At 41.8% G+C, this 72,089-nt stretch overlaps 1 pseudogene; it reads right to left on the minus strand.

Moving 5' to 3' along the window:
- Positions 1-4,948: 4,948 nt before the first annotated feature.
- Positions 4,949-36,996, minus strand: LOC147890270 (pentatricopeptide repeat-containing protein At4g39530-like; annotated as a pseudogene).
- Positions 36,997-72,089: the final 35,093 nt, after the last annotated feature.

Here is a 72,089-nt window from a genome sequence, read left to right on the forward strand (position 1 = left end):
GCCCCTTGGGCTAACTCACTCATCCATTAGAGAAGCAGACTAGAGCTACAAAGAGCCTACCTCAAGGATTTCAAGAACAAGGGCAGTGGTTGTTTGAGCAGACAAAGTGTTAACAAATCCTTCACTCTTGGTTGTCTATGAGGGCAACAATCAAGGTGCACTTTAGGGCAACAATGAGGTCAAGTCTTCACAACATACGCTGCCTTAGTATTGGCTATCAAGAAGGGGCAACATGAAGTTGTGATTGTGGGCACGATCTCAAGGCCAAGTCAAGCTCTACGGGAGTATGCATGTTGAATGTTTTTGAAGTGCCATGGAGGTAAGAGAACATCATATTTTTTGTGGTATAGAGGTCCACGTTTCTGTGGTACATTGGACTTCTCTTTTGTACGTGTTTGCATCTCTCACGAGCATTGTCTATTTACGTGCTTGCACATGCATGTTAAGTACACATGAAGGAAAGAAGTTGGATTGACATTAACTACACCAGTGTGTGAGTTCTTGGGCTACATCTTTTTGTGTCTCTATTCTCGAGAAACCTTCCACTATGCGTACCCACTACTGTGGTTTACAACTGGGGGTGTTTTGTAAGTGTGCATTTTAATTTATAAACTTAAATCTAAGCAAAGGGGTGAGGTTCAAGTTCCGTCCCCCTTTAACTGTATACTTTTATTATAAAGCATATGTAAAAGCCCTTGCTAAATTCAATTATTTGTGAGTCTCACCTTCCACTATGCATACCCACTATTGTGGTTTACAACTGGGGGTGTTTTGTAAGTGTGCATCTGAATTTATAAACTTAAATCTAAGCAAAGGGGTGAGGTTCAAGTTCCGTCCCCCTTTAACTGTATACTTTTATTATAAAGCATATGTAAAAGCCCTTGCTAAATTCAATTATTTGTGAGTCTCTTACAAGGTATAATCTCAAAATAATTGGACTCATGGGGCCAATCGTTGTTTGTGTGGCACAACCACATTGGTATAGGTATGAGGCATCTATGGTCTAGCCTATAGCACTAGTCTACATGATAGCCATTCAACAACTTGCTATTTCATCACTACCGAGCCTTGTAGTGTGTTTTCAACTGAATTCAAGCTTTCATGTTTTGGATTTTGATACCTAGTTTGATGCATTTGTATAAACATTGGTATACACACTATATTTGGATGAGCTCAATTCAGCTTAGTCCACATCTACTAACTACAATGTGAACGAAACCTTTCAACTCTTAAGTCAACTTTGAATTTAATAAGAACCTTTTAGGGTCACCATGGTAAAGGTTAAAATCAAACAGTAGCTTTGGTATTTGGGTTGCTTCAAGGAAACTTAGTGTTAGAACAGACAAGGGTAGCTTCTTACAGCAGCTAACTCCTCCTCTCCCAAGGAGACCTCCTAGGATCGCCAAACTCATGATCTCACTTTAAGGTATGCACACAAGTATACCCAAAGAAACTGACATACAAAACATGGAGGAATATGCAGCTTGTAGGCTGCAAAGTGAGGTATATAAAGCTCCACATTTGTGGACTATATCAATTGCAAAATGGCCCTGCAAGGTACCTCACATTTGCATGCAATTGTTGTTGCCATATGAGTACCCAAATGGGGACCTCTTGTCGAAAACTCCTATGCCCATGTTCCTTTCCTAGTGTTTCAGTGGCTATGGAACAAGTCGACTTGGGCCGAGGTATGCACCAAATGCTCCAAACTCTGGTGCAACCTTTAGGTTGACCAGTTGTTAGTACTTGCCCAACCCCATAGGGTCTTTCTTACTGACCAATCTACTCTGTTGGTTGACATAGATCTACCCCTATTCAGAGTTGATTGTTGGGGTTTCGAGCCTGCTGGTGCCGTTCTTGACCTAGCCGCCTTCATCTCAAGCTTCTACATAGCTGATCACCCAAGATTTGGTCTCTTGCAGATTTCGAGTTGGTGTTAGATGGTTTTTACTAGCCACCTATTGGACAAGCTTCCTAGGAGCATTTCAAGGCTACTACAACAAGTTTCCTACCAGCTAGACTTGTTTTCCCAAAAGAATAGCATAATACCTTTGTTTTGGGTATAAATTTTGGTTGCCAAATCACTATTTTCACTAGGTTGACCTCAGTTAGAGGTCTTGCCTCAGTTTAGAAAATAGTTCCAAATAAGCAAATGTAGTCATCTTTTGAGGTGTTTAGCTATCCTAGAGATTTAGTCCTCTTGCATAGAATTTAGAAGGGTTTTGTTTCGTTTGAGCCAAGCATGAGTGTAACATAAATGCACCTTTCTCCACTACATATTTGGGTCATTATCAGGTGTGTGTGTGTGTGTGTGTGTGTGTGTGTGTGTTCTTGTGATAAGACATCACACCTTGACCAGTTATTATTAAGACATCCTACGTGCATGGTTATTCACATGTCAAAGCTCTTACCATGGCTGATCACCATGTATGCTATTTTCAGTATAGCTTACATCACCTTGAGCATGAATACATTATGTATAGTGCTAGCACATGACACTTTTAGTGTATCCTTGACACCTTTAACATGTCTATGTCACCTCCAATGTGACTCTATCATCTCAAAGTGATCTATCACCTTCAATGTGATTTGTCATCCTCAGTATGGCTTTACTATCTTCAGCATGGTTTACTATTTCCATCTTTAGTATGGCCTCGTCTACACCATCTACAATGTGTTGATGGATCTTTGGTATCCATGATAGTCACATCCAGTGACAGATGTTGAGAGCTAGTGCATGAGGTGGAGTTCACACCAGTGAAGCTACGAGTCATTTGACTATTCCTATCGGATCACCCTCTACCTGATTATGAACACACCGTACAAGATGTTGAGAGCTAGTGCATGAGATGGAGTTCACACCAGTGAAGCTACGAGTCATGTGACTATTCCTATCGAATCACCCTCTACCTGATATTAAATTATGAACAAGCCGTACAAGACTAATGATGCTTTGCACATCCACAAGGGTTTCCTAACACCCAATGGGTCTCCAATACCCATGGTTTGTTATTGACACCTTCAGATTGGGTTTGGGGCTAAGCCTTCGTGTATTGGGCAATGATGCTTAGCTTAATGAGGGTAGGTCAAGATCACATAGTGTTTAACCATTAGGCGGATGTGATCTTCAGAACCCCTAGGTTTTTTAGTGCTAGGTCTATTACCTTGATCACTCACATGCACATTGAGCTTTAGTTTGGGTAAATTTTGACTTGCCTACGTCAAGTTATGAGCCTAGCAAACCTACGATGTGCATTTGTTCTGAGCGTCTTAATTTAATTAATTGTGTGCTTGTGTAGAGGGGTAATGGGGCAAAGTTTTTAAGAGACTTGATTAAAAAAATAGAATAACTCCTAAAACCTATTCTAAGCAAGAATTACCAATAGAATACAATATATTAGAAATCGTTTTGTAAGCTTTTTACAGCTTTTTGAGCCTACTTTTTGTGCTCTCAGCCTTCTGCTATCACTTAAGGTTTGTAAGAAGTTTGGGATCAATTCTAAGGAGTCTAATTGCACTCTCTTGCAAATTTGCACCCTCTCTTGTTGCTCTCCTCGCTAATTTATCATCTTCCTTAATGTCCGCTTGCCTCGGGCAACGTTGCGTTACTTTCCCACTACTCCATAATCTCCTTACACTATCCAACTTGATGATTTTCTCAAATTTCGCTTCATCTTGTTGTTTTTCAGTTCCCACACTCCAAAAAAGCCTCGAAGTAGGTGTAATTCTCAGATTTAGCCTTCTAATGAATGTGGTTCAAGTTCCAATTCACTTGGAACTCAAAGGCTATAGTGCTCATAAGTTAAATAATCATAAGAGTTATAAAGGCAATACAATCAAAGACAGCTCATCCTCCAGCTGTAAGAAACACCTTACCTGTCTTTCTACCATCTACCAGGAACATTTCAAAATAGGGACACTCCCTGTACTCTCCATGCACTTTTTGTCTTGAATACATGAAAACGGTTTGCTCTCTGACAAAACTAAAATATGAGCAAATTTATAATCCGCAAGCAAGAGAAAAAAGGGACATATATTATCCCTATGGAAAATCTAGGGCTATTACCTCGTGTACTATTATTGGTGACAATGTTATTGAAAACCATCAAGTCTGCCCCATCAAGGAGATAACTCTTGATAGATGGAATGTATTTCAGATTTGCTATTGCAATAATACTTTCCACGTTGATCGCATGAGTGTCTGTAAGATCATAAGTATATGTTTGTATTCCTTTAGCCTTGTTGTACTAGCATACCTGTATATCAAGATTGGCTGGTCTATCAACCAAGCCAATTGGATCTCTATACTCAATCACTCAATTTCCCACTTTTTAATGCATTCTTTGTACCTTTTCCAAATATCAAGTACCTTTCCTTGCAACCTTTGTTGGATTTTCTTGAGAAGCTTGTCTTCTTTGTATTTGTATAATCTTGTTCAAAGAAAACTGGACATAGTAGATCCAATTTCCAGAGCTGGCCCAATAGTAGAAGCATTCTTTTGATCAACATATATTCCTTGTCTTGTCCTCTTCAACCTATCCTTTGAAACACTTGGATTTCCATTAAGCTGGCTTACCAAAGATGCCTTATATATTGACTTTACCATCCATTTCAACAAGGGGAGAAATAGATTTTCCATGACCTTCATACTTATCATCTAGTATGGAGTCAAACTCATGCCTAAGTTTACTTATGGCCATGTCTTCATCATCAACTTCATCACCTCTTGTTTCAATTGATGCTACATGAGAAAAATAGCTTTCATTATCATCCTCGTTCGTTCATATGATGCGTGTGTCCCTTGGGTGTAACTATCATGGCACACAACACAATAGCCAGCTTCTCCCTGTGCCAATATAACACATCTTCCTTGTGTCCACGGACATATCTCATGACATCCATGCTGATCTAGGACACATACTGTGCCCCTCATTTTCAGGACAAGATATCATAGCTTTGTATATAGACTATTGATTTGGGGATGTCTTACAATTCTACTAATGTCTGTCAACAAACTCAGTGCCGTCTCCTTCCATGCTTCTCCTTTCACTCCCAGGGCATTAATCTTCTTCTCGTCCTCCTGCCTGTGAGTATCTGCATAAATATTAGACATCAATACATAAGCCGTAGCATCATTTTCATCCAATTGCACTGCATGTTCAAAGGCCTGTCTTCCAAGCTCCACATTACCCCACTTGCGACAAGCACCCAACAAAGTATGCCACACCAGAAGACTAGGATGGAAAGGCATCTTCTTCACCATTGCTATAGCCTCATCTAATTGGCCTGCACGGCCAAGGAGATCAACCATGCAAGTGTAGTGGTCCATTGTTGGAGTAATGCCACTATCTTTGCTCATAACCTCAAAACATTTTGTGCCCTTAGCCACTAGACCCGTGTGGCTGCATACAGTCAGTATGGTAAGGAATGTGTTCCCATCTGGATTTATGCCACCTTCTCTCATTCTTTGAAGCATATGGAAAACAATTTCGCTTTCTCCTAGCTGGGCATATCCTGCCATTAGTGCATTCCAAGAGACCCTATCTTGATTTGGCAGCTTATCAGACGATTCCTGTGCTTCTGCAAGCAAGCCACATTTGGCATACATATCGACCAAGATGCTGCCAACAAAACCATCTCTTTCCAACCCCTTTCTGACAATCTCAGTGTATATCTCGCGACCCTTGTCTATGGCTCCTATGCTGCCACAAGCTTTCAAGATGCAAACAGATGTGAAAGCATCCGGAGAGACACCCTCTAGTTGCAAATAATCAAAACACTTAAGTGCTCCCTCATCAAGCCCTTCCTCGGTATATCCTGCAATTAGTGCATTCCACGATACCACATCTCGAACTGGAAGCCCATCAAACACGTCCTGTGCTTCTGCAAGACAGCCACATTTGGAATACATATCGACCAAAGTGCTGCCAATAAACAGGTCTCCTTCCAACCCCTTTTTAACACACTCGACATGAATCTCTCGGCCCTTACCTATGGCTCCTATGCTGCCACAAGCTTTCAAGCTGGAAATCAAAGTGAGAACGTTTGGAGAGACACCCTCCAGCTGCATCTGTTCAAAACAGTGCAGCGCTTCCTCACCAAGGCCATGCTGGGCATAGCCTGCAATTAGTGTAGTCCACGAGACTAAATCTCGAGCTGGAAGCCTGTCAAACGCTTCTTGTGCTTCTGCAAGTGAACCACATTTGGCATACATATCAACTAAGGTGCTGCCAACAAAAATATCTCTTTCTAGCCCATTTCTGGCAATCTCTGTGTGAACTTCTCGGCCTTTGTCTATGGCTCCTATGCTGCCACAAGCTTTCAAGCTAAAAACAAACGTGACAGCAACTGGAGAGAAGCCCTCCACTCGCATCTGTCCAATACAGTTCAAAGCTTCCTCACCAAGCCCATTCTCAGTGTATCCTGCGATTAATGCATTCCATGAGACCTCATCTCGAACAGGAAGTTTGTGAAACGCTTCCTGTGCTTCTGCAAGCGACCCACATTTGCCATACATATCAATCAAGGAGCTGCCGACAAAAATATCTCTTTCCAAACCCTTTCTGACAATCTCAGCATGTATTTCTCGGCCTCTTTCTGCATTCTTCAGCCTAGCACAAGCCCTTAGTAGGGCCAAGAACGTCTTCTTGCTAGGATGTACAGAATCCTCTTGCATTTTCTCATAGAGGTTGAGGGCGTGCTGTGATTCCCCACACTCAATATAACCCTTAATGAGGGAATCCCAAGAATACACGTTCCGATCAACCAACCTGTTAAAAGCCTGCTGGGCATCCCACATGCTTCCAACCTACACCAACATTGGGACGAGGTAGTTCCCAAGCGATCTCTGATCTTCCAGCCCACTCTTGCACAAGAAGGCATGCAAGCGCCTGGTATAAGCTAAATTTTTCCTCTCTCTGCAGTTCTGTAAGATGCATGTGAAGTCAACCGAAGGCAGCTGGGGCATCCGTTCCAACGAATTAAGTGTTTCTTCTAAGCCAAGACATTTGCAGTCATTCTTCTCTCGCACATTCACATGTACTCCAAAGGTCTTGCTAGACTCCTCTACCAGGCCACGGGTTTCAGTGTTTGAGCAAGCCTGACCAGTAATGTTTCGTGCATTCCCTTGCTTCTGGGCTCTCTCTCGAGTATGCGTTTGACCCAACCTCGATTGTACCAACCGTCTATCCATAGCGGCTCTTCAATAACTATAAGCGTACATGTTCTGTTCTTCCGTATTATCGGACTAGCCACCATTTAGTTCAGACAGACTTTGGTCCCAACCACAGGGAGGAATCAGCTTCTATAACCAATTGCCAGAGGTCGAACATTTTGAGGTATCTAGAGCTGAGCCAGCCAACAACACTCACCCTCAAGCCTTGGGGGAAGTTATGGGAGAGGGAGGCTTGACAAGCCTTCATGCAAGGGGTATCAAAGACCATAAGAAGTCACAGGGTTGAAAGTAGGCTGCAAGAAAGACCCCTACCAGGCACGGTTCGAGGATGAGCCGCATAGTTTGCTTACAGCTTCATTTTGAAAGAAATCACTTGCCCACGAGGGAGGGAGCTGCCCTCGTTGGTGCGAGCTCCGTCCCAGTCCTAAGGAGTGAAGCTCCCTCCCTAGTAGTAACATCCGCTCTTCATGTTGATGAGAGTACAAGATATATATACCTTAGAATATATCCCTAAAGTCCAAAATTTTACAAAGAATTGAGAATCGGGGCTTCTTGCACTCGCGTAAGATATCTGAAAAGCTCATCATCACCACTTGGATAAAACTTCAAAAAATTTAAGAACTATGCCATGTGGAGGGTGAGCCGGAGCTCTGTTGAAGGAGAGTGTTGCGTGCGTGCTCTAGGGTCTGTTGTTGCGCAACATGCTCGGGTAGAGAAAGGCTTAAAGAGACGTCGGTGTATAGATTGCGAGGACTAGAAGACTGGTGCCTTGAAGTTGCCTTGGAGCGATTCTCGTGTAAGTGAAGAACCAGAACCTGAAATCTAGTGAAGGAGTAGGCAATCGGCGTGGGGAGCGGATTCCCGGGAGGAAACCCGGGAGCCGATGCCAATTTTTGGTCGCGTCGTTGTTGGACCGGAGGCAGATGGACACGTGCCGCATCGTTGTTGGTCGATTTGGCGGCAGTGGTGATGTGTCGGTTCGGGTTGAGGCAGCGTGTCAGGTTGGAGCGCATGTCGTGCTAATGTGGCAATCGTGGATGTGGATCTAACGGCTGCTAAAAGGCGCACCGTCAGATCATGTTTTGATCCGACGGTGATGCATGCAAGTGTTTACTGCCTTCGCTGCTATCAGTTAACTGTCGTGGAGTTATTGTGGTCTACCGCATTTGCTGTCAGTTAACTGGCAGTTGTCGCGGCCAATTGGTAATTTATGCCGGTCAAACTCCTGATGCACTTTTCCCATTATGGAAAAGAAGAGATCGGACAACTGGTCGGTGTAGGCTGAGGGGGTCCAATTGTATAGCTAGAGTCCCCAAAGGTGGCTTTACTCCTTTATCTATTTCAGAGGTCGAAGAGTTGGTGAAGCAAGAGTTAGATTGGAAAGCTAGGGAAATAGAGGGTTATTGGAGAATGGTAGAGTCTCGAGTGCATTCTGTTGAGTGTGGAATCTCCATTGACATGGTCAAGCCGGTTTCACTGGAAGGGTTCCTGTTTTGGGCAAGCTTAATCAGTTTCTCCTTTCGGAGTATGATATCCTTGCTTTGCAGTTCTCTGCACGTTTTTGTTGGCAAAGGGTTCTTCCTTGTACGTTGCATCTCATAGGAAGTTTGTAACCTTTTGGCATCAAGTTCCCTGGTGTTTGAAGAATCGATGGTTCTGGTCGTGCCATGGAGCCGATCGTTTAGTGTGGAGGAGTTCCTTTACCACGAGTGTCTTGTCCGGGTTGACTTCCCTAGGCTACCTTCTTAGCTGGGGGGGCAATTGAGCGGATTGCGTCATCTCTGGTAAGAGTGCTTCTGGTTTCGTCTCCTCTTAGGAAGGATATTGGTCTCCGCAAGGCATGTGTTAGGTGGGATAGGAGCCAAGTGATTTTAGATTTCGCGCGTGTTGCGTTCTCTGGTGGTGGTTTTTTGCATCAACGGGTGCGGTTTGGACCCTATCCTGATGCTGCTACATTTGTAAAGAAACGAGTCATTTTGCAAGGGAGTGTCCCAGGGGAGGGGATAATATTAAGCTGGCGAGAGGTCCTGTGATGAACAAGATGAGAGACCCCCAGTTTCGTTCGATGACAAGGTGGTTGGTAAAAAAAGAAGTCTCTCCGGCAGATCAACAGATGGCTGAAGGCGAAAAATTGCCGGTTGCCCAAGAGTACCGCTCTAGTAAGAACCTGGTCCCACCTAAGAGGCACATACAAGTAGGGTTTCAATAAAAGCAGAGTCTGCTAAATTACTTAATCCGTGGAAGTTTGTCTCCCAGAAGGGCAGAGTAGTCGAATTCTACACTGGCCGTTCGTTTGTGGAGAAGCCTTTGATTATGGGCGAGGAGGTTTTTGAACATGGGAAGGATCAGCCGGGTGACAGGCAAAAGGATATGCATCTCAAAGATGCTCCAAAACAAGCTGAGTCATTGGAAGATAATTCTCAAAGTGTTGTTATCTTGGGAGAGACTAACAATGATGCGCCAAAAGAATCGGACCAACTGATGCTACAGATTTGGGCCGATGTGCCGGTTGAAACTGCAGATGATGTGGAAGCGATAGATATTCAGATGCCTGATGCTAACGGCCATAAAAGGCTTCTAGAAATCCATAACAAGAATCTGTTTTTTGAGGATAAGCAGGAGTCGAAGCGAACTTTCCCTAAGTGGATCAAGGATGCTACAAGGAGTCAGATTGCTGGCGAAGATTTTGGTCAGGTGACAAAGGTAAGTGTGATTACTTGGAATTTGAGGGGGTGCTGCAGTAAGTATAAGCAGAAATGCACGTCGCATTAGGAAAAAGCGGAGCTCATTTTGGGGCCTTGTAAGAAATTCATGATTTTCTAATTTTCTTGGCTCAAAATTAAGAATTTCTAGAGTGAGAAGCACAAATTGATATGATCGAGCATCTAATTAGAGATATAATCGTGAAATAAATAAACTTACATTTTGAAATTCCCACTCGAGCATTTTTTAGAGTGTCATAAATGCTATGTCCGAGGACCCAAATGGCTTTCTACTATTTTGATGTGGAATTTGGTGGGTTTGGCATCACCATTGTGTCCGGAGCAGGCAAAAACCCCCCAAAACACTTTTGAATTACTTAAGAAAGCGATTTGGGCACTAGGGCCAAGTGCCCAAATTGCTTTCTTAAGAACATTCTTGTCAAGCATCTGTTTTGGTCATTTTGACCTCTCTAGGAAGACATTGATGATACACTAAAAAATGCTCAAGCAGTGGTATAGCATTTATGACACACTAGAAAAAAAGAGCGGGAACTTCAAAATGTCAGTGTGTCGAGCATCTTTAGAGAGATAAAGTCTATTTTTCTGAAAAAAGAAAAGCATTTCCAACGTAACGCTGGCCTCTCTCCCATTGGAGGATCTCCATTTTTTGTCTAACCTAAAAGGCCCCAAAATGAGCTCCGTTTTCTTGTAATGACACTCATAAATAGCAAGAAGCCAGATTTTGTGCTCCTTCAAGAATGCAAATGTGGAGAGGATGATCCACTTTGGTTTGTATTTAAGCAAGCAGGGTTCTCTGGTTTAGTTTCTCTCACTAGACTTAATCATCGATCTCTAACCTCAAAAGGTACTTGATGATAAAATCCAAGTTCTTGATATGAAATGGATCCTCCATGAGGCAGAAGTATAAATAGATCCTAGCTAGAGAGATCTCATTCGACTCAAGCTCAAAGTGACATTGTCTCACACTAAGCCTAGTATTTCTCTCTCTAGAATAGGTAGCCAAAACACTTGGAAAATCGGTATGACATTCTTTAAAATTATCTTAATCATGCAAATGCTATCATATGTGCTAATAGGCTCAATTTATTACATATGGGCTATTGTGGGGGTTAAAGGTCACTGTGCCTTTACCCCGATTATGTACAATACTCAAACACATATATAAATGAATGAAAAAGAAGATTAGGGTGTTCTGCACCCACCAAAACTTATGTGGCTCTTTGTTTCTCTCTCTCCCTCTTCCGTTCTTGCATTCGTTGAGAGCACTCTCAACTGGTATCAGAGCCCGGGTGATCTAGCTGAGCGTGTGTGAATGCTTGAAGCTCAGCAGCTCTGTGGGAGGAAGGAGAAGCTCTGTGGGAAGCTTTGTGGGTGACTTTACTTGCATCCAAGTGTGCAGAGACCTTGGAGGAACCTTTGTAAAAGTCACTTTGGCTTTGCGAAGTGGTTTTGAGAGCCTGTTAAGTGTTTTCAAAGAAAAAGTCGTTTTTTGAGCTTTTCCCTGTTCCGTTCGATGACAGAGACTCCGTATTGACTTGTAGAGGCAACTATTGCTTGCTTTTGGTGTCCACTTCACTTCAGGAGCTTAGAAACACCTTCATTCTTGAATCTGGGATCATTTCATTGGATTTCTGACTCACTGTGTCAGTTTTTGTGTTTTTCTGCCCGGGTGTTGAAACTCAAGTTTGGAGCAACCATTTGCAGATCTGTCAGTTCCCGTAGACTCAAGAGGTCCTAAAATTTCTATGTTGCTCATCATTCGCACTCCGGTGGAGTTTACAAATAGCTATGTTTCCAAAAACGTTTTTCAGTCCGTGTGTTGGACCCAGTGATTGAGACCACGGTTTCCAAAACTGTCTGTCTCATTGCGTTTTGGACGCCCAAAAACCCCTACTTGTCAGTTCTTACGTGATTCGATGGAGGATTTTCAAAGTTATAGATCTCTGTGTATTCGATTTCGTCTCTTTGTTATGCATTTTTCATTCTAAGGTTTTGAAACCTTAGATTTATGCCACATGGCAGTGGATAAGTGTTGACTCCCATTTCTCACTGATCGATTGGGATTTTAGAGTCCAAGTAGAAGAGAGATATTTGCATATTTTCTTGCTGAGTCTGATTATGCAATGGCGCCCGTGTTTTGAGGCATCTCAGGTTCTATTTTTAGTGGCGGTCATTACCATGGGACTATGATTTCTTGAGCATACCTTATGCAGATCACTCTGGTTGCAGTTTGAGCAGTGCGCGCTTATTCGTGGTGTGCATTGGGTTGCAATGGATGATTTATAGGCCATTTGGATGCATTGCGGTCCATATTGGATGCGCTGATAGGCCCAAATTGCCTTGTGGGATGCTATTTTTATGGACGCTTTGCACATGGATGCTATTTTATGCTGAGGGACAACTTTGACACATTACAGGTGATGCACTGATAGTGCTATGCTCTCTTGGATGAGATATTATTAATGCATATGCTAGTGGACAGTGTTTATGCTTGAGTCATTTGGCACTTATTGGCATTTTGGATTGCCATTGCAGTTGGCATTTTCTTTTGGGCCAGATTTGCTCATATGGATGCATAGTATATGCACATGAGTCAGATGCTTTGAGACATGAGTTTTGGTGATATTTCACTCTATTGTGGCATACACATTTGGGTGCACCTGGTATTTGGTATGATTCTCTCTTGTAGGCACTAGCATTTGGGATTTTTGCTTCATTTGCATCATGGCATCCTCTTCCATGTTTGAAAAGGAGTTTTTTAGCATTACAAAGTTTGATGGGACAAACTTTTCGTTGTGGAGAGAACAAATAAGGGATGTGCTTATTTAAAAGAGGCAGATTAAACCCTTGGTAGGGATTGAAGCTAAGCCTGCAAATATGTATGAGGATGATTGGAATGAGTTGGATGCATTAGCAAAATCTACTATTAGACTTCATCTTGCAGAGTCAGTTTATTTCATAGTAGTAAATGAGCAGACTACGAAAGATTTGTGGAAGAAACTGTGTGCCACTTATGAAAAGGAAACTGCCTCTAATAAAGTTTACCTCATGAAGAGGTTGTTTGAGGTGCAGATGAAGGAAGGGGTCTCCATTGCTTCTCACTTGAATGAATTTAATATTATTTTCAGCCAGCTTCAGGCTCAAAAGATGAATTTTGATGCGGAGACTAAGGTAATATTTCTCTTATGTTCATTGCCATCCTCATGGGATACCTTCCGTAAAGCTGTCAGTAACTCTGCACCTGGTGGAGTACTGAAATTTGATGATGTTGTGGGTAGCTTGTTGGCCGAGGAGATTAGACGAAAGTCTATGGACGGCAACAAGCAGGATGCAGCCTTAAATGTGCAAAGGGGCAGATCACAGTTCAGGGGGAAGTCCCAAGAAAGAGGGAAGTCTCGTAGCAAATCCAGGGCACGGAACATTGAGTGTTACCACTGTGGCAAGAAGGGCCATAGGAAAAAGGATTGCTACAAGCTGAAAAGAGAGAAAAATGATAAGAAAAAGAATGCAAATTGGGGTGCAAATCAAAAGGAAGAGAGTCCAAGGGAGGACAAAGGAAAAGTGAAGATCGAGGAGATCAATGCAGTCACACATGATAGTGACAATGACCTTCTCTTCATGTCTAGTTTATCTGCATAGTTGCTTACCACTTCAGATGATGCATATTCCCAGGATTGGATTTTGGATTCTGGTGCTTCATTCCATGTTACTACCCATAGGGAATGGTTCTCCACTTATGACAGTGGAAAGACAGGTTGTGTGCATCTTGGAAATGACTATGCATGTGACATAGTGGGAGTAGGTGACATGAAGTTTTCTTTTGCAAATGGGTCTGCATTTATTTTGAAACATGTGAGACATGTGCCTAAGTTGACCAAGAGTCTTATTTCAGTGGGTCAACTAGATGATGTTGGTTTTCACACCACTTTTGGCTTTTAGAGTTGGAAAATTCACAAGGGCTCTATGCTTTTGGCCAGGGGTGCCAAGTGTGGGACTTTGTATCCCTTACATGTATCAGGGGTATTTGATCATGTTGTTGCAATAACCGAGCAGCCAAGCACTTCTTTGTGGCATTGCAGGTTGGGGCACATGAGCCAGAATGGAATGAAACTCTTATGCCATTTGGGTTATGTACCGCATTTGAGTTTCTCTGATTTTGAATTTTGTGAGCACTGTCTCTATGGAAAGCAGACTAAATCAGCCCATAAAAGAAGGGGAAAGAAAGAGTTTGAAAAGCTTGATTTGGTGCATTCAGATGTATGTGGTTCCATGCCTACACGGTCATTAGGCGGGGTTGAATACTATGTGACATTCATTAATGATGCAACTAGGAAAGTGTAGGCTTATGCTATAGCTCATAAGAGTGATGTGTTCCAGGTATTTCAGAAATGGCTGGCCTTGGTTGAGAATCAGTCAGGTAGAACGCTTAAATGCCTACGGACTGACAATGGTGGAGAGTATCTCTCTCATGATTTTTAGCATTTCTGTGATACACGTGGGATTAAGAGGGAGCTCACATCCCCTCGTACTCCAGAGCAAAATCTAGTTGCAGAAAAGATGAACCGTACCATTCAAGAAAGGTTGCAATGCATGCTTTCCAATGCAAGTCTTTCTGGTGGTTTTTGGGCTGAGGCAATGAAGACTGCAATGCATGTGATCAATAGATCACTTAGTAAGAGTTTGGATGGTGGTATTCTTGAAGAGGCATGGAGTGGCAAGAAGCCCTCTTACTCTCATTTGCATATATTTGGGTGTGAGGCATATGCACATGTGCCAAAAGAGCTTCGAAAGAAGCTAGATCCTAAGTCTAGGAAATGCATCTTTCTAGGTTATGGTGAAAGTGGAGAGATGGGCTATCGTCTCTGGGGTCCAGAAGCAAAGAAGATCATACGCAGCCATGATGTAGTCTTCAATGAGAAGAAGATGCATAAGGCACCCATGAGGGATGTGGAAATGAGGAGAATCACTTTCTAGGATGTGAATCCACCTGCATATGTTGATAGACAGCAAGCTGTCCATGCACCAAATGTGCAAGAAATGGTACCACCAAGTACTCCCACAGGTATACAATCAAGGGTAGATGATGGATCATCTATCGGTGGAAATGATGAGCCAAATGTGGCTGATATGTAGGTGGGACAGCAAGCTGAAATGCCCTTGAGAAGATAATCTAGAGTGTCTAGACCGCGTGATAGGTTTGTTCCAAGGGTAGACTCTGTGATGCTTACTGATTGCGGGGAGCTTTCTTGCTACAGAGAGGCTATGATGCGCGAGGATCAATGCAAGTGGGAGTATGCTATGCAATCAGAGATGAGTTCACTTATGAAGAATAAGACTTGGGACTTGGTTTCTTTGCCACATGGAAAGAAAGTGTTGCCATGTAAATGGGTCTACAAAATGAAGGTCACAGGTGATTATGTGCCTAGGTACAAGGCCCGTTTGGTCGCTAAAGGGTTCAAGCAAGAGAAGGGTGTGGACTTTGATGAGATATTCTCTCCGGTTGTGAAGATAACCACACTTAGATGCATGCTTGGACTAGTGGCATCAGAGGATATGGAGCTTATGCAGATGGATGTCAAGACATCTTTCTTGCATGGGGATTTGCATGAGGAAATTTACATGGTGCAGCCGAAAGGCTTTGAAGAAAAGGGCAAAGAGCATTTAGTTTGCAAGCTGAAGAAGAGTCTGTATGGTCTTAAGCAAGCACCTAGAGAATGGTATTAGAAGTTTGATGCTTTCATTCGGTCCCAGGGTTTTAGAAGGAGTGAAATTGATCACTGCCTCTACACTAAAAGGGCTAAGGATAATAGCTTGATAATCTTGGCACTATATGTGGATGATATGCTATTTGCTAGCAAGAATACTTATGAGCTAGATGCATTAAAGGCCAAGTTGCATGAGGCCTTTGATATGAAGGATTTGGGACTTGCAGGTCATATTCTTGGTATGCACATCACGCGTGATCGGAGTAGGAAACTCCTTTGGCTTTCACAAAAGGAGTATGTTACAAAAGTATTGCAACGTTTCAATATGGAGGGGGGGAAGGTAGTGAGTACTCCGTTGCCTCTATATGTGAAACTGAGTCATACAGATAGTCCCAAATCAGATGAGGAAAGGGCCAAGATGGCCAAAGTTCCTTATGCATCAGCAGTTGGGAGTCTTATGTATGCTATGATAGCTACTAGACTAGACATTGCATTTGCAGTGGGAGTTGTTAGCCGGTATATGGCTAATCCAGGAAAGAGGCATTGGGAGGAAGTTAAGTGCATCATGAGGTATATGAAGGGTACCAAGGAGATGTGCATCTGCTTTGGTAAAGGAGACATGCGTGTACTTGGGTACATAGATTCAGACTATGCAGGGCATGTGGATAATAGGAGATCCACTTCTGGTTATGTGTTCACCTTTGTAGGTGGTGCAGTGTCATGGATGTCTCGCGCACAGAAGTGCATTGATTTGTCTACCACAGAGGCTGATTATGTTGCTGCCACAGAGGGCTGCAAGGAGGCTATATGGCTTGATCGGCTAGTGGGAGATTTGGGGATTCATATAGGTGTACCGACATTGCATAGTGATTCCATGAGTGCTATTCAGCTAGCACAGAATCTGATCTTTCATGCAAAGACCAAACACATTGAGGTTAGGTACCATTTCATCAGGGATGTACTTGAGGACAAGCGCATAGAGCTTGTCAAGGTTCATACAGATGATAACCTTGCAGATATGCTGACGAAGAGTCTACCTAGTCAGCGGTTTGAGTATTGTCGAGTATTGATGGGCATTGGATAGTATGCTCACTAGTTGTTCTCGCTTAAAGGCACATTGTCCTTTAAGTGGGAGGTTGTGGGGGTTAAAGGTCACTGTGCCTTTACCCCGGTTATGTACAATACTCAAACACATATATAAATGAATGAAAAAGAAGATTAGGGTGTTCTGCACCCACCAAAACTTGTGTGGCTCTCTGTTTCTCTCTCTCCCTCTTCCGTTCTTGCTTCTGTTGAGAGCACTCTCAGCTATGGCACTCTACACCTGGGGCGCCAACTCAATGTGTAATATGTTACTACCCTCGTCCAAAATCCATGGTATGGGGGGACAAGGTCCATATATAATATGCATGGATTTCCTTAAAAATTTTCAAATATGCAAGGAAAAAATATGAAAATTTAATGTCCCCCCTCCCACAAAATATAAGGTATATACCTTGAAAAATATGCAAGATTTTAAGATTTGTACATATTTTTCATAATATGTGAGGCCCAAGGGGGGGGTCTTTTGGATGGGGGGGGTAAAACAAAAAATACACTAAAATATGAAAACCCATCTCCTTTCAAATCACTGTAACTTTTTCATGTGTTACCCAAATTTCAAGGTGTAAAGACATATTTGAAGCTCTTTTAGTGTAGAACACGACCATGTTAATTGAATAATTTCTACTCATGGCATATTGTTAAATGCATCTCATACTCAAGATTTTGATTAGTTTTCTTACTAAAGGGAGTTGACACCCCAGTGCTCTACAATCCATACATGCATCAGGGAAATTCTTATTGCATTTCAACTTGTGCATCCAAGACATTAAGGGGCAACAATTTCAACTTGTGCATCCAGCAGATTAAGGGTCAACAATTTCCCAAGCCCAATTGAATTACCATTCTCAAGTACCAGCGTGTGTGTGTGTGTGTGTGTGTGTGTGTGAGAGAGAGAGAGAGAGAGAGAGAGAGGAGAGAGAGAGAGAGAGACTCTCTTGCCTTGATGATTTGTCTTTTTTTCCCACCATTTTGAGTATTTTTAGCATGTGTGTGTGTGTGTGTGTGTGAGAGAGAGAGAGAGAGAGAGACTAAAAAAAGAAATCAAACAAATTTTTTAAAGCCCGAATTAGAATCCAAATGAGGACACCGGTGCCCTCCTCTGGATGCCAATTTGGGCTTTAAAAAATTTACAACTTGTGCTATAAATATCCAAAATTAGTCATGTTTGGTATCAAAACGATCAGAACACATCAAATGAGCTCCTTTATCTTGTTAGTTTCATTAAATTCTGTCTCTGGTGTGATTCTGTGCTTACTAGCTCTCCTCTAGAAGCCCTTTTGGTCTAAAAATTTAACCAAAATGGTAGGGAAAAAAGACAAATAATCATGGTGAAAGAGAGAGAGGAAGAAAGAGAGAGAGCGAGAGAGAGAGTAAAAAAAGAAATCAAAGAACTTTTTCTTAGCCCAAATTGGCATCTAGAGGAGGGTGCCGGCACCCTCCTCTGGGATGCCAGTTTGGGCTTAAAGTAATTTCACAACTTTTGCTAGAAATATCCAAATTTAGTCATGTTTGGTATCAAAATGATCGGAACACATCAAATGATATCATTTCTCTTGTTAGTTTCATGAAATTCTATCTCAGGTGTGATTATGTTCATGCTTGCCCTCCTGTACAAGCTCTTTTGAGCTAAAACATTTACCCAAAATGGTGGGAAAAAAAGACAAATTATCATGGTTAAAAAGGTGGGGGGAGAGAGAGAGAGAGAGAGAGAGAGAGAGAGAGAGAGACCCACAATGCATGAATGAGAGAGGGGTTAGAGAGAGACATGAGAGAGTTAGACCCACAATGATGAAGAGAGAGAGAGAGAGAGACTACTAGAACCTCAAGTGGATGAAATTGGGAAGATATAAAAATGAAATGTAGGGCATTTGTATTTACAAATCGTGTACCATATAAGCTTGTTGAGGATGTATGTGTGTGTGTGTGTCACACACACACACACACACACACATAGCGTGCATGAGAGAGGGGCTAGAGAGAGATGTGAAAGAGTTAGACATAGACGGAGATAGAGGGTTGCAATGACGACAACGAGAATGAAAATAGAAAAAGAGACAAAAAGAATAGTGTGTGTGTGTGTGTGTGTGTGTGTGTGAGTGAGAGAGAGAGAGAGAGAGAGAGAGAGAGAGAGAGAGAGAGAGAGAGAACAGTGCATGCATGAGAGAGGGGGTAGAGAGAGATGTGATAGAGTTAGACATACATGGAGATAGAGGATTGCAATGAGGACAAGGAGGACAAAGAGAGAAAAGAGACAAAAAGAATATTGTGTGTGTTTATGTGTGTGTGTGTGTGTGTGTGAGAGAGAGAGAGAGAGAGAGAGAGAGAGAGAGAGAGAGATGTCATAAGTGGAATAGGTGGAATGAAACATGCTGATTGCCCAAAAAAACGTGTTCCTAAACTTGCTCAAAAAACTCGCTTCTTGCCCTTCCCCGTCGGCAATGTTTCTTAGACACTAGTCATAAAGATGGTGAGAGTGACCAATAACAGTATTAGGTTTGGATTCATAGTAGGAAATGGTGACATCCACAAAGAAACAGTAGCAATACATTGTTCATGGTTTCTAAGAGTATGGTTTCATTATAGGAATAGCCTATTGGTATGGTAGAATAGGTCTAAGCTCAAAAAGAGAAGAACATTTGGTGCTTCTCTACACTAGAGAGTGAGCTACAGTAAAAGATGCATGCTTCAAGGTGATACCATGATGTGGTGCACAAATCTGCTCTACAAACCAAAGTGAGCAAAAGCATCACTAAATTACAAAAATAACACCTCCAAGAACTAGTGTCCACCAAAAAGTGAGGTTAAATGTTAGGTACATTGTTAAAACTAGAAAACAAAATCTAGAAATTTGGGAAGAGAAAGTTTTTAAGTTTATAAATTTTAGTTTTATAGTGGAAAACCATGCAAAAACTTGAGGAAAAAAGTGTAAATTTTGAAGTTGAAGGTTTATGTATTGGTAACCAAAAAAGTTTTTGGTGAACACTGCCAACAACCATCTATTCTGTAGCACAATGACAATAGCTCCAAGAACAATTTGTGCTTTGATACCATGTTAGATGTCATGGCAAAGAGAAAGAGAGACATTGATCACATGATGGAGACAAGGGAGGAAACTCATAACTCATGATTGATTTTATGTTTTGCAAGTAAATGGGTGCCTCATTAATAGGTTGGGCAGCCTTATCTTCTCACACACAAACATTATTGGTGATCTGAGCTAAGGGAATATCCCTAACTTACATGTGATGTCACACACAAGACTCACCCACCTGCCACACAATTGGCACAAGTGTTTCTTCACACATGCACACTAAAGGACACTCATACTCCCATACCTTTCTCTACAAATTACCCAACAAATATTCGATTCCAAAATAAAGTTTTATTTTTTGTTTTCTCCCATTCTGAAAATCTATTTGTTGCAATGCTTATGATTTTTGTGACTCAGATCCACACATCAACTCAAAGATGAGGATGATCCTATGAGGACACCTCATGAGAGAGCTCCAAGCCTCAACAACATCTCCAAGAGCATTCATGCTGTCTCTACAATGACTATCTCAAGCGGCCAAAGATCTACAAGCTCATAAACAACGATAGCATAGCTCAGCTATGGCAAATGACAACACTCTTGTAGCTCAATATCCCAACAGCCTTAGCGACACCCACAAGCATGCATAGGTGGCTTCCACAATGCTACAATCTTCCATAGTTTCACCGACCTCTCTCATGTAGTTTCAATGCCTCTATCAAAAAATCTCGTCGGCCAACAACTTCTGTTGACGAAATTTTGAAGATTCCATTGGTGTAAAAAAGATTCCATCAATTCTTACACCAATGTAGGGATACTAACTCTTATTCTAGAAGTACTAGACTCAATAGTGAGCACATGCTTGCATTAGGATTCAACCCTTACCAGATAGATTCAAAGATCACTAATTGTCTATTCCACATAGTCAATACTCTCAAAAGCCAATGTGTGTGTCAGTTTAAAAAATATATTCATGAATAATCATTGTATGTGCACAATAAAATCTATGGATGTATTTCCTTGAGATACAAAATTCCACATCAAACGTAGTACAAAGTACATTGAATAAAGATAGATTCTAGAGATCCTAGGTTTAAAGACAAGAATGCAATACTCTTCTAATAACAACCTTGATACTTGCTCTTTTCCAAGGGTTTCCACTATTGCACCATGCCTATTTGTATGGTATATTTTGAAATTTGTAGTCTTGTGAGCCATAACTATGAGATGACAGGTAATTCATCTAGTGGATGAGCTACCATACATTAGGGGAGAATTGGGGTCTCCAAAGGGCCCCCAATTAGTGTTTCCTAATTTCAAGGGATTAGTGAGGTATTTGAGGTGTACCAATGGGAGTGCTCCTTTTTGTGGGGCAATGCCATGTTGAGGTGGAGGGTGGGCAGACCTGCAAACAGCCCCTATTGGCTACTCCTCTTACACTGGGGACCACTCAAACCATCCCCCCCCCCTCAACCCATGCTTGACCCTTCTCCCATATGCACCTCCCCCAAACAAACCTACAAGTCATTCAAGAGGCGGGTGGCCCTTCTGGGTGAAATTTCCCCCCCTCTCAGCTTGTTACATGCTTGCCCCCTCCTCTTCTCTGGTCCAGCTCCATTCTCCCTCCATTTTTCATACATGGGAACTCATTTGGCATCTTCTTTGCCCCTTCCTGCTCTGGTCCACTGTGTTTCTTCCTCTCTAGCACCTCTTGCAACAGTTGCTCATTCTCTCTCCATTCCTAGCTACAGCACCTCCTACAGCAGCAGCTGCTCATCCCCCTCTGTTCTTTCTTCCTCCATTCCTAGCTACAGTACCTCCTATAGTGGCTGCTCATCCCCCTCTGCTCTTTCTCCCTCCATTCCTAGCTACAACACCTCCTGGAGCAGTTGCTCATCCCCCTCTACTCTTTCTCCCTCCATTCCTAGCTACATCACCACTTGGAGCTTCTCTCAACCTTCACTTGCACCCTCTATATCTTCTCCCTCTCTCTCCCTCTATTAGAGCTGCTCTCTCCCTCCAAGCTGCACTTTCTAGTCCACTATTGCTGTTGTAACCTCCATACAAGCATGGTGAGGAGACCATACATGTACTCTGTGTCCCATAGGAGCAAAAATGCAATGGGTGAATGGGTGCCTTGCACTTATAGCTTGATTGATTGGATAGTCATGAGAGGATCTGCCAAGGGTCCACATAAGCTTCCCAAGAGCAAAAGAGGTGATCTTTTGCATGAATGGAAGGGCCGCATCATGAAGTTCAAGCTTGGGAAGAAAGGATTGCTTGCAAAGGCGCCTTCCTCTATCAAGCAATCAATCGACAATACCATCGCATTGTAAGTCTGCATTTTGTGTAAGATTTTGAAGTGTAATGAGTCATCTTGAAATTGTATTTTCAAATAGAACCAGTGTAATGAGTCAGTTTGAAATTGTATTTTGAAATAGCACTTGTGCATAGCAAATGTATTTCCTTTAGATTTTGAGGAGTGGGAACCAATCGAGTGCTTCTTAGGTAAGTTTACTGCCATTCATGAGGATTTAGGAAGGAAAATGCATGCTGGAGAGAAGTCCTCTGCTTTGAAACATAGAAATATCTATTGGTATAATGCCAAGTACATTACTCCAAGGACAGCATCAGGCTATGGCCATCTTCAATGCATTGCAACACCACAACTTGAGGACATGGATTGTAGCATGGTGGACTCAAGAACAATGCAATCATACAAGGAAAAGATTTCAAAGGATGTGGGCATGGCCATGAAGTTTACATTTGGCTCTAAATGGGTAAGGTTGTCTTGGTTTATGCCTTTGCACATTTTTGCTTCTTGTTTTCATAATATCTAGATGCACAAAACAAAAACCATGTGGTCATGAAAGTGCCTACATGAGAATGCCCTTGAGGAATTGCTTGGGGTGAATTGGGGAAGCAGGTCAAGTGAACAAAAAGGGTGATCTGTTTCAATGCCATGTATGTAAGGACAATGTGGTTGTCAAGTACCACATCTCCTGCCAAATGTTATATTTTGCTTTCCAATATAGGCGCTGGAAGAAAACAAGTGGAAATTAGCTCCCCCTTGACTCTAATGATGATGATAATATAGGGGTAAGTTTATTTATTGGTTCTCATTTAGGAGATGTCAAGAATGTGACTGTCACGTCACAGTGGACTCTCAAGGACGTGCAGGAACACCTATTGGTCATGGAGGATGGCATGACTGAGTCCTTTCACTTTACCTCAAATGGTGAAAAGGTAGGAAAGCGTGCAGAGAAGTGCATGCATAGTGCCACTTTTATCCCTCCTACAGTATTGAAGATTGTCTAGAAAATGTAGGGTGGAACAATTGTGGATTTTGACATTTTCCAATTAATAGTGGTGCAATTAATTTTGATGTTTTGAATGGTTTTGTTTCATGTCAATGTCAAGTTTTCCCAAAAAATTTATAATTCTTTTTATTTTTTATATTTAGAACATTTGGGTATATATAGGTTATAAAGTTACTTTAGTTTCAAAGTTTCACTATCATAGCCATAGTTCTCCTAGCTACCAAACTACCATGGATTCTGCTAGGTCTGCCTTCCACGATTTCATCTCCCATACTCCATTAATTGATAGAGAGGAGAAGTTATTTTTAGTCTTTGATAAGAGCATAGATGTCCTAGGCACCTACTTGGGAGCCCGAGATGAGATTTTGAAGACCTCATCAAGTACATGCAAGACTACATTGCGAGTTTTGCATATCAACTTGATGAGTCTACAAAAAGATGGGTCCCAATTGATTATTTGAAGTACTTGTTCAATCAAGAACCCAGGTTCGTGAAGCATTTAGATCGCTTTCGAGCCCAGCTCACACCCCTGGGGTTTAGGGAGGTGGACACTGATGACCTCCTAGCAGGTGGAGTCATTGAAAACACCAGAAATAGGTTCCTATCCTGGGAAATGACCTTTATTTTCCTTCTCCAGGAGGGACAAATGGAAGAGAAGGCCTTGACCTCAAGCCCCTGACCCTGCCCCTGCCCTTTCCGATCCTCTTATTTCTGTAGATGAGCCCAACATCTACAATGAAGAGCCCATAGATGAAGAAGTTGAGGAGCGGGAAGTGGCATTGCCCCTGGAAGTGCTCCAGCGACCTCTTGAACCCCATTCTACTTCTCAAATTCCATCCACCTCGAGACCACCTCTATTGACCCCACAACAATGATATGGTTTCTTGCTCCCCTTCTTGTCGATGGAGAACAATACCTCTTTCTCCATGATATAGAGGTTATGTTTGGTCTCCGAGAGGATGAAGCTCTTGGTATCCTATGTGGATACGAGGTGGACACAACTATGCAAGAACCTGGGTTTTTGGGAGCAGATGATTCAATAGAAGAGGTTCTTGCTTTAACACTGGCCCAAATCAAAGATGTAGAGACACCAATCTACTCCGACCTACCTGATGTTCCAGAAGAAGCCTCCACATCTCACTCCAGACAGCAGGAGGCCTTTGGATCCATCCTCCTTGACAAAGAGGAAGGGATTGAGCATGATGACTCCATAGTGGTAAGAAACTATGAGCTTTGAATTTCTTCTCTCTTGGTATACTTTTGCTTTAATGGAATTCTAATGTAATGTTGGACTATTGCAGGAGGCATTTGAGGTCGACCTATTCTCATCTTGGCAATGCCTTGTTCGCAGTAGCTTTGGCTGAGATCACTCACTGGCACATTACCTTGGCTAAGCAAAAGGGTGCTTTGTGGTTATCCACAAAAAGTTTTCTCCAATGGCACTCATGACCTCCTGAAGTGCAAGGCCTCGTCAAGAGTGATTGGTCATGCTGACATCAATGGCAATGCTGACAAGGTCATTTTGGTGAACCGCATGGCTGCCCTCAATGCCTTTGGAACCAATTTTCAAGGTATGGCATTGATGGCAGCAACCATGTCCCTGGCCAGCAATGACAATAGCATTGACTCTCTATCGACTAGGTTTAGAGCTAGGAGTGTATTTGGGAATTCAAAGCTCGATGTTCTCAGTGTTTTAGAGAAGAGAGAAAGGCTCTGAAGCCTTATTGTATAGAAATTTTATTTTATATGAATATAGCTATACTTTTTATACAGTGCCCCATTTTGTGTTCTTTTACAAATTTTATTTTATACTGTCATTGTATTTTGTAACTTTAATTGTTGTTGGCATTGATATTTTCATTCACTATTCTATTCAAAAGCATGCGATCAGATAAATATTTGCGCTATAATGGTCATTTCTGAGCAATCCAGTAAGAATCTCACCATGCGACAGAAGGCAAATGTGTTCGGCATTACACGGGGAGCCCAAAAATGGTAAAACCTGCTATGGTGCGTATTGGTCAAACAGGCCCCATACCCGCCATAGTAGGTTTTATCATTTTTGGGCTCCCCACGCGATGCCGAACACATTTGCATTCTGTCGCACGGTGAAAAAACATCATTTGACCACTCAAATTCACACTGAACTTGCATAAACTGATGGAAAGCATCACGTAACATGTATAATAACATGGGAACAGTAATAGAACATAAAGATATATTTTATTCATTGGCCTCAAAGGGCAGAGATTCACATGAAAATGATTCAGGTTACACTGAACCTAAACAACATCTAGGGCCTAAGGGAGGGATCGAAGCGGATGTGCTTGGCGAGTGCAAGGTCCTTGTCCATCACTGTTACTCTTTTGGCATGGATAGCACATAAGTTCGTGTCTTCAAAAAGATCTACTGTCATCTGCTCCGTTGCCTCCTGAATTGTTCCCATAGTGCGTGAAGTGAAACGCACATGTGCTATTTCATGGACAACACTAGAAGGGTGCATGGGGAATGAGACCAGGGGATTCACTCTTAGTACAAGGGGGACGTCACCTGCGTGCATCAACTTCAAGAAAACCCCCTATATATGGTCCATGTAACATAATAAAACACCCCTATTTAAGCTTATAAGGATACCACCAAAAGTAGACTATGTCCCCCCCTTCCTTAAATCTATGTTCTTTCTCAATTATTTGGATTACATCATAAGAAAGTTCAGATGACATAGATTAGACCATCTTCAAATATTCACCAATGGGTAGTATTCATTTTATTCCCTACCATGGCCTACATTTAGCTATAGCTCAGGCTTAGTTCATGCGCAATTGGTACATAACCAATTGTCACTAGTCAAATGTGTATGTGTGTGTGTAATTTTTATGTTTAGGGGGTAAAAACTTGTATTTCCCTATACCTCTCCCTCTTCCTCCCCAAAGATGTCAAGGCCCCCTAACTTAAATTTAAGATTGAGAAAATTAAAAAGGGCCCCCACCCCTAATGTATAAGCTTATGCCTCATCTCAAAAAACCCCCCTATTGTACACTCACGTGATATCATAAGTTTCCCCTTGTGAATCCCCCGGGGGAATGAGATCGTCCACAGTGGTTTGGAACTTGCGGATCTCATGAAGTGCCTTCACGCCTGATTTTTTACACCTCTTAATCTTTGGGGGACCCTGCACTGGCCTTTGGGCATGGCTCCATGGCCTCTTGTCCGCTTTGAACTTCTTTCACCTCTCCTCCCTTGCAACCACCTCTTCAGACTCCTCTTCCTATGTCTAGTGGGTCATTCAAGGTGGCTTCTTGCGCCTAGGGGTCTGCTTTGTCCTTGGTCTCTTTTCCTTTTCACGAGGCTGTGAGATAGCAGGCTGAGGCTCTTGCTCAACTCGTACTAGAGGCTCCTCATATCTGATCATCTCGAGGCACAAAGGGTTGATGGTGCTCTTCCGTGCGGTTTGCTTGGTTGGAGGATTGGGGCCAAGGTTCATTATATCTGTGAGCCCACCAAATACTTCCTCTTGTTGTGGCCCCTATAATCTCTCCATCTCCTCTCTTTGCCTTTCTTGCTTCCCTTGTTCGTTTAGATGCTCCACACGAGGACCCCACGAAGGAGGGAGGGGCAGTTGATCAGGATTGACTAGACTATTTTGCCCCTCTTGGAAGACCTCTCTACTTCCACGGTTAGTTGTGTGGAAGGACTGAGAGGACCCTTGATCGTGCTTGGATCCTTCATCATGCTGGGATTCCTCATGGTGCTGAGATCCCTGGGATCCCCCATGAGAGTCAGATGGTGGGGACTCGCGTTGCTTGGTCTCCTGATGATGAGAACTGCCTTCAGATCCTTGGTGATCATTGCCCTCTTGGCCACTAGGGCTTGCAGTGTGTTCGGAGGCCATGGCATTCTGAGGAGGACAACGGGTAGCATCTAAATGACGTCCAGTGGGTCTAGCAGTTTGTTTAACTCGTGCCATAGAAATGAGGGATTTTAGGGTTTTGAAGTGCTATATATAGTAATCTTTAAAGCACTTCATGGTTTTTCTTTTAAATTAGGGTTTTTTGAGTGCACCTCCTCCCCCCCAGTGTTTTGTTGCTAGTTCGGTAATACTTAATCTTCACCACCCTCCATCCCAACCCACTCACCCCTCCACCCTACCATGTCACACATGCAATTCTGCAATTCCCAAATAAATTTGTGAATTTTGGAATCTATAATTGACTCAAAATAGTGTTAACTTTATTCATCAAACATTTTACATTTGGGGCTCTCTTAGGATCCAACGCCTCTCCTATTTGACTCTACGTTGCAACCAAAGCACAACCCCTTGGATCCCTATTGAGGACTTCCAAGCAGCACATCTCCTTGTCTTCTTGACATGTTGAACCGCTTTTGCAAGACTTGAGACCTCTACCTTATCGCGCTTGAGAGTCCTGGCCTCTAGACATCTATAAAACCAATCGAACATTTCATGTAGTGCATTGCTTTGTATGATACCACCCCCATGCCTTATATTCTTGAAGTATGCTGCCTTTGCTCTGTAGTGTGATTTCTCCATTCCTTGAGTATTCCAAATGGACAGAGGGTCCCATTGCTCCACAAACCATGGTGCATGTGCATAAAGAATATGCTGTAAAGAAAAACATTGTATTAGAAACATAAATTGACTTAAGTTTTAAGCACAAAATTTTAACCTAAGGAGGATTACCATGTAATGTGTAATATGTGACTCCCCCCATGCTTCTACCATCAATGATATAAATTCTCCCAATGCTGTCCTAAATCTCTCATATAAAGCTCATCTGTTTGACCTTGTCTAAGCAACTTTATAAATGCATCAAGCTTTGTCCACAGTTTTGCTCTCAAAGTAGCAATTCGCGGATGTGAAGCTTGATTTGTGGTGCACTCACACAAATCTTTCTAGTACTCCCAACCTAGGGTGCTTTGAGCCAATGTATGTTTTTCTTTATCAGCATTGTGGTTGGACAAGAACCTCCTTGCCTTCCCTCCACCCATGGACACTTTAGCAAGAAGATTTTGTGTCTTTCCTGATTGTTTCTTGTCTTGCTTAAGCTTCACATTGCCTCCGTGAAGTCCCATTAGTGAGATTAGTTCTTCAACTTTTGCAATGCATTGTGCAGAGACTTGCTATGGCCTCAAATTCCAAGCATAATCTAGATGGAGATAGAGTAACTTATCAAGTATACACAGTTCAACATGCAAAGTACACACGTGTACCTGCTCCAATGGAATTGGTAGAATGGGGTCCCACTTAGGATCCTTTTTGTGACGTGTAAACCCTATCACGTGAGTTCAACAGAAGGATGTTTTTAATATCTAAATTCAACAAAAGTTAATTTACATAAGGGAGTATTTAAAACAATTTTCAAAAAAATTTACAGATTTGTATAGAAAAAGGGTACATTTTATTGATGAAAATTTTACAGATAAGGGATTTTAGAAATATGCCTTGAACGCACGTGATATAGAGGATTTATAGATAGTGACCCCCCCGAGGCACTGTATGAAATTTGGGTGGCAGGGTCTAAAGGATACAAGTTTCCATCCACCCAACGGTCAAGATGCTTCTTCCCTTGCAATCAAAGACTATGGAGCACACTTTGAGGAGTACCACTATATCCCAAAGAGCGTGTGCTTGCATATTCTGCCTCTAGTTGTAGGCTCACGTGGTACTTGTTGGATATGTCCTCGAATGGTGCCATGAGTACTCAAAGAGAGGTATTAGTGATGTAGGCTAAAATGTAGGGGAGAGCTGGTAAAGATGGAGCAGTGAGAGGGAGAGAGTAGCAAGGAGAGGGAGGAGGAGAAGCTAATAAGGGCAACAGAAAGAGGAGGAGAAGAGTAGGGCGACAGGTGTAGAAGGGAGGAAAGGAGCTGTTGTAGAAGGGAAGAGGAGGGGAGAGATGCTACTGTTAGATATCAATGCTCCACTCTCATGTAACTACACGAGAACTAGCTAACTCTAATTGTAAGCCCCCCATATGAGGAGAAGGCATTTGAGTAGCTCGGTTATCCGGTAGGTCCTGGTTTGGACACTAGATGGGGGCCATGTGTGGCCTGATGGCTAGACGGCTTCAGATAGAGTTGGCACACTGCCAACTAGGCTACATGCAAGTGCGGGAAGGCATCCCATGACTGACGGCATTGAGGGTAGACGGAGAATTTCTCGAGGCAGCCCACTCTCGGGTTGCGGGGCCCATTTGGAGTCCCAGATGATCCCAGATGGCTGTGGGCCGAACAGATACCGTAGGTTAGTTGCTCTGTTTTGCACACCAGTTCTATCGTGTGGTTGGTGGCCTATTTCAAGACCGACCCCCAGTCGACCGTTTTGGGCAGACTGGGTCGGTCACCCAATTGAGCCTAACCGACTATGACTGGTGGCTATATAAGAGCAAGCCCGTGAAGCCCATTTCATCACTGGCTACAGCAACCCTGATTCCTTAGCATCCAGCCTCCGTCCTCTACTGTTTCCAGCTTGCCATCGAAGCTTCTTTCATAGGAGCGCACGGCTGGGAGGCAACGCCATCTATTGTATCAGTTCTACAGTAATCAAATTTTTGATTCTCCATACTATTTGGTTTTCTCTCTTGCGTACGAGATCCTGTTATCTATTGAGCACAAATGTTGTATTATTTTCTTACATGGTATCAGAGCCTGGACTCTAGCGAGAAGATTTGGTAGTGTGTTTGTGTTTGCGAGTAGATTGTGAGAGATGGCCTAGCCCGCAAGACTGCGAATCCCACCGTTCAGTGAAAGTGGAAAGTTGGACGGCTCTAACTATCCACTCTGGAAGGTCAAGATGAAGACCATCCTAAGTGCATACGAGCTTTGGGACACTGCTACTGGGGTGGACGTGAGGCCGGTTGCGAGACCAGATCCAGCCAATGCAGGACAATAGATAGTGCCAATTGCGGATGAGATTCTCGCATGGACAAGAAGAAATGTAGATGTGCTGTGTTCTATTGTCTGTAGTGTAAGTGATTCTGTCAAGGTGTTAATTCAACATGTCACCACAATGGAGGAGGCATGGATGGTCTTGAAAAATCAGTACGAGACCACGAATCAGATGCGGATTCAAAATCTGGAGACTCAACTCATGAATGAGAAATTGTCTGAGTCTGAAGCGGCAGAGAAGTTCATCAACAGGGTGAAGAATCTGCGTGATCAGATAACTGCGATTGGCATCACCATCACTAGTGAGAATCTAGCACGAAGGTGCATACGGATTCTCCCACCAAAGTACGACGGTATTGTTACGGTGCTAAATACGCAAAAGATAAAATTTCCCCTCAACTTTGAGGATTTTAGTGCAATGCTTTCTGGAGGAGGAGATGCGTCAAAAGATAAGGACTGGAGAAGATTTGGCTTTCTACGCAAGTCAAAGAAAGGTAAGGGTAAGGACTCTGGTAATCCATCTTCTTCTGATGATAAAAAGAGAAAGAAGAAGATCAAGTGCTTCTATTGCAACAAGGCAGGGTACAAGAAGAATGAGTGCTAAAAGAAGATTGCAGATGAGAAGAATGGAGTAAAGAAAGAGTCCAGCAAAATCGCGCAGGCAGTACCAGTAGAGTTGTTTGTAGCAATTGAGGAGATTTGCACGGATGCAATTCATGTACCTGTTGATGAACCGTGGATCATTGACAATGGTGCATCGTGCCACATGACCAGTCGCAAGGATTGGTATACTTCTCTACAGTCGGTAGGGAATGACATCCTGGTAGTAGTCGGCAATGATGCAAAATGTCCAGCAAAAGGAAAAGGTACGATTGCTCTCAAGTTAGATGGAGTTGTAAAACGACTGTCCGATGTTTTTTATGTGCCAGATATCAAGAGGAACTTGTTGTCCATTTCTGCGATCACGAATCGGGACCTCAAAGTTCACTTCGATAAGAATGGCACACAGATTGTGGATCTTCAAGGGAAGGTCATTGGTAAATGTACACGGTGCAACAACATCTACGAACTCTCAGCTTTCAGTGCTCGAGCTGATGTGAAGAACACTAAGCTGTGGCATGAGAGGTTTGGTCATCTAAACCTTAGTTCTTTGAAGGAGATGCATAAAAGTGGAATGATTGCAGACCTACCAAAAATTTCAGATTTGCGTGATGTATGTGAAGCTTGCATGATGGGCAAGCAGCATGGACATCCCTTTCCTAAAGAGGCCAGCAGGGCAAAGGCTTCTCTAGAGCTCATTCACATGGATCTCTGCAGAAAGATGGAGATGGAAGCTTTGGGTGGTTCCTACTACTTGATGACGCTGATCGATGACTATAGTAGAAGGATATGGATATACGTCCTGAAGACTAAAGACGAGGCTTTTAGTAGGTTCAAGGAATGGCATGTAATGGTCGAGAAAGAATCGGGGAGGAAGGTGAAGAAATTGAGATCAGACAGAGGTGGAGAGTTCACATCAATTGAATTCGAAAGTTATTGCAAAAGTCACGGGATCAAGAGGCAGAAACCCCCGCCACATACATCACAGCAAAATGGAGTAGCAAAACGCAAGATGCACGTCATCTGCAAAATGGGCCGGAGTATGATGAAAGGGAAAGATTTGCCAAAGACTTTCTTGGCTGAAGCATGTAACATTGCAGTTTACATTCTAAATCGTAGCTACACGAAGGTTGTGAATGGGATGACTCCACTGTAGGCCTTTTCTGGTAAGAAACCTTCAGCTGCACATTTCAGAGTTTTTGGATGTGACTGTTTTGTGCATGTCCTTGATGCTACTAGGACCAAATGGGAACCGAAGAGCTGGAAATGTATTTTCTTGGGCTACAGTGAAGAGGCGAAGGGTTACCGTCTCTATAATCCTATTACCAAGAAGGTAATTGTAAGTCGCGATGTGGTCTTCTAAGAATAGCCGCATCAATTAGAGGAGGATGCTTCCTTCCCAGACAACCAGGACCAGGATATCCATCTAGTACCGCCACCAACAGCGAACTCCCCCAACGGTGCTTGGGAGGATTCAAGACAAAGAAGAGGAAGAGGAGCCTGCAGAACCACAACGGCAACAGCCATTCCCGAAGTGGGTAAAGCAGCTTTTGGATGGTAGAGAATCTCCAGCCATTGAGGAGGAACCATTTGAACACCGCCGGTCCAAGAGATTAGAGGAGCAAAGAAGGGCGTAGGAACACTTGGTCAACTACACGTTGATGACAGAGGTGATCCGTGCTAAAGAACCCAAGTGTCTTGAAGAGGCATAGGGTGATGATAGGTGGATGGAGGCTATGCAGTCGGAGTATGGCTCCATAATGAAGAACAACACTTGGGACCTTGTGGATCATCCACCAAAACGCAAGGTAATTGGGACCAAGTGGGTGTACAAGACCAAGTACAAGTCCGACAGCACGTTGGATAAGTACAAGGCTCGGCTCATGGCAAAAGGATTCGCACAGGTACATGGTTTTGATTATCAGGATTCTTTTGCTCCCACAGCTCGACTAACCACAATTCGCAGTGTTTTGGCTTTAGCTGCCTAGGGAAGTTGGCCTGTGTTTCAGATGGATGTGCAATCTGCCTTTTTGAATGGAGATCTCAAGGAGGAGGTATACATGGAACAACCACCAGGTTTTGAGATCCCCGATTCAGAAGGTAAAGTCTGTAAACTGAAGAAGGCACTTTACGGGCTAAAATAGGCCCCACGAGCGTGGTACCAGTGAATTGATGCCTACTTTCTACAAAACGAGTTCAGGAGGAGCCCATCTGATGCAAACTTGTATATCTTCAGAGAAGGAGGTAGGTGTATGATCGTGGTCCTTTATGGGGATGACCTTGTCATAACAGGGAACCATGAAGAGATGATCTCGCAGACAAAGCATTTGCTAGGAAGAGAGTTTGAAATAACAGAACTCGGACTGATGCATTTCTATTTGGGGATTGAAGTTTGGCAAGAGCCGAAACATATCATTTCACATCTGAAGTATGCTGGAGAGATACTGAAGGCATTTGGCATGGCTAAGTGCAAGACAGTTGGTACCCCTATGGAGGTTGACGTGAAGCTCTCGAATGAGGATTCATCACCACTGGTGGACGAAGTGAAGTACATAAGACTTGTGGGTAGTTTAATTTACCTGTGCAACACACGGCCGGACATCAGTTTTGCGACTGGTGTACTAAGCAGGTTTTCCAATAAGCCTCGGGAGAACCATTGGAGGGCAGGGATGCGGGTGTTGAAATACATCAAAGGCACACTTGATTATGGCATCACCTATACCAAGGGCAACATCTTGACCGAATTTTGTGAATCAAATTGGGCAGGAGACGTGGACAATAGGAGATCAGTGACACGTTACTGTTTCTCACTTGGATCTGGAGCTATGTCATGGGTCAGCAAGAAGCAACCCATAGTTGCTCCTTCTTCTACCGAGGCTAAGTACAAATCAGCATGCTTTGCTTCTTGCGAGGCAGTGTGATTGAGGAGGATTTTGGGGGACATGGGTACAGTGCAGAACAAGCCTACATAGTTATCATGTGACAATCAGAGTTGCATGGCGATTGCAAAGAACCTTGTGTTCCATGCTCGCACAAAACACATTGAGATTCAATATCACTTTGTACATGAGCTCATCATGGATGGAGAGGTCGACTTGGTGTACTGACTACAGAGAATGCTGCGGACATCTTCACGAAGGCTCTTGGAAGAGACTTGCTGGAGAGGCATCTTCATCGACTTGGCATTGGACCAAAAAAGTAAGTTCACTTGCGGGTGGACATTGAGGGGGGGTGTTAGATATCAATGCTCCACTCTCATGTAACTATGCGGGAACTAGCTAACTCTACTTGTAAGCCCCCCATATGAGGAGAAGGCATTTGAGTAGCTCGGTTATTCGGTAGGTCCTGGTTTGGACACAAGATGGGGGCCATGTGTGGCCTGATGGCTAGATGGCTTCAGATAGAGTTGGCACACCACCAACTAGGCTACATGCAAGTGCGGGAAGGCATCCCATGACTGATCGCATTGAGGGTAGATGGAACATTTCCCAGGGCAGCCCACTCTCGAGTTGCGGGGCCCGTTTGGAGTCCCAGATGATCTCGGATGGCTGTGGGCCGAACGATAACCATAGGTTAGTTGCTCTGTTTTGCACACCAGTTCTATCGTGTGGTCGGTGGCCTATTTCAGGACCAACCCCCAGTCAACCATTTTGGGTGGACTCGGTTAGTCACCCAATTGAGCTACGACTGGTGGCTATATAAGAGCAAGCCCGTGAAGCCCATTTCATCACTGGCTACAACAACCCTGATTTCTTAGCATCCAGCCTCCATCCTCTACTGTTTCCAGCTTGCCATTGAAGCTTCTTTCATAGGAGCGCACGGCTAGGAGGCAGCACCATCTATTGTATCAGTTCTACAGTAATCAAAATTTTGATTCTCCATACTATCTAGTTTTCTCTCTTGCATACGAGATCCTATTATCTGTTGAGCACAGATGTATTATTTTCTTTTAGCTACAGGAGGGACGAGGAGGGGAGAGATTCTGCAGGAGGGAGGAGCAGAGGAGAGGGATCTTGGGCAGCTGGAGAAGGAGGGGAGAGGAAGGAGGGAGGAGGAGCCAGAAGGAGGAGGAGGAGGGGAGAGGGAGGAGGGAGGAGGAGGAGCAAGATGGAGGAGGGCAGAGGAGGAGGGAGGGGGAGGGAGGGAGAGGGAGAGGGAGAGGGAGGAGGAGGAGGGAGGGAGCCTGGAGGGAGGGAGGGAGAGAGAGGGAGGGAGGGAGAGAGAGAGAGAGAGGGAGGGAGGGAGATTCAAAAATTGAAATTCAAATTTCAAAAAGTGGCCGCCTCCCCTCATTGATGGGGGGAGAGGTGGGCTCAAATGTGGGCTTAACCCACCTAGGTTGGGCTGGTTAGGCCTCTTTGGGACCCTCCAAGCCCCTTCCATTAGCCACTAAGAATTCCCTAATCCATTCCTTATGAGGCCCTTTTGAGACCCCAATTCTCCCTTAATGGCTATCTTCACTATTGTTACCATCATTAACTCTCTACCCCATCTCTAGCAAAATGTTTGTGCCTCAATACCTTCTCTAAAAATTGCCACTTGAAGAGGATATGCCATTGTTTCGTACCAAAATCATCATATTTTTGTTTCTAGTCATCTATCTGCATCTCATTTGGATCCTACCGTGAATTTGTTACCGATTGATACCCATTTGTTGTACTGATGCTACCTTGACTCAGATGTTAGCACATTTTATAATATGCAATCCATTTTTTTTTCTTTAAATCTGATGATGCCATGGATGATTTTTTCAAGCTAGTTTCGTTAAGAAGCTAGACTTTTATATTGGTGTTTGTATTCCCTAACAAAAATATATGTTTGAAAGAGTTGCCAGGATTTGAAACTTTTATGCAAATAAATTTAAACTTTTGCCAGGATTTACATTTTTTAATGAAAATTTCAAAAGGAAATATATAAAAGTGTACTACATCCTATCAATATTGTGAAACTAAAAAAATGAGCTTGATAAACTTCCACCAAGATTTTATATTAATATACAAGCATAGCTTCGATAAAAAAATCCATGGATGATGCGTTCACCTTAGAAGGCACATGGGCTACTATCATAGATCCATCTATAACTAGGCATAAACTACTGATCATCCTTCATTGGATAGAAGAATGCCAATTCTCCTATGAGACCCTCAAGTTAGTCTTGGCATCAACCACCACCATGATTCTCCAAGAACATGTCACCATTGTCCCTGCCAGGGTACAAGAAGACTTCCAATTGTGCAAGAGTACTATTTGCTCTATGTTGAGAGATCACACTCAACATTAGGTAATCATATGTGCATAGCAGCATCATGTGATCATATGTGCATAGAACTAATCCAATAGAATACTATAAAGGAAAGGGTTAGATGCCCTAACCCTAACCTTGAATGGGCTTGTATATATTCTACATTTTCAACTAAACCTAGTGTACAGTTAGTCATTTGTGGTGTGCTCTCTAGTTGTGCCCTCTCTCCTCACATCTCCGCTCTTCTCCTCTCCCCTCTTCATATTTTGTCATGGCATCAGAGAATGGTTCTGCCTTCCACTGAGGTGCCATCCTTGTGAGAGAGATTGAGTGATTGAGAGTTCTTTTGAATGTTCTCCGTGAGAGTCCACTTCTAGTGAGAGATCTTCATCCATTCTTTGAAAGAAAATTTCCATCATTCCATTAGGGAGAGAAATTCTTTGTGACTTGATTGAGAGAAAGAGAGATTAGATCCATTGTGAATTCTCAGAGAGTTAGAAAGGTTCATCCCTTTTCAGAAAGAGAGAGGTGTGAGAGTCTAGTTCTAAGAGGAGAATTATTTAGAGGAGTTGCTAGCAAGGACTTAGACAATTATAGTAGTGCAAGGCAAGCGAGGCAGCCATCTATTATAGCGACTAGAACTGCTGCAAGCACCTTCCTCTCCATCCATAAACAAGCTCCAACCTTCAACGACTCATAAACTAGTCCAGCTGCTTCGATAGAGCAACCAACCACTTTCAATAATAGAAGGAAAGGCAACCCATAGACTTCTTGAATAGTAGCTTCAACAACTCGACATCCTTCAGCAAAGGCATCTCAGCCAGGCCAGACAGCTAGCAAGCCATCACAACGAAGGTGATGGCAAATGAGGCTCTCATCAGCCTAAAAGACAACAACAACTACTAGAAGGGCTCCTCCACAGGCTAGCCCAAGTGCCCAATTGCCCCCGCTCCAAACGCATAGCCACGAGCACTCAGTGACGGGGGACTCCATTTGCAAGGCTCACAAATGTGCATCTCAGCACGGCTCCATTAACCGAGCTACAGCAACCTCCAACATCACCTCCACCTCTCCAAACGTAACACCGAGCACTCCTTCCATTAGCATCTCCCTTCTCCAATGGCGTAGTATCCGCCTTTTGCAAGAAACAGCTACTCTACTCACAGTCTTCAAGCCCTTCTGCAATGCCATAGCGCCCGACGACCGGCCTCTCCAATAGAGCAGCCTGCTCCAACAAGGCCACGGTAGTCTCCTACGACCTGCTCATAAGTAGACTCCAAGGTTCTTCCATGGCAACCTCCATCCAGGCACACAGCAGCCCATGATCGAAAACAATGGATAGCCGACATGTCTCCAATGACCTTTAAGCCCGCGCGACTGCAATGACTCCAAGCCTTCACCATGCCAATGCAGACTCCTAGTGCCATAGTTCTAGCAATGAGGGCCTCCAACAAGATCTCAAGAGCTCCATAACTAACGTGCCTATGACCTTCAATGCTACGGGGTACTTCTAGCACTCCCACAGACAGGCACTGCTTCACTATAGAGACAGAATCTTAGAAAGATTCCATCAGAATCAAAAGATTCCAGCATCTCATAGCACAACACGAGGTTGGTCCTCAACTCAACACGTGTCACCTAGGTTAACACTCTTAGGTTTGGTCTACAGTGTGCCAGGTGGAACCTTATCCTCTCCAACTACCACATCAGCACACCTTATCCATTGGCCACATCACCATCAACTGACATGTGGTAGCCGATTGCCACATCAGTAATCTAGTCAACACTGCCACATCATCTACCATGGTGGTAGCATTTCTTGAAACCTAATGTTCATTAGTTCAGTGAGTAGACTTCAGAGGAATGTAATGTTTGAGTGGGCAGATAGCACATGATTAATTTCACACACATATGCCATCATTGTAAAGCCTATTTGTCTATTTCATGGCATTGTGCACTTTATTTCAGCCTTGTAAAGCCTCTTAGATATTCCCAACATCACTTGCCACAAACCTTGTAATTCAGATCAGATTATATATATTGTAGTTCTACCTTCACCAACAGTTCAGATTTAGTATTTTTCAATTGATTCAGACAGTGATTTTCACGACACTTTGAGTACATTTCTTGCACCATGTCTATGACTAGCAACCTCAATCTTGAGGCATCGGCTAATCTAAACAACTCCAATTATGGCACATGGAAATACCAAATGGAGACTATTCTTGTACTTTAGTACAAATGGGAGTATGTTAATGAATCTACACCTAGACCATTGAACAATCCAGCTAGTATAGTTCTACTCCATATGTTGTCACAGCACTCGCAGTAGGATCTACAACAAGATCTCTAGCTACACCAGTAGTTTTCACACCTGTGGCAGATCTACCATTGCCCGAACTCAAGAAGAATGGGACAAGAAAGATAAGTATGCATATCATCTGATCAAGTAGAATGTGCAAGATGTCATGCATATCATCTGATCAAGTAGAATGTGCAAGATCCACTGGAAGCATCAGAAGAGTTGCCACAGCCTCTGCTTGCATTATTTAAGGAAGAGGATACTGAGTTTACTTCGAAAACACTACACACTACAGAGAAGAAGTACACACTACAGAAGAAGTAGAGACTCGGTGTACACCTAGAGCACCACAGCCTCCACTGGAAGCATCCGAAGAGTTGCCACGGCCTCCACTAGAAGCATTAGAAGAGTTGTGATGCATGTATGATGTTGTTTTTGTATATATGCATGAGGAGCATATTCTCATGATGTTGTTTATTCCATGAGTATTATGGTTGACATTTATTTGTTGCAATGTATTGAATTATGATGTTGTTTTTGTTGATTATACACCAATTTGTGACTTATTACTTAAGTGGCATTTACCAATGATATTTATATATTTATTTGATGCAAACAATTTTATGATATGAATGTGTGATGATGTGATTATTTGGAAATAAATGTGTGATGAGAGCATAATAATTATTTGTAATATTTCACTTCAAAGTATCAATTCCCAATGCTCCACTCACTTAAAGTACAACATTCCCATGCTCTGCAAGATTTTATTCCAAACCTTTCATTACACACTATTGGTTAAAGTGTCAATTGGACCGTCTCCACTCACTTAAAGTAGAGCATTCCCAATGCTTCACTCACTTTAGTCCAACCCTTATCCTTATCATAGCGAACACATCGTGCGTTAGTGAACTTGTATTCTTCCATCCTAGTCCTTCACAAACACTCTCTTATTTCTTACATCCTAGTCGTTCTCATTAACTTGTATTCTTCTTTCACTTTATGTCACTGTCTTTTCCCTCACTTTCTATCACTCTTGAAGGAGGGGCGGCTCAATGTGTATCCCTCACTATCACTCCCTCACTCTCCTCCTCTCACTTTCCCTTTAAGACAATGGCCGGTTACTACGTGACTTCATTTACTGAACTCAAATTCTTTCTTAGATCCCTTTTGTATGGACCCATGAAGGGAGAATCATTCGAGGAGGATATGTTACTCACATGGCTGCTTGATTTGAACTCAGGAGAAGAGGTGAATATCTCTAGTTTTCTTTTTCACTTTTTTTAATCACGTACTTCTTATGCTAATGAGCTAAATTTTTGTACAGGATATGGTAGTGGCTAGCAGCTGTATTGAACAAAATGGTGAAGATAAGGAAAGCCGAGAGCGAAAAGAGGAGTTGTTGAATGCTTACAAGTAGGTGGAAGATTCGAAACAGGTTGTGAGGAGAGTCTGTGAGGAGATTTGCGATGCCAGCCCTGGTTATGCATGGCATGTAGCTTTAAAATCTGCTTGTTTTCATGAAGCCAATGCCATAGTAGGCACTTTCGAGGACATATGCTCTCTCTAATGGTGTAATAGTCAAGTGATGGAAATTTAATTCCATAGAGACTTATGTGTTTTCTAAAGTTGTAATAGACAAGAAATGGAACTACAGTTCCACAAAGACTTTTTAGTTCTCTAATGTAAAGTTGTAATAGATGAAATGGAACTACATTTCCACAAAGACTTTTTAGTTCTCTAATGTAATAGAGAAGGGGTCAAAATATACTTCACTCTCTCTTACACAGACTCTCTCTCTCTCTCTCTCTCTCTCTCTCTCTCCCAACCCTCCATATCGCTTTCTTTTGTACACTCTCTCCTCTCTCAAACTCCACCCTCCCTATCTCTCTCTCTCACTCCAGCTCTTTTTCCTGCCACCCCCCCTTCCATCCTAGTCCTTCTCACTAACTTGTATTCTTCTATCCTAGTCCTTCCACAAGCACTCTCTTCTTTCTTCCATCCTATTACTTCTCATTAACTTGTATTCTTCCATCCTAGTCCTTCCACAAACACTCTCTTCTTTCTTCCATCCTAGTCCATCTCTCTTTCTTTATTATCCCCCCACCCATGGATGTCCTTGGCATCGTCAAAGACATGGAGTCTGGAATTAATAGTCTCAAAGAATGGATTGTTGACCAAGGAGCACGGAGAGGTTAGGATTCGATAAGGCTCTCCATTGACACGGATGGAGAGAGAGGAATTTGATGCATAGAGGCACGTAGAGAGGGAGGAGACTCTCAAGATAGCAGAAAGTGAAAGACTTTTAAGACATATTATAAAAGCATGACAAGATCTCTTAGATTTCTTAAGTAACCTTTGTTATCGTAGCTCTCGTCATGGGCGATTTGATGCGGATGCTAAGAGAACAATAAGAGCCTCACAGAGAAATTGTAAAGAAACAATCTGTGACTACTTGAATTTATTCCTTGCATGTAATAATGTTGAGGATACAAATGTGGAGGTAGTGGAAGATTGGGTTATTGAGAAGATAAGAGCGCCAACCAATGATATCTCAGTAGAAGGTGTTTGTCTCAACATATAGTCACTGGTAATAGAGAATGATGATAATTTTTTAACTCAATGTTTTGTTTTATAAGAGCCTCTTCTTTTTAAATGTTTTATCCAAAATTATCTCACAAATAGAATTTGGATAGTGCACCAGTCCAAAATTAATGAAATAGGTGTTGTACTTGCAACATTGGGAATATAACCTCTCTCTTTCCTACATTCTCTTGTACGTGAGTATTCTTTTTTCCATTGCTAGTTGCCTTGTACTTGCCACTATTCCCCTTTACCATAATCTCACTCCTCTCTCCCAATTCTCCTCTCCCATTCTCCTTTCCCTCTTTCACCCTTCTTCCTTGTCTCTCGTGGAGTCACTTGAACAAAATTCGGTAGACGCTTTTGTGACACGAGTTCAAAGCTCATGCACACAGAGCCCATAAAAGGAATTGCTTGGGTCCAATGGAGACTCCAACAGTATTCTTTGAAGATCCCCATGACACATGAGTCACCACTAGAATCCATAAGAAATCATGAGGCTATGTTAAGGCTATCGCATTACCCCACCTGGAAATAAACTTTTGGGCACACAAAGAATGTTAATTCAAATTCAACTTGCCTAGTTGGGGTTTCTGTCAAGACCAAAACATCAACACTACATCTTTCTCTTTAAAAATCCAATTCTTTGCATGGTAGTAGACCCATTTCTTTCGATGATGGTGCACTATGTTAGGAGTATGGGCCACAATGAATCTAGTCTCTATGAGCTATTCTAATTGTTCCATGTGGTGTGTGAGTGACTCGTTCAGGATTAGTCATTCTATGATTGCTATTTAGAGGCTTGAAACCAAGTACTCCATGGGAACCACTACTTCAATTCCATAGACGATATTGAAAGGGATGGTGAGGCATGTTTCTACCTTATAATCTGTCCAGAATGCCCATACTAGGACCAAATAAAGCTTATGGACCCTATTTATGTAGTTCTCATTGATGATTTTCTTCATGATTCTTCATGATTGTCATCATGATATTGTTGGAGGATTATGCCTATCCATTATCTTAGGTATAATAAATGATGGATAGCTTGTGGTGGATAATCATGTGCCGCCTTCTCATCTTTTTCATTACTTCATTGATGAAGTGGCCTCCTTGGTCATTGCGCTGGCAATCTCAATCGAATTGCCGAACCTCATGATAATCTTCTTGTAGAGAAATTTGGTGGTTGATGCAGCTAAAGTGGACTCTTTCAAAGGCCTCACCTCAACCTGCTTCATGCAATAGTCTATCACTATGAGGATGTAGTGATTACCAAATGGGTGGGGAGAATTAGGCTTGAAAAGGCTAACAAAGTCAAGGCCCCACTTTTGGAATGGATCCAAAGGGATAATTGTGTAGCATGTGGTGTGGGATGATCCAAATATTTGGCATGCATCACACTAGTTTGCATAGGCAAAAGGTGTAACCTATTACTATGGCCCACCACAGGTCGGCCTGGATGATTTTGCAACTGGTGGTATTTTTGACAAAATGACCTCTAGCTAGATCTTGTTGTGCTTGTTGTAGCACTAGTTGTGCTAATTATGCAGGGTAATACATCTATAAAGCAAATTGTCTGGACCAAGATGTTACAAGGAGTCATGGATGATTTTGAAATTGTGGCTCCATAGAGCCAATTGCTTGCACTTGTCTTGGGACACATGAGGGCCTTCTATGCTGGTTTGTAGAAACTGATACATGTCATCATAGTACGGTCAAACAACCCTTCCCTAAAATTCCCCCTCCCATGTCAATTCCCCAATCCCTCCCTTTCCTCTCCAACAAATCCCCCTACTTTTATGAATCAAACTTTTACCACTACCCCCCATGCTAATCCCTTTCTAGAATTCAAGAGCTCTAGCATGGAGTCACTGTTGGGACAGATACTAATGCTTTGTGAGAGATATTCAAAGAGGACATTTGGGAGAGATCAAGCCTTGAACCTCAAGATGGTGGGTAAGAAGAAAGATGTAATTAGCCCTTTAGATGTGTGCATTACAACATGTTATGTCTCCCCGCAGACATTGTATTATCTTAGTAGCATCTCCAAAGACATGTTTTACCTTCCTTGAAACTCTATGAGGACATATAGAGGTACATGTAGCTAGGAGAGGTCTTGCTCATATAGGACCTCAATGCCCAGGCCAGACAAGTAGACATTAATTCCTAGGAGGATGCCACAATACTCCCATCCACACATTAAGGAGAGTTCGATCGCATATCAAAGGATGTACATGTTGTGTCCACACCACATAATATGAGAGATATTTATCAGACATATCCATATACGTAGCTACCTTGCAAATCTATTAGAGAATATAGATGAACATCTAAACATGGATGCCCAATCTCTTCACCTCACTAATTCCATAGACACACTCATTTTTGTACACAATAAAAGAATTTGGCAAAGTAGCCCAAAGGCTCTATGTCTCAAAATAGTTGGTGATGAGTGTAAAGAACTTAGAAAAGACTAGCTGCAATTCAAGACCAATCAACAACACCATGCTTTGGAATAGACTAGAAAAGAGTATTGACTTTTAGTGAGATGGAAGAAGCAACAGTAAATTCTTATCTACAATGTATAACAGAACTTAAGCATTCTATATAACAATGCCCAAAGTAGTTTGAATGAACACTCTATAATATTCCTAGTTTGCCAATGCTCATCTTATCTCAATCTCATCCCATGTCCTTGACCATAGCTTGTCTAAAAGATATCATCAAGCAGCTTCGAATGGCAATGCCAAGTATCAAGATGGCCTTTAAGAACAACCCCTTACCCATGTCCTTGGAGCATACTTGATTTGATCCTATCTAATCTATTCAATGATGCCTTTTACGAAGGATTTCCAATCTCCCATACCACAAACACATATGCCCATTCACAAGGCAAGGGATCCCATGGATATCAAGTGATGATGATTGGTCACTTTATGGCCATGGCTTATGGGTCGGCTCTTGCGATACACATTAGTGATCATGCTAAGAGGCCAAGCACATAACCAAGCTATGGCCATATCATTCAAAATAAACTGTTTGTCTCAGAAGGCCATGCTCCACCAGACTGATTCCAAGAGGCTAGCATCACCTCTGAGACCATTGCCCTTTCCAATTGAGCAGTTTTAACCCATCCCTTATATTGAGAAGGTGTCTATATCATCAGCAAAGAGTATGGTGACTAGTTGCAACCCTCATGTCATCACCATGTGAAAGAAGAGCTTAGAGGGGCAGTCCCGGACTACCAACCATGTTTGTTTCCTTCTAACATTGGCCCATTTGTGTTCTTCATGCTCTTTGAATTGTAGAGCTGAATCCATCTTGACCATTAAGGTTGAGAGGAATGGATCCATAGGATTTAAGGCTAGAGCTTCCCCAATGGCTTTTCGAGCTAGGATATGGTGATCCCCTTCACTCTTCCTACACTCCCGGAGCCTGCAATCCAACTCCCTAGCTCTGACAACTACTTTGCAGACGGCGGCATCCCATTTCATACACAGGTCAGAAAAGGCAGCTACGTGCTCAACCCATAACTCCCTAATCTCTCTACCTTATTTTTTGGATTCTAAAATATGCTTCTTCAAGGTGCAAGGGATATCCAAGGATCCCCCTATTTCTAGCGAGGTACCAAATGTCCAGACCACTACCGCATGATCAGCAGCAAATAGACCCAAGTCAAGAATAGTTTCACCGTGAATGGAGCCTGTTAGCCACCACCCCTCTTCCAAAGCATAGAATCAAACTAGTCTAGCAACCCTGTGCTCTTCAACTTTTATATGGTTTGACCACACAAGAAGTCCTTTAGATTCACAGGATCTAACTCTATAGGGTCCACAAAGCCTTTATTCACCACCAACTACTACCATGCATCCTTTTCTAGACCTCTTCTATACTTGAGATTGATGGAGCTAGGTGAGACCCATCCAGCTCATTGGTTGTCAAGCTCCAACTGTCCAGTGATCATACACCATGCCTTCCTCCAAGATTCCCAACAATTTCTCCTATCTTGCAGAGACTAGGGTCCATATATTGAAGCAACCCTAAACACAAAGCCATTTCTACATGCAGCGACTAAAAGAATTGAGCACTTTTCATCTTTGTAGATTCCTTGGGGCTAAGGCTACGTTGCAACAAACATGGACAAGTAGAAAAGACTTGAAAACCAAGCCTATGAAAATCAAACCATAAATTCTCATCCGAGCCGCACTTCAATTCTTGAGGTAGGAGAGCTTGAGGTCTCCACTTCTTCACTATAGTGAGACAACCTTTTTGTTTTTTTTAATCACACCATCGTCTAATATTCCAAGACATTACAACAATACCTAGACCCTTGCTCCTCTCAGCACCCAGATTATTGAGCAAAGAATTTGTAGGCATCTTTAAAGAAATTAAATATTTTCTCTTTTCTTGACCCAACAGACTTGGCAACTTCTTTGATTCTCTTCGTGAAGTTTTTAGTCAATGGGGTGGCAAGGAGGTCTCTCCCATCTGCACTACTTATTATTTTATGATGATCTTCCTATGGGCCTGGTTGAGATTTTTCTCTGAGGAGGAATTTTTTAGCATTGGCATCAGGAATATCTTGACCACCATGTAGGACAATCTGTGCAGTGTCTAGACCTTGAGAGACCAATCCAATGCCAATAGCTCCTTATCATGAACTGTGAGGGCTTCATGCAATGGGTCAACACTCTACATGGTCTTCTCACTAGAGTCGACCACCTTGGACTTACCTTTGTTACCCACCATCCTCCATTGTTCACTTGACTCTCTGTTGGCCCCCCTTGATCCATGATTGCATTTTCTCATGGTTGGATGTCATGATGGGATCGCTTGATTAGAAGCAGATTGGATTGGTGCACTCTCTCGCATGCTCAAATCTGATGGTGAAGAGATTGTGTCTGCTCGCACAAGGGCCGTGCCAGTTGGCCTCTCCGCACAATCCTTAGTGAAATGCCTCACCCATGTAATACATCGATTCTCCATTCTCCTCAAGATGTTCACCAAAAGCCTCACTTGGAGTGACCACCTCTTTCAAGGCACTGCTCTCATGACTTCTCTCCACCTCTTTTGAGGTACTTCCATCCTCACCACACACCACACTCATTGTTTTTGCACACTTGATAGCTACTAAGTCGCTTCTACATCTTTTCAAGGAGCCTCTACTCCCTAGCACCACATAGGGATGGGTGGCAAGCATGCACTACTCAAGCTAGTTCCATCACCATGCTTGCATGGACCTAAGAAATTTATGTTATTGCTAGATGGCTTCCTTTTGGATTGACAATATTGCAAGCAGCATAGAGGTTCATTTTGGATTTATTTTCAAATGTACATGGATGAAGGGTATCAAAAAATTCATGGAGTGACTATCCATTAACACCACAACATAATACTAACTTAATGTAAGAAAACAATACAACGTCTATGCTCAACAGATAACAAGATCTCGTATGCAAGAGAGAGAAGCAGATAGTATGGAGAATCAAAAATTTGATTACTATAAAAGTGATACAATAGATGGCGCTCTCTGTAGATATACAAATTTGCATCAGATGGGCTCATTCTAAACTCGTTTTGTAGAAAGTAGGCATCAATCCACTGGTACCACGCTCGTGGGGCCTGTTTAGCCTATAAAGTGCCTTCTTCAGTTTACAGACTTTACCTTCTGAACCGGGGATCACAAAACTTGGTGGTTGTTCCACGTATACCTCCTCCTTGAGATCTCCATTCAGAAAGGCAGATTCTACATCCATCTGAAACACCAGCCAACTCTGTGCTGCTAAAGCCAAAACACTGCAAATTGTTGTTAGTCGAGCTGTGGGAGCAAAAGTATCCTGATAATCAAAACCATGTACCTGTGCGAATCCTTTTGCCATGAGCCGAGCCTTGTACTTATCCAACATGCCATCGGACTTGTACTTGGTCTTGTACACCCACTTGGTGCCTATTACCTTGCATTTTGGTGGTCAATCCACAAGGTCCCAAGTGTTGTTCTTCATTATGGAGCCATACTCTGACTGCATAGCCTCCATCCACCTATCATCACCCTGTGCCTCTTCAAGACACTTGGGTTCTTCAGCACGGATCACGTCTGTCATCAAAGCGTAGTTGACCAAGTGTTCCTGCGCCCTTCTTTGCTCCTCTAATCTCTTGGACCAGTGGTGTTTGGATGATTCCTCCTCAATGGTTGGAGGCTCTCTGCCATCCAAAAGTTGCTTTACCCACTTCGGGAATGGCCATTGCCATTGTGGTTCTGTAGGCTCTTCTTCCTCTTCTTTATCTTGAATCCTCCCAAGCACCATTGGGGGAGTTTGGTCTGGTGTTGGTGGTTGTACTGGATGGATATCCTGGTCTTGGTTGTCTGGGAAGGAAACATCCTCCTCCAATTGATGCGGCTGTTCTGAGAAGACCACATTGCGACTTATTATTACCTTCTTAGTAACAGGATTATAGAGACGGTAACCGTTCGCCTCTTCACTTTAGCCCAAGAAAATACACTTCCGGTTCTTCGGTTCCTATTTGGTCCTGTTAGCATTAGGGACATGCACAAAATAGTCACATCCAAAAACTCTGAAATGTGCAGCTAAAGGTTTCTTACCAGAAAAGGCTTGTAATGGAGTCATCCCATTCAAAGCCTTCGTATAGCTATGATTCAGAATGTAAACTACCGTGTTACATGCTTCAGCCCAAAAAGTCTTTGGCAAATCTTTCCCTTTCATCATACTCCTGCCCATTTCATAGATGATGTGCATCTTGCACTCCGTTACTCCATTTTGCTATGATGTATGTGGCGGGGGTTTCTGCCTCTTGATCCCGTGACTTTTGCAGTAACTTTCGAATTCACTTGATGTGAACTCACCACCTCTATCTGATCTCAACTTCTTCACCTTCCTTCCCATTTCTTTCTCGACCATTACATGCCATTCTTTGAACTTACTAAAGGCCTCATCTTTAGTCTTTAGGAAGTATATCCATATCCTTCTACTGTAGTCGTCAATCAGTGTCATGAAGTAGTAGGAACCACCCAAAGCTTTCGTCTCCATCTTTCCGCATAGGTCCTTGTGAACGAGCTCTAGATGAGCCTTTGCCCTGCTGGCCTCTTTAGGAAAGGGCTATCGATGCTGCTTGCCCATCATGTAAGCTTCACATACATCAGGCAGATCTTTAATTTCTGGTAGGTCTACAATCATTCCACTTTTATGCATCTCCTTTAAAGAACTAAGGTTTAGATGACCAAACCTCTCATGCCACAGCTTAGTGTTGCTCACATCGGCTCGAGCACTGAAAGCTGAGAGTTTGTAGATGTTATTGCGCCGTGTACCTTTACCAATGACCTTCCCTTGAAGATCCAAAATCTGTGCACCATTCTTATCGAAGTGAACTTTGAGGTCCCGATCCGTGATCGTAGAAACGGAGAAGTTCCTCTTGATATCTGGCACATAAAGAACATCAGACAATTGTTTTACAACTCCATTTGACTGCTACCAAGATCGTACCTTTTCCTTTTGCTGGACATTTTGCATCATTGCCGACTGCTACCAGGATGTCATTCCCTACCAGATGTAGAGAGGTATACCAATCCTTTCGACTACTCATGTGGCGTGATGCACCACTGTCAATAATCTAAGGTTCATCCACAGGTACATGAACTACAAATCTCCTCAATTGCTATGAACAGCTCTACTGGTACTGCCTGCATGCTGTTGCTGGACTCTTTCTTTACTATGTTCTTCTCATCTGCAATCTTCTTCTGGCACTCATTCTGCTTGTGCCCTACCTTGTTGCAATAGAAGCACTTGATCTTCTTCTTTCTCTTTCTATCATCAGAAGAAGATGGGTTACCAGAGTCCTTATCCTTACCTTTCTTTGATCCAGCCGAGAAAGCCGAATCTTCTCCAGTCCTCATCTTTTGATGCATCTCCTTCTCCAGAAGCATCATGCTGAAATCCTCAAAGTTGAGGGGCGGATTTCTATTCTGCGTATTCAACGCTGTAACAAGACCATCATACTTTAGTGGGAGAATCCATATGCACCTTGGTGGTAGATTCTCGCTGGTGATGGTGATGCCAATCATAGTCATCTGATCGCAAAGATTCTTCACCCTGGTGCTGAACTTCTTTGCCGTTTCAGACTCAGACAGTTTCTCCTTTGTGAGTTCAGTCTCCAGATTCTGAATCCACGTATGATTCGTGGTCTCATACTGATTTTTCAAGACCCCATCCATGCCTCCTCCGCTGTGGTGACATTTTGAATTAACACCATGACAGAATCACTTACATTGTAGATAATAGAACATAGCGCATCTGCATTTCTTCTTGTCCACGCAAGAATCTGATTCGCAGTTGGTACAATATGTTGTCCTACATTGGCTGGATCCGGTCTCGCAACCGGCTTCACCTCCACCCCAGTAGCAATATCCCAAAGCTCGTATGCGCTTAGGATGGTCTTCATCTTGAACTTTCAGAGTGGATAGTTAGTGCTGTCCAACTTTTCGCTTTCGTCGAACGGTGGGATTCACAGTCTTGCAGGCTAGGCCATCTCTCACAATTTGCTCGCAAACAAACAAACAAAAACACACTACCAAATCTTCTTGCTAGAGCCCAAGCTCTAATACCATGTAAGAAAACAATACAACGTCTGTGCTCAACAGATAACAGGATCTTGTATGCAAGAGAGAAAAGCAGATAGTATGGAGAATCAAAAATTTGATTACTGTAAAACTGATACAATAGATGGCACTGCCTCCCAGCCGTGCGCTCCTGTGTGAGAAGCTTCAATGACGTGCTAGAAACAGTAGAGGATGGAGGCTGGATGCTAAGGAATCAGGGTTGCTGTAGCCAGTGATTATGATGGGCTTCACGGGCTTGCTCTTATATAGCCACCAATTGTAGTCAGTTAGATCCAATTGGGAGACTAACCCAGTCGGCCCAAAATGGCTGACTAGAGGTCGGCCACCAACCACATGTTAGAACCGTTCGGCCATTCGGGATCATCTGGGGCTCCAAACAGGCCCCGCAACTCGAGAGTGGGCTACCTCGGGAAATGCTCCATCTACCCTTAGTGCACTCAGTCATGGGATGCCACTACAAGGCATAGGCCCTTTTCCGATGAAAATATCGACGCTTTTTACATTAAAATTTTTTTTTTCACGGGCGCAGACATCATTATTAAAGTCGTGAAAAGCATCAAAAAAGAACTGTCGCTATATAGCGACGCTGTTAAACGTCGCTATATAGTGACACTAATAATCGTCGCTATGTAGCGACACTGGTAAACGTCGCTATATACTGACGATTAACAGAACTAAAAAAAAGGATTAGTGGGGCTAAACAGGGCTTGCTATGGCCCTGTTTAGCCCCACTAATCCTTTTTTTTTTGTAATTACAAAAAAAAGTTTTTTATAACAAAAATTCCCTTGCGAAAAGGGTGATACAAAATCGCTCAAATGAAATGATCGAGCAACGAAAGCATATACATGTCGAACATATACAACATTGTTTGTTACAAAATTACCCTTTCGTAAGGGTGATACAAAATTGCTCAAACGAGTAGATATACAAAATGACATACATGGTGAAGAAAATGCAAACTGCTACTTCTTCTACTACTACTACTACTCATCCGAATCGTCCTCGTCCTCGTCCTCCTCTTGTTGGCGTGATCCTTGGTCGTCGTGCACTGCGCCTTCTTCCTGATCCTCATCACATGCATCTGATCCCTGGCCTTGGTGATCGCTCGCCTCCGATGATGGGACGCTTCAGCTTTGGTTGACCCTAAGAGTGAACCATATAAATTGAAAATTAGATTGGAACTTAAAGAATAAAACAATTTAAAAAGTGAGATTACAAGTAGGAGTAGACTTATATTGTGTGAGCAGCCACCTCAGCCCAATTGACCGTCGCTCCCATTGCCTCTTGCTCAATAAACCACGGCTTTGTTCCTATGTGAAATGTGCATCGCATCTCTGCATCTGTAGGAAGATGACCCATCGCAACTTTCTATGGATCCAATTTACGAGAGTTAGAGTTAGCTAAAGTGCATGTAATATGTAGTAAAACAAATAGATCAATACATTAAATGAGAAGAAGTAGACTTACCACGATTGCCTCGAATGCCAACCGTCCGTGTGCACCAAAGTGCGAAGTACCTACGTTGTCCAGCTATCTCTTCGTAGCCCTCCTCTGACCCTCAAACATTTTGGGATGGTCCCTCTTCTGCTTCTTGAAGAACTTCCAATCAGCTTTGTCTGCCCAGCTGGGTTTAGCCAACCCCTTTGTGATGGAAGTACGCAAGGTTGATCTATGATGCTTCAAGACCAAACCCATGCGCTCTCGCATATAATCCTCATTAAACTCCCAATTTGGTGGGTTAGGGTATTTTTTGTTTTAATTCATTGATGACTGCCTACTTCTTTTGGTCATCTTGATACTGCCAATCGGTAGCAATGCTGCTCTTGAAGTGATGGCTCATCAATTGCCTCATGGTGGCCATCACTGCTTTGACCTTTCTATCTTCTATTATCTCTCCGGCAGCCGTGATTTGATAGGAGAGATCCCTTGATGAGTAAGGAGGAATGATGGTAGCAGAGTTAGAAGGAGTGGAAGCTGTGCGAGTGCTTCTAGAGCGAGGAGTAGTAGTGGGAGTAGGAGAGGGCAAGGGACTTGACTGATATTGTGTCTCCGGACCAAGTGGAGACCTATAGGAATGTGAGTGTGCTGACTCGTCTACATCTCTCGAGTCAACACAACATAAGTTTCCCTTCCTACTCTTCCTTCCCTTACGAGAGGCATGCGCAGGTGATGACCCCTCGGTCGAAGGGGCACGAGGGGATGGCTGGGCAGTATGTCTAGCCATCGGTGTAGGGGAGGGAATTGCTGAGGTCCTATGAGATAGTAGAGAGAAGAATCTCGCTACCTCCTCATCGCTCATCTGTGCTACAAACTCGTGGAAACTCCCGACAAAGCCATGCGCGACTAGCAAAGGAGTTCCCCAAGGGGAAGTCACAGTGCTACATCCGAGAGGAGTCAGACCAAAGGTAGTTGTAGTGCTAGGTCCGAGACCTGGAGTCTAGTCCTCGGGGTAGTCGCCTAAGAGGAATCAAAGTCCTCTGAAGCATATAGATTGTGAGCTCTCCTCCTGCGAGGCTGTCCGTACTCATCGGATGTGCGACGTGATCCCATGTCTAACATAGACACAAACACAAAAACAAAAAACAAAAAACAAACATAAGCATAGTCATAGGTATAGGCATAGGCAAAGGAAAAGAGGAAGAAGAGGGAAAGGAAAAGAGGAGACATATGCATAATAAGCATAAGCATAAGAGACGGAGACATATGCTCATGCTTATGCTTATGCATGAGCATAAGAGAAGGGGAAAAGGATTAGATGCTAACAACGGTGGGTATGGATTATGATACCATCCATGCTTGCCGTAATGATTGTATTGTCTTTCGTCATGAGCATGGAGATTTGGCTAGTTGTCCAAAGTGTGGGGAACAACGATATAGAGATGACTTGTAGGGTGAGTGGATACCGGTAAAGGTCTTGAGACACTTTCCCATCATTGCAAGAATACAACACATGTTCCGATGCAAATCCATAGCGGAGTTGATGACATGGCATGCATCTCATCGGTCCACTGATGACACATTGAGGATTCCCGTAGATTGTGTAGCTTGGAAGCACATAGATAATCAGTGGCCGAACTTTGCGAGGGAGCCACGCAACTTACATCTTGGGCTCACCATGGATGGTGTGAATCCTTTCGGGTTACTCTCGACATCTTGGTCGACATGGCCCATAGTCATGGTGAATTACAATATCCCACCATGGCTAACAATAAAAAAGGGACACCTCATGCTTGCACTACTTGTGCTAGGAAAGTACAAGGCAAAAAATATGGACGTGTACATGGCACCTTTGATAGAGGAGTTACAGATATTATGGAGAGGAGTGCAGGTCTTTGATATTTCCAGAGCTCCTAGACATACCAATGATATTTTGGTCAGGGGTATCTTGATGTGGACCATGCATGACTACCCAGGATATGGAGAGTGCGTAGGTACATGGTTGTGTCTCTACATGTATAATGAGGGATTTTGCTTTTATGACTCTCTTTTGCATGCATGTCTTATACTAACACATTCATGCATGCGTGCAGGACTTGTTATAAGTGGGTACCATGCTTGTCCTGTTTGTGGACCGGGTTTGAAATCGCTTGCATGCTACTCCAAACATATGAGGAAAAATGTTTATGAAGGTCATGCTCGATACCTTCCGCTGGACCATCTCGCAGGTGGAGGTCAGCTTGATCCACCACCATCATATTTGAAGGCAAGTGACTGGATTCAAGCTTGGAGGGCGAATGGAGAGGAACCTCCTCCTGGTATGAAGAGGCTATCGATCTTTCATGAGCTTCCTTGTTGGGGTTAGTTACAAATCAATCATCTCTTGGATCCCATGCATATCTTCAAGAATGTGGGGGCTACTATTTCGGCACACTTGGTTGGTTCCAAAGACTCGAGAGGCGTGTGAGAAGACTTGTGTGCTATGAATAGGATGTCTCATTTGTGGCCCCAAGTGCATGCTTCGGGAAAAGTTGTCCTCCCAAAAGCAACGTAGATCCTCTCTATAAGGGAGGAGGCAGTGATCAAGGCAGACATTGCCTCTTTTCAAACATTGACAGGGTACATGCGTTGCTTGAAAGGAGCATTTTCAAAGGACAATAAGCTTAGTGGGATCAAGTCCCATGATTGAAACAAGGTCTTACAGGTATTCTAAGTAGAATTAGTGTACCGATAATCATGATGCGTTAGCATAATTATGATTATGTTATATTGTTGACATGACTTCTTTGTTGCTTTGATAGTTCATCCTCGCAATTACAATAAAAGGGTGCTTACAAGAAGATGTTAGAAATGCTATATTCAAGATCTGTGGTATTGTTAGGTATGCTTACTATCAAGTCGCATTGATTGCATTTTCTTCAATTTCAATTGATTAATCTATAGACTGATTATGAAAATATCTTACATGGACATGTGAAATAGGTGGATATCTCAAAAAGAGATCTCCATATCGAGCATAGAGAAGGCTAGGGTGGAATCCATCAAAGCCATATGCTTGCTTGAGAAGCACTTTCCCTCGAGCATTATGACAACTCAAGTCCACTTGCTTGTGCACATAGTTGATGAGGTGGCTATTGCAAGTACCGTTCATAGTTGATGGATGTTTTTTCTCAAGTGGTTTATGAAAACTTTAAAGGGATTTGTAAGGCAAAGAGCAAGACCAGAAGCAAGCAAGAGTCATTAGTATATATCACAGAGTTTCTTGCATCCACGGATCCCGATATGCCGCAAGCTTGGCATAACAAGGATGATGATCGCATCGTTGGCGAGGTTCCCCAAGGAAAAGGGATTGAAAGAAAGATGAGCGAAGAGCAAATGGAGAAATTCAATAAGTTTTGTATCCTCAATAGCCCTGAGATGCAGAAGTGGATTGAGAGATATGAAGTGGCCAAAGCAGAAAGAATAAATGCAAGGATGAGATTCAGAGTAATGTACAGGTAGTCGCAACCATATCCACGGGATCTGGCTCTTCTCCCCACTCACATGTCACTTGATTGGCTACAACTAGCTCTACGGAAAGCCAAACGTGATGGGGAGACAATAAACGAGCGTGAGCGAGAGTTATCATCTGGATGTATGGTGCATGTAAGTTTCTTACCTTTTGACATAATAAAGTAATTATTTGTGGCAATATATGCTATAAAATAGATGCATCTTCATTGTTATAATGATGCTCTTTTACAGTACAAAAAGTACAGTGCATTATGGTCATATGGATGACATTTTCACATGGAACACATCGATTGGAGATAGACTTGTTTGGCGCCTTAGACTTGGCTCAAGATGAAACAGTTGATGTAAATGCTCTTAATTGATTTTTTTCATTTCAAACTTGGACATGAATATATGAGCTTCAAAGGCTTGATGTACATGCTCTCATATTTTTATTCTCTATGAGATCAAACATGTATGAAAAATTAAAAAAAAAATTCATTGGAAAAAACTAACTTTTAAGGCCTATATGAGTAAAAAACCTCTCTGGAAAACGTCGCTATAAAATAGTATCTCAGTGTTGCTATATAGCGAATTTTTTAATAGTCGCTATATAGCAACGTTTGTCTAGCGTCGCTATATAGCGACACTTTATGGAACGTGCTTTTCATACCGACAATTAGCGCCCCGTGCATGCTAAACTTTGGTACGTAAACGTCGCAATAGGATCCATGTGTAGTGTGCCTTCCCGCACTTGCATGTAGCCTAGTTGGTAGTGTGCCAACTCTATCTGAAGCCGTCTAGCCATCAGGCCACACATGGCCCCCATTTGGTGTCCAAACTAGGACCTACCGGATAACCGAGCTACTCAAATGCCTTCTCCTCATGTGGGGGGGCTTACAAGTAGAGTTAGCTGGTTCCCCCATAGTTACATGAGAGTGGAGCATTGATATCTAACACTTAATGTATAATGTGTACTATGAACAAAATACAAAAATGTAAGGGAAAGAAATGGGAGATTAGCAAACTTTATTTTGATTAGATGAATGCCTCTTGGATGGACAATATAGCAAGCAACCTAGAGGTTGCATTGACACCCTGTTGACATCACAACATAAAAGTTTGCATACCTAATTGTAATTTTTCACACGAGAGGATATCAACATCTCATTTACAATTAGTTTAATCAACTATATATATTTGTTGGAAAATAATGTTTATCTTATCCTCAAAAGAATTTATTTTGAGTGGTAATTTTATCGTTTGGATTAACATGAGATAACTAATTTTTACACCAAAACATTTCATTTGACATCACGCATTCTGCATTTCATGGCTGAACGAATTATTTACCCTTTAATGGCAAATTTTGCTTTGAAAACCTTAGATAATTGAGACTTTCATATGAATATCAGTTCCCCATTGTGCGTTTACTTTTAATTGACTCTTTTATTTGAAACATCAATATGCAATTACATTTCATATTTTTATTATTTACACATTTGACAAACATCATTTGTATGATGCACTTACAAATATATATATTATTATATGTTGCACTTAGAAATGTTTGGATATCAGAGTTATAAAATTAAAAAAATTAGCGTACAGTGTATCCTATTAAAATTAAATTATACAAGCTTTTTATATATATGTTCATTTTTAATATAAAAATTTACATGGATAACACAATGTTCTTGCTTAAATAACCAACTCATTTCTATGTAGGTAATTGAAATCACCACATAGAAAAGATAAATTTTTTCTAATTACCTATATAGGAGCTTATAATCCACTTGATTCTCCATATAAAAAGTCACATTTCTTAGAAAATACCTCAATTCCTATATAGGAAACATAAAATCCACTTCATTCACCATATAGAAAGTCACATTTCACTAGTACACACAGGCCTTGTTATGATGATGAAGTGTCGACATTTAGTGCACGCAATGTGCTAATCATCGGTACATATGGCAGGATTAAAAAGGTCGGTACATACTGACCTTTACCAGACTTGTTAACAGTTGGTATATACCGACCTCTGATAGAAGCGTAAAAGCTCGATATATACCACCTCTGAGGTGCTTTCCTATACGGACCTTTTATAGAGAGTGTTTTTCCAAATAGCAACCTTTAACAGAGATTTTTTCCTAATGAAAAAAAAAAAATATTTTCATACATGTTTGATCTTTTGAAAGAATAAAAATACAAGAGCACATGGAAGCCCATGCTAGAGCTGCAAGCTTGTTGGAGACTATGTGTTAGCCCCTGCTAGAGCTACAGCTATCTGTGGCACCCGTCCAACCGTGAGTTGCCTGTTGTAGCTCATTCACAAGCTGTCTGTTAAAGGACATTTTGTTTGTAGGTCGCTGAGCGTGGGAGCTCTTTGCTGGCTTGTTGGGTGCGCCTTGGTCATGTAGGCAGGTCTAGCTTCATGAGAGCTCATGGTGTTGGAGAGCTGAAGGTGACAGAGGAGCCCATTGACTGGCGACTGGCTTAGGAGCCCATAACGTGGATGTATATCAAGTTTTAAGCTCATATATTCATGTCCAAGTTTGATATGAAAAAAATCAATCAAGAACATTTACATCAACGGCTTCATCTTGTTGAGCCAAGTCCTATGTGCCAAACAATTCTATCTCCAACTATATACCGAGTTGATATCCTATATCATCATCATACTCTGGCATCGTAAGTTCACCTAAGATGTGATCTTGTAATTCCTTGTCTTAAATAAAGTCGGGTGATTCTTGATCATCATCTTCTTCCTGAATATCATGATCTCCATCTTCCTCCTTTACCATGTCATTATGTGCATCTTCCTCTTCCATCTGGATCAAGTGTATCCAGCATTGGTAGTGACATCTCCATATGCACATCTCTATCTTCAAAAATATGTTTACTTTGTGGTGCAACTTGGATCACGTACCACCATCTTGGATCAGAATGATCCGAATGAAAAACCACCTATATTGAAGATGAGTGTCAAATGCCATCAATGATATGAATTTATGCTTAAGTACATGTACCAATTGATCTTTAAAAATGATAGCATTCAATTAATTAAATCATTATTATGGAGCTAAAACCTGAAACCCGTGCATCGTCGCCCCTCACAATGGGAAAAGCAAAAACTTGTCCTCCTTCCTCACCTTCTACAATCCCACCTTCCTCCAACCTCTTCCCCACACTCCTCACCCCTACCTAGCCCCTCTCCCAACACATGTGCTCCCTCTACACCCTTTGTTGACTCTGTGCCAACATGAACTTATGAAGAAAGCGAAGGTGTTACAACTTTGTGTTACAACTTCTAGACACAACTTTATGTTACGACTTTGTGTAACAACTTTGTGTTGCAAGTTTGTGTTACAAGTTTATGTTACGACTTTGTGTAACAACTTTGTGTAACAACTTTGTGTTACATCTTCTACATGAAGAGAGAGAATGTGTTATGACTTTGTGACACAACTTTGTGTTACAACTTTGTGATACAACTTTGTGTTACAACTTTGTGATACGACTTTGTGTTACATGCAGAGAGAGAAGCTCTCCAACTTGTATAAATACCCCATAATGGAATGAAGCCCACACTCTTGGGGCATTGTGTTGAGTCTACATTGGTATTCCAAGCATTTGTCTCAAGTGTCCATGCTTCCTTGCACTGCACGTCCAAGAGCATGTCCTAACCTTGCAACCCTTCTCCCCTCTCCTCCAACCTTGCAACCCACCCTCTCCCTCTCCTCCTCCCTCCTCCTCCTTCCTCCTCCTCCTCCTCCTCCCTCCTCCTCCTCCCTCCTCCTCCCTCCTCCCCCTCCTCCTCTCTCCTCTTTCACCCATGCTCTTACACCTTCTTCTTCTCCCACTCCTATGCTTTCCTAAACCCTTAAACTCCATGATCTACGAGGGAGACGAGTTCTCCACCATGTACTCTACTCTGAACCTTGGATCCTCCTTCTAACCCTGGACTCCTTCTAAACCTTGGAACTCCTTCTGAACCCTTGAACTCTTTCTAAACCCTGGAACCTCCTTCTGAACCCTTAAACTCCTCCTAAACCCTACAACCCCCAATGAAGGCGAAAGCCTTCATTACCCCAACAACAATAGTTTACGTGCCTTTTACACATGCTTGCATTTTGTTTACTCACCACACTTAAGCCTACGTCTCTCACCGGAACACGACTCGAGGTCCTAAGCTACACATATACTACAACAACAAACCCAATATATCTGTAGGTGACAAAAAGCCTCGGAACCCTGCAACATAAAACCCAGCTCTTCCTACGAAAGCAGTAGGAAAGAGCCAACACCCTTATCCCTCTCTACTAGTGTGAAAGGACATTTTCCAAGAAGGTGTGTCTATTTAAACAATGTAGGTTTGTGCTTCCCCCATTTTGTTTTTAGTATTGAAGCATGTTTCTCCTTGCATTGCTAAGTCCATGTGCTCATTTTCATGCTTGATTTTTAGAGTTGAAGGACCAAAAATGGGATTTGGTGAAAGAAATAAAGCTCACCTCTTCTTTTTTTGGTATTTCTGTACTTTCCCTTTACTTTCACTTTCCTTTCCTATTTCTAAATTTTCACTCCTCCTTTCCTTTCCTTTTCTTTCTTTAAAGGAAGAAATTAGACACAAAAAAACAATCATGAAAGAGAAGAGTATGAAATCTATACCTATTGTTTTCATGCTTTCTCCTTGTTTGTAGGCTTCTCTTTGTCTCCTCAATCCAATCCCTTTGGAATGTTGCTTCTCCAAACTCCTCCTCATAGGTAGAGGCACCCCAAAGCCCACTCCCTCTACTACTCCTCGCTCCATAAGCGCTCGCAGTACCACCCCTCACTCTAGCTCTGCTACTGCCACCCCCCCGCCCAAGAACCTATACTATAGCCCCACTAGGGGTAAAGACATCATAGAAAACAAAAAGGGCAAAGAAGTGCTAGCGACTATGAGGTGATTGATGAGCCACCATTTCAAGAGTGGCATAACAATTGACTGGCGGCATGAGGATGACAAAAAGAAGAAGGCAACCATTGATGAGTTCAAAATAAAATACCCTAACTCCTCCAGGTGGGATTTTGATGACCATTACATACGAGCGCACATGTGTGGTGTCTTGAAACATTGCAGGTCAGACTTGCAAGATGCTATGGCCGACGAAGAAGCCTAAACTGAGCTGGGCAGATAAAGCTGACTGGAAGTTTTTGAAGAAGGAGCTGAGGGACAACCCCCAAAAGTTTGACAATCAGAGCTCACGAGGACTGTGAGGAGATGGCTAGACACCATAGGTGCTTCACACCTCGGTAGTGGCAGAGGGGATACATTTGAGGCATGGGTGGTAAGTCTACTTCTTCTCATTTAATTTATTTTTTTATTTTTTTAATTACATATTTCATGCACTTTATCGAACTCTCATAATTTGGTTCCACAGCAATTTGCGCTGGGTTGCCTTCCCACAAACGAAGAGATGAACCACGCATTCTGCATAGGAGTGAGGCCGTGGTTTTTTGAGATGGCGACACAGGGAGTGGCAATCGATTGGGCATGGTACAAGTCTACTCCAACTCGTAATCTAATCTCCATGCCAACAAGAACCTGAGAGAACGTCGTGATGGGGGATGACACACACCACAAAATCAAAGGGATTGGAAACATACCCTTACATAGTAATGCGGGCACTATAGGGAGTATTGGAGATGCACTCTATGTCCCCGCAATGGCATAGAACCATCTCGCTATTAGAGAGATGATTGAGAGTGATATCAATGTGGTCTTCAACAAGTATGGATGTACCATGAGAGACTGAAAGAGTCCCAGATCCATCATTTCTTAGGTTGTCAAGGTTGGAAAAATTTTCAAGCTTTCTTCTTCCATTCCAATCTAGAGAGCCCTAGCAGCTCATCACCAGAATCAGGATGCTTATTTTAGTACATTGTGACACAAGAGGTATGGTCATCTCAACTTTGGAAGCCTAGTGTATCTAAAAAAGACAAACATGGTACACGGGCTTCGGTAGTTTTAGTTTCAAAAAGATTTATGTGAGGCTTGTTGCACAAGCAACAAAGACACCCCTTTCCAACATCTTTGACTCGAAGTACCAACGTCCTTCAAATTGTGCATTCCAATCTATGGGGTCTAACTTCTATAGCATCCTCTCAGGGGGTTCACTATATGTAAATTTTCTATATCACGTGCGTTCAAGACCTAATTAAAAATTCCCTTATCTGTGATTTTTATGAAAAAAATGAACCATTTTGCTATTCAATCTATGAATACTTCCTTTAAAAAGTACCCTTATACATATGTAAAAAATGTGAAAAATAAAGATGTTAAAATCCCCTTTTGTTGTTGAGGAAAATGTTCAGAGACCGTATTGGGCTGAGGCATGTGACACAAGTGTTACTTGATGACTAGGAGTCCCACTGCTTCATTGCATCAAATGATACCAAAAGAGGCATTCATGGGAACTAATCCCTCTACTGGTCACTTGAAAGGATTTTTCTCTCTTTCTTATGCCCATGTTCTCGATGCACTTAGGACTAAACTTGATGTTAAGTCATCAATTGTGTTTTTCTTGGATATGCTACAAAGTCAAAGGCATACCGACTCTATGATCCAATGAAGAAAATATTGATTATCACCAGAGATGTTATCATTGATGAGGCCTCATCATACTTTGATAGTCCAACTAAGTTTCTACTACACCTTAGCCAGCAGTGCTAGTGATACATTAGATGTTTTTTCCTCCAAATTCAGATAGTATGCATTCTACATTGACCACTTAGACTAAAGGCAAAGAAAAGGTCCTTGACATAGTGGATACAGTGACTACCACAGTCATCACACTGAGATCCCTGAGAGTTCCACTTCCAATCTCAAAAGATCTACTCATGATTGAAAGGCACCTGAGACATGGACCTACAAGAGCAACTATGCATTCATGGCACAAGTGATGGAATTTGATGAGCCAACCTCCTTCAAAGATGTAGTATCAGTCCCTACTAAGAGGAAACATGCAATGTATGAAGAGTACAATGCTCTTCTCGAGAACTAGACCTGGACTTTGATAGACCTTCTTATGCAGGAGAAGCATGCAAATGGGTTTACAAAGTAAAACTCAACTCAAATGGTGAGTTGGCAGATAAAAGGATAGGTTTATAGCCAAAGTCTATGCCCAAGAGTATGGTATAGATTTTAAGGAGACCTTTGAACCTGAGCTTTAAACCAGTGCAAAGATGGCTACCATTGAGACAACCATAGCTCTTGCATCTCACTTTGATTGTCCCCTCCTCCAGATGGATGTAAATAATGCCTTACTCAATGGTTTTTTGGATGAGTAAATCTACATGATTAACCCTCTAGGACATGCTATTAGCGAGATGGAACATAAGGTCTGCAAGATGCAAAAATCAATTTATGGTTTAAAATAAGCTCCTCATGCATGGAATGCAAGGATTCATCATCACTTTATGACATCTGGTTTTCATCCATCAAATTCAAATCCATCCCTTTACATTAGAAAGACTATAGAAGGCATCCTTCTTGTAGTGCTTTATGTTGATGACTTGATTATCATCAGTTCCAATGGAAATTACATCTGAGATGCAAAGAGTGAGCTTATACCTCAAAGTTTGACATGAATGATATGGGAGAACTCCATGATTTTATTGGGATAGAATATGGAGAAATGATGCAGAGATTACACTTTCTCAAGGCACGTACACTTAGAAGGTTCTTAAGCAGTTTCACCTACATGACTACAAGCCACTCCCTACTCTATGGAATGAAATATCAAATTGTCACCACTTGACACTTCTCCACCTTTAGATCCTCTACAATACAGACAGCTCATGATCTACTTGACAATCACCAAGCCTGACATCTCATATGCTATTGGTGTGGTCAGTCATGCAAAATCCCAAGAAGACTCACCTACTTGCAGCAAAGAGAGTACCTAGATACCTTCATGGTACATGGGATCATGGACTAAATTATACCAAGTCATCCGACTTACACTTCCATGAATATAGAGATGCTGATTGGGGAGGAGGTGTAAATGATAGAAGATCTACCAATGTGGATATTGCTTCAATATTGCCTCCGTAGCTTTGTCCTGGCAAAGGAAAAAGCAACCGATAGTGGCATTTCATGGATGAATTTTTCATGTTAGTTTCATTAAAAAGTGAAACTTTTATATTGCTATTGAAAGTAAATATGCCATAATAAAAATAAATGTTTGAAATATTTGCCAGGATTTGAAACTTTTATGCAAGTTTCGCCAAGATTTACATTTTTTGCTTCAAAAATATGAATAAAATATATATAATCGTACTATAGTCTATTAATATTGTGAAACTACAAAAATTGGTCCAATCAACTTTTGCCAAGATTTTATATTACTATATAAGTATCCAAGATTTTATATTACTATATAAGTATAGCTTCAATAAAAACATCCATGGGCATTGTCTTTCACCAAAGCAGAGTATAGAGGATCCACCAAAATAGGTCATAGATATCTTCACCAAGCCACTTTCCCTTGATAAGTTTGCACACATTTGACATCATCTTGGTCTTGAGAAATTGCAACTTAAGAGGGGGTCTCTCTCTACCCTGCAGCCTCCTACCTCTCCCGACTACCACATCGTCATCGTGGCACTGTGCCTACTTCTACTACCTTTTGCAGTCTTTTGCCACATGGGTGGGTCAAGGCATAGGTGGTTCAAAGGAGCTAGCATTGAAGGCTTAGGCTTGTGCCACATTGGTCCCCTCAGACCGTGTTGTTGCTGCATGCTACCACGTTGCAAGAAGTCCCTCCCCTCTTCATCGCATTTAAGCCTCTTCCCCTCTCCCTCCTCACATTTAAGGATGTGCCACATGTCATTGGTCCATGTGCTTTGGAGTCTGTGCCTGCTACACCACATCAAATTGAGTCTACTTCTATGCCCATCTCCACCACGTGTCATCGCGTCATCATGCCTATGTGGATCCTAGGCCAAGGAGCCTAGGCCAAATGAGCTATAGGGCGTTGCTCTACCCTCCAGAGTCCAGTCTCACCACCATCAAGCCGATGGTCGCCATGTGTTCATGGTGTCACTTTTGTGCTGCCCAATCAGTGCTCCCCTATCCCGTACCATGTGGCATCTCCTTCTCCTTCCTCTCTCCCCGAGCCTCACTCCTCCTCCCAAACCTCCCTCCTCCTCCATCAAACCTCTAGAAATCATCCCCGAACCTCCAAATGTTTACCACATCATCAAGTTTGGTAATAGTCTCCTTTAAGAATAGAATAGATAGGGGTTCTCTAAAGTATTTGTAACACCAAACATGCAACGCATGGTAAGAATCGGGAAGAGTTTCTTTCATGGATGGTGTCCATCAATAAGGAAACAAGATTGGATTTTAATTTGCCTAAAACATTTGAACCACCACAGGCATTGCCTAGTGCAATGACCCCTACCCCATGGTGGCGAGAACCCAAAAGTACCAGGAAAGTCTTTATCCCTATTGATTCATGGATTCATGGAAAGAAAGATGAGTACTAGGACATATCTACGACGAGTTAGAGGCATGCTCCACTAAGTCTCTCTCTCTCTCTCTCTCTCTCTCTCTCATAGTGTTTCAAGCCACATTTACTAACTACACACACACACACACACACACACACACACACATATATATAATTTTTAAATATTTATATATATATATAATTTTTATATATAATATGTATATGTGTATTATATATATATATATATATTTATGTATGTATGTATGTATGTATGTATGTATATGTATGTATGTATGTATGTATATGTATGTATGTATGTATGTATATAATACATACATACATAGTATATGTAATAGTACATAATAGGTTATCTAATCCCCTGTCCTTATCTCTCCTCCCCCTGCTTCTCTCTCTCACTCTCTCTTTCTTCTTCTCTCTATCTCTCTCTATCTCTCTCTCTCTCTCTCTGTCCCCGCATGTGAGATTGTGGGTCAACATGTACAGGTGCAAAGTGATAGAGTTCCAAATAAAAGTTTTAAATCTTAATATATTTAAAAATCAATATCCCTATTTAGTACTAAATAAATATATTTAAATCTTAATTTATATGAAAGTTTTAAAAATTATAATATATATTTTGGATCTTAATATATCATAATATATTAAAATAATTATATATTTTTCAATTAATTGTAAGAAATACTATATTTAAATCCTAATTTAAATACTTTTTAAAATAAATATATATTAAATAATATATTATTTTAGTCTTTATAGTTTAGGGTCAGGTTTTGGATCCTAAACACTTTAATTATTTTAGAATAAATTAAATTATATTTTTTATTTTCATTACTAAGTTAAATGATCTTTGTTTCCAATGCAGGATTTTAATCTTGAAGAGGGTTTAGATGTGGTATTGTATAGAAAAAATGAAGTGGTTGCCTTTGGGCAAATACAGAGTCTTAATCCCATGAGCTTGTGTCACTTTCAATGTTGTGGTGAGAAAAGATGTGTGATAATAATCACTAAGGTGATTCACCCAAAATGGATTTGAAGTATCCGCAAGGAGATTTTGAAATACTCGGTGATTTACTAGAATGTCAAATTGTTGGCATACAAGCACAATGAATGCTTTGGGATCGGGATGAGATCATCCCAAAGTCTCTTCGTTCTAATCATGATATTAGATTTCAAACCTTCCTTGAGGAAGAAAAGGTTGATATTTTGTCTTGGTCAGGAGAAGTACCAGGATTTGGCACATTTATGGGATATGCTCATAGTATACTTTGCATGATCAAGATTATTAAGTTGACAAGTGAAGGAATTATTCAAAGTGCATTGGACTATGGTGAATCACACTTACAGGAGCAGAATACTATCACTTGGGGGGTAGCATTCATAAAATACCATGTGTTTAAAAATAAATCTTTCAATGTGATGGACGACACAAGTTAAATGTACTACCATACTAATAGAAGATGAAATTTAAAGGGCATTCAGTCTAAAACTAATGTGCTAACAAAAAGCAATGATGCTGGTCATGAAGTGATTATGGAATAGAGGATATTGATGATGTTTGTAGGACAAGCACTCCAATAACAAGGGTAAATGATAAAGTTAGTGATACTAGTCATGAATTGCTTACTAGAATAGAGGATATTGATGTTATCTGTGGGACAAGCGATGTAGTAACAAAAGTTAATGATAAATTTAGTGACTCTGGTTCATGAAGCATTTACAGGAGAAGAGGATATCGATGCCATTTGTGGGATAAGTGATGCAATAACTGGGATCGGTGATAATAATGATATTGGCCATGAAGTTCTCACTAGGTTGGAAGACATAGATGCAATTTGTGGGACACGAATTGATTTAGACATTGGTTGTGATGTTCGCACTAAAATGGAGCCGATTTAATGACATACTTTTGGATTCAAACTATTGGCTTCAATGAACTCAATGTCTAAAAGACTGCCATTTCCAAGGTATTACAGATTGACAACAAATAGCTCTCAAGGCCATTCAACATTTAACTTCACAAATGAAGATGCAGGAGCTAGAAATGCAGTCTGAAATGGACAATGATGTCATGTTCAACAAGAAAAGAAAGCAGCTAGGCTAAAAAAGAAAGTATGTAAGTGTTAAGAGGCGATGAATCATGGCACCAATTCTAGAACCCAAGAGGCATGTAATGCTATCTGAACATAATATACAAGAAACTATAATGAAAGTATGCTACAAGAAACTTTCCCTTAGAAGAATTATAAAGGAAGATTATGAGGCTATACGTGTAGGTATTTGGAGCAAGACAGGGCCAAATAGACATAATTCTCTTCTTCAAGAGTTTTCTTGCTTCCTTCGACAACTTGAAGGTGTCTTAAAGACAACTCTAAGCAAACCTCAATTGATGCTGATGGGGGTTAATGGACTAGTCATATGTAACTGAGGATACTAGTTGTTAAGTGGATTATCACATGGTACCTACTAGGGCATATGGGCAGAGGTCAAAGATAAGGGGATTCATAGAGTTCATGGAAATGTGTGCAAGTTAAAAGGACAAAGAAGCACCTTGAATGCAATTGCAACTTTAAAGCAAATCCTTGAACACAATACATTGCCACAACCTCATCTTCCATAAACAATGCCATATGGAAGTATCGTATGCCAATGTCATCTTCCTTTAGGAATGACAAAGAAGGTTGTGCTAAAGTACAGTAACAAAACATTACAAGATAGAGAAGAGAGATAAATATCTAGAGCTACTTTTATAAAATTTGGCATGGGCAAATTTGCAATGTGAAGACTCCATCAAAGCAAAGAATGTCAAAATTCAAGACGTGATGAATTGAAAAATGCCATGGAGCATAGTAAATTCAAGAACATCGAGGAAAATATATAAGATGGACAGAAATCCATTTACGCCTTGTGCAAGATGCTATAATGGTGTATGCTTCTTGGAGGGAGGAAGCTATTTCAGATATCAAGAAGTCTATGTGCATCACCATTGATGGCATGGATGAGAATACAACAAATTTTCCTACATTCAGATGTACCCTACCGCCGCCATTAGAGGGTAAACGTGGACTTAAAACACACTTGTGTGGAGTATTAGTACACGGATTATGACTCTTTTGTGATCTATGGATTGATTGCTTGTATGAACATGATAGTAACCAAGTAGCAACATGCATCATGAAAGCAATACAAAATGTCAAGGTTGCACATGGATGTTTACCTCGCATCTTGCATATACATGTTGATAATTGCTAGAGAGAAAATAATAATAGATACATTTTTGCTTTGTGCTCTATGCTAGTTGATTTGAAAATATTTGAACAAGTGGAAGTTGTCTTTCTTCTTGTCAACCATAAACACAAAGACATAGATCAAATATTTAGAGTTATCTCTGGAGAGTTGAAGTCTAGGGATGTTTTGACAATGGATGACATGAAACGTTGAATTGGAAAAAAAATCAAAGGTTCTCAAAAGGAAGAGTCAGAAGTGGCTATCCTGGAGAGGATGGTAGAGTGGAGAGCATTCCTAGAGCCCCATTTGAAATGAGAAGATGATGCACTATGGTAGAGTCCGAAGTGACTATCTTGGAGAGGATGGTAGAGTGGAGAGCATTCATAGAGCCACATTTGAAATGAGGAGATGATGCACTATGTGGGCACACAAATGCACACTACTTCCGATTTAGCATGCATGACAACACTCTAGTGATGCAGTGGACTGTGGAAGTACTACTCGATAGACACAGATCATTTATGGAGTGCGCCATATGCTTCACTAGAATGAATAATCCCCTTGGAGGAGACAACATTAGTTCTCACAAAAAACAAACCACTTGACATGGATTAAATGAAATGCTTGAAAGCATTCATTTCTCACGTTACGAGTATGATGCAAAAATACCTAGAGCAGTTTGAGAAAAATATGGAGATAATCACAGCAAAAGAATCTCTTGTCAAATATCTAAAAGAGCAAGAAAATTTACCAAGCATAGAATACTTAGATCTATTTTGGCCACAAAAAATTGAGTCAAGAGAAGATTTTGCATTTTCTTGAGAGTCCACTATAGCTGAAGATATGGAACAAGCTGAGATGCCTTTTGCCTCGTTTGTAGTAGTAAAGCTGAGCAATGCCTTTTTCCTTGTAAATTTTGTGGTAGGAAGGGAGATAAGCCATTTCCAGAGTTTGTACCATCCGATGAAATCCAAGAGGAACTTTTTGTTGTTGTTTATGCAACAAATCCAGAATTGGATGACCAAGGGAGACCAGTTTGGGTTGCAAAGGTTGCTTGGATAGCAAGCAATGAAATGGGAATCCCTAGCACATTCATAGCATTATGGTATCAATCCAAACCATTAAAAATCTCCCAAAGAGGTATACAATGAAAGAACTTAATGAGGGTTTTTTGGAAAAGAAACATGAATGGGTTCCAAATAAAGAGGGCTTGGCTAAAGTGGAGGTGAGTAGCATCATCCATTGTTGGAAATCAAGGACTCAAAATCCTAAAATGAAGCATGGGTATGTTAGTATCATTAAGAAGAAAAAAATTTATATTGGTATCAAAAGTTTGTATGACCTAATAAAAATAAAGGCTTGAAAATTTCGACAAGATTTGAAACTTTTATGAGAAAAAAATTAAAGTTTTGCCATACGACTTGCAACTTTTTCTTTAAAATTAAAAAGAAAATATGTAAAAGTATAATGTGTTATACAAATATTATGAAACTAAAAAACTAGCTCGATAAACTTTCACCAAGATTTTATATTCGTATATAAGGACAGCTTTGATAAAAGCAGCCCTATACGATGTGGGAAAAAGTATCATGATCCTTGACATTAGGCTCGCACATATCAAACATTTTTTGGGTAGACTTGATCTGACTAAAGATGTAGTAACAGAGTCTGATGACTCAAAAAGAGATACCAAAGCATAAGAGTAGATATGCCCCTATGTGGTAGTCCCCTCTCGATGATCTTATACATCACTCTCTAAAATGGTATATCTTTACACCAACTCCATGTTGATATGAACAACTCTTGAATTCTATCTATTATTACTTAAGTTGAAATTAAGAATTCAATTATTAATTAATCAAAAAACTAGTTATTATTAGTAATAAAAGTAATTAATAATTAAAGAACTAACAAAAAGTAATTAAAATCAATACATTAATAATTAATCAAGAAATTATTTAGTAATAGAAAAATATTAGTTTAAAAATTAATTAATTAATAAGAAATTGATAAAAATGAATACAAATCAATAATTCAAGAATTAATTATAAATTTTTAAAAAAAAAATTAGCTAGTAATAGAAGGCTCAAGCATTAGGTGGGCATGTAAGGATCAAGCCCTATGTGGCCACTGTTATGGATAAAATTGTCTAAGGAAAAAGGCATTAATATGTGTGTGTGTTTGTATATGGGGCAATAGTATAATAAAATATGGTGTGCATAGGGCCCAGGGTTGAGGTGGCAGGGCATGACCATGTGCCACCCTTCCATGTAAGAGGACCCATAAGGTGTGTTGTACATAATCCATGATAGTAATATTATAAAATGTAAGGTGGTATGGCTCCTCCATGTGCCACCCCTCCACCTAGGCTGCATTTAGTGAGATATGGCTCAAAGTCCATGGGAGAAGTAATATAAAATAGGTGGAGATGGATATTATATTGAGTTATTCCCTCCATATGGGATAGGCCCATGTGGGGGAGGTATAGAAGATCCAAGAGAGCAAGTTAAATAATGGGGAAAGAAGGATGAGGTGGCAAGATTCCTTGTGCCATTCCTCCACTTGTCCTCCTAGAGGTTTGAACATATTATAAAATTGGGAAGAGACCAAGGGAGTATCATAGACTTGAGATATGGGGCTTGATTTATGTGGAAAATTGAGGCAAAGGGTTGTCGCACACAATTGAGAGTGCGTAACCGCCTAGCCCACATGGGAGACTTTTCCACACACACCATGCATGTGGGAGGATACATTAATTTGGAGAGATCCCCTCTTTTGGCTATGAAAGGAGGGGGCTATTCCTTGATGAGACACGCTCATTCTTGTAAAGCCACCTAGCTAGTACTTTGATATTTCCCTCTTATCTTTCCTTTCAAATAAAGTATGGTCCTCTTCCCTTGATGTCTCCATCTTTACATTCCTCCTCCTATCATGTATATGCTTCTCTTCCCCCTCTCCCTTTCCCCTTGTGTCATAGTCTCCCTCTTCATTCCCTCCCCTTCTAATTCCTTTTCCCCTCCTATGATAACATTTCGCCCTCACGATCTCCTTTCCCCTATGGCCCTCGAGCGTCGCCATGCTTAGCCTCTAGCCTCTGGTCTTGATTTCTTTTCCAGCTAATAGAAATGGTGTGGCTATTGGGATCGAAATCTCCGTGGCTAGTGGCAAATCTTCTACTTGTACCGGTTGCATCTGTAAAACTGTACCATATGTGCTCCTTCTAAGCTACTGCGCACGCATTCGATTCGCGTGTCTATTGTGTTCACTCGTGCGACAGTTTTTTGGGCTGCTGCGTCTTCTGGTCGCGGACAGTTTTCTCGCTCTCCGCGCATCTACTATGTTCACCTGCGTGACAGTTTTCTGGGCTGTTGTGTCTTCTGGTCGCGTACAGTTTTCAGAGTTTCTGCAAAACTGTAACAGTAGATCCCGCAGCCCCCTCTCTCTTCTCTTCTTCTTCTTCTCTTTCTCTTCTCCTTCTCCTCTTCTCTCCTCTCTTTTTATTAAAGAGTAGGATTTGAACCCAAGACCTCCCCCTTCACAAAAGGGAGACTTATAATTGGGCCAACAAGTTGGAAGTGGTGAAAATGTAATGATTTTTGTTTATATATTGAAATCTCGGGAACTGTAACTCTCTAACCGTGGGGAGTTTGCTCTTGCTGTAAAAAGCAAAAGTACTTCATTTCATGTGCTCTATTCACATCTCCTACTAGATCGCCGATTCAGAACTTCTCCAAGCTCACTTCACGAACGCACGGCACAAGAGAAGGGTGGATATTTATGTCACTTCTCGATGCGTTTAAGGATTTGGTGCCTGGTTCTCCGCACCTTACGGCTACTAATGCACGAGATCTCTTCCTTGATCTTCATGTCGACCTTCAACGGCTGATTGTCCAGTGCATTGTTGAAGGAGATGAGGTGTGGAATGATACACCGTGGATGATTCATGGTGAAGAACTACTGATACACTGGGAGAACTTTGATTTTACTTCTACTCATTGTGCAGTGATCGAACTACTTGCTGCTTCAGAGGTAATTAAAACGGTGTCCTTCATCGAAGGGTGGGATGCTCCCCAAGCTTGGGGGGAGATTTGGCGCATCTGCTTGTTAATTCCTGTGGATAAGCTCGTCCTGAATGGTTTATTATCAATCTCACTATAAAGGTTTCTAGGCCTCAGCTATGGTTGGTAATGTTTCGACCAAGGAATCCATTTGTACCTAATCAACCTTTTGTGCCTCATTTCGAGCTTCAAGTTGTAATTCTTTTTGGTCTAAAGATAAACTATCAACAAAGGATTGCAAGTCTATTTGGTGCTGAACGTTTGGCTCAAGTGTTGAATTCTCCCCACCCTCTCCTCCTACCTATCTTGGACTAGTGAGAAACTTGGGATGTCAGAATTTTAGTCTTGGTGTGATGACATCTCGGATCCTTAAATTTGATGGAGCTTACAAACCTTTGACCAAGGCTGCTGGTGTGGGTGTGAAGCTCACTTCACCGGGTGGTGGGGAGTATTGTTATAGCAAGTCTGCACCTGCAAGTACTTGCAATCAAGCTGAGTACTCGGCGCTCATTTTTGGGCTACAAAAGGTACAAGAACATCATGCCAAGCAACTTGAAGTGCAAGGAGATTCTCAACTAGTGTGTGAACAAGTTAGTGGAAGGTGGAAGGTGTGGAGCAAAGGCTTGGTTCCACGACATCAACAAGCATTAGAACTTTACAACCAATTTGAAGAGGTAAAAATTCAGCATATCCCTCGAGCTCGAAATCTAGTTGCTAATTTCTTAGCACGTAAAGCTTGTACTTCAATCACGCATGACGCGAGTGGAAGTATCACCCCAACAAAGCCACAATCCACGAAGGAGGGTGATCATTTGTAAGGAATGCAAAGGTTGTGGTCATCATGAAAGTAAGTGTTGGGCATACTTGATACGAGTTCACCGACTTCGAAAGACATTGCTCAAAAGAAGGATGCTAGACCGCACACCCCTTGAAGAAATAGCATGGCGACTACAAGAACTGGAAGAAGCTAAAGGTGATGTGCAATCTCTCCAACTATTGACATTTGTCATGGCATTCTTGTTTGCCTTGATGA

This window comes from Dipteris shenzhenensis, chromosome 19, assembly GCF_047967505.1.
Source record: "Dipteris shenzhenensis isolate YYH24624 ecotype China chromosome 19, Dip_SZ_1.0, whole genome shotgun sequence".
In the NCBI taxonomy this organism is placed as follows: Eukaryota; Viridiplantae; Streptophyta; class Polypodiopsida; order Gleicheniales; family Dipteridaceae; genus Dipteris; species Dipteris shenzhenensis.